This window comes from Beta vulgaris, chromosome 5 (genome assembly GCF_026745355.1).
Source record: "Beta vulgaris subsp. vulgaris cultivar EL10 chromosome 5, EL10.2, whole genome shotgun sequence".
NCBI classification, from domain to species: domain Eukaryota; kingdom Viridiplantae; phylum Streptophyta; class Magnoliopsida; order Caryophyllales; family Amaranthaceae; genus Beta; species Beta vulgaris.
The window spans coordinates 15,644,584-15,716,672 of record NC_079206.1 but is presented as its reverse complement, the minus strand read 5'-3'; the positions used below and the strand labels follow the sequence as shown (position 1 = coordinate 15,716,672).

The 72,089-nt window shown below is 33.6% G+C and overlaps 4 protein-coding genes, 3 long non-coding RNA genes and 1 other non-coding gene across 9 annotated transcripts in view; 5 read left to right on the top strand and 3 right to left on the bottom strand.

Annotated features, from left to right (window-relative positions):
* Positions 1-938, bottom strand: part of LOC125497341 (uncharacterized) — a 3,717-nt gene extending 2,779 nt beyond the window's left edge. Inside the window, exon 1 of the long non-coding RNA XR_007273971.1 lies at positions 1-938. This exon is cut by the window's left edge and continues 74 nt beyond it. This is a non-coding gene — a long non-coding RNA (uncharacterized LOC125497341).
* A 6,613-nt stretch (positions 939-7,551) lies between these two features.
* LOC125497561 (uncharacterized) lies at positions 7,552-12,421 on the top strand. Its single transcript, XM_048644824.2, has 9 exons — positions 7,552-7,698; positions 8,363-9,242; positions 9,328-9,528; positions 9,675-9,824; positions 9,916-10,350; positions 10,461-10,911; positions 11,195-11,709; positions 11,820-12,023; positions 12,118-12,421. Exons 1-6 carry the CDS (start codon positions 7,661-7,663, stop codon positions 10,842-10,844), a joined length of 2,088 nt encoding a protein of 695 aa, XP_048500781.1. The 5' UTR covers positions 7,552-7,660; the 3' UTR covers positions 10,845-10,911; positions 11,195-11,709; positions 11,820-12,023; positions 12,118-12,421.
* A 1,406-nt stretch (positions 12,422-13,827) lies between these two features.
* Positions 13,828-16,652, bottom strand: LOC104894683 (protein FAR1-RELATED SEQUENCE 5-like). 2 transcript variants are annotated; one of them, XM_048645584.2, is made up of 3 exons: positions 16,440-16,652; positions 14,646-15,753; positions 13,828-14,425 (listed from the first exon to the last, which is right to left on the bottom strand). In XM_048645584.2, exons 1-3 carry the CDS (start codon positions 16,627-16,629, stop codon positions 14,137-14,139), a joined length of 1,587 nt encoding a protein of 528 aa, XP_048501541.2. In that variant the 5' UTR covers positions 16,630-16,652; the 3' UTR covers positions 13,828-14,136. The 2 variants fall into 2 exon arrangements, with proteins under 2 accessions (XP_048501541.2, XP_057251009.1); XM_057395026.1 differs by lacking the exon at positions 16,440-16,652 and having other exon boundaries at positions 14,646-16,428.
* Positions 16,653-40,552: 23,900 nt separating this feature from the next.
* On the top strand, positions 40,553-42,736 carry LOC125497562 (uncharacterized). The gene is made up of 3 exons (XR_008969368.1): positions 40,553-40,867; positions 41,568-41,628; positions 42,364-42,736. It is a non-coding gene; the product is annotated as an uncharacterized LOC125497562 (long non-coding RNA).
* A 2,530-nt stretch (positions 42,737-45,266) lies between these two features.
* LOC104892944 (serine/threonine-protein kinase BSK2) lies at positions 45,267-56,238 on the top strand. Its single transcript, XM_010678972.4, has 10 exons — positions 45,267-45,649; positions 45,980-46,212; positions 47,430-47,565; positions 47,861-47,994; positions 50,240-50,345; positions 53,473-53,558; positions 54,385-54,573; positions 54,685-54,843; positions 55,457-55,570; positions 55,688-56,238. The coding sequence occupies exons 1-10, from the start codon at positions 45,565-45,567 to the stop codon at positions 55,937-55,939; spliced, it is 1,494 nt and encodes a 497-aa protein (XP_010677274.1). The 5' UTR covers positions 45,267-45,564; the 3' UTR covers positions 55,940-56,238.
* A 3,741-nt stretch (positions 56,239-59,979) lies between these two features.
* Positions 59,980-63,055, top strand: LOC104892945 (uncharacterized). The gene is made up of 2 exons (XR_789990.3): positions 59,980-60,195; positions 62,552-63,055. It is a non-coding gene; the product is annotated as an uncharacterized LOC104892945 (long non-coding RNA).
* Positions 63,056-64,806: 1,751 nt separating this feature from the next.
* TRNAC-GCA (transfer RNA cysteine (anticodon GCA)) lies at positions 64,807-64,878 on the bottom strand. Its single transcript has one exon. It is a non-coding gene; the product is annotated as a tRNA-Cys (tRNA).
* Positions 64,879-65,645: 767 nt separating this feature from the next.
* Positions 65,646-68,602, top strand: LOC104892989 (ent-kaurenoic acid oxidase 2). The gene is made up of 8 exons (XM_010679016.4): positions 65,646-65,881; positions 66,438-66,924; positions 67,090-67,353; positions 67,486-67,575; positions 67,668-67,746; positions 67,853-67,959; positions 68,043-68,161; positions 68,301-68,602. Exons 1-8 carry the CDS (start codon positions 65,646-65,648, stop codon positions 68,410-68,412), a joined length of 1,494 nt encoding a protein of 497 aa, XP_010677318.3. The 3' UTR covers positions 68,413-68,602.
* The last annotated feature ends 3,487 nt before the right edge of the window (positions 68,603-72,089 follow it).

Genomic DNA, 72,089 nt, shown 5'->3' with positions numbered 1-72,089 from the left:
AGGTGCAACACAAAGTTGGATCTGAAAACGAAAAGAAGAAATAAGATCTAAATAGAAGAAACTCGGAAGTAATTACCAAAAAATCGAACATTTCACCTAGTTTGAATGTCGAACAACCAGACCCCCTTCTTCCTCTTGATTTAACTTGATGAACACTAAGAATTGGAGCGATTATGAAGATTAGTGAAGAACACGAAGATGAACATCGATGCCAGTTCGAAGCTTGGGGGCTGAGTTGAGCGGATTTTTGTGAGAAGGAGAGGAAGACATCGAGGACACTTTTGAATGCGCTTAATACGCGCATAGATTAAAAAAAACAAGGACTGCGGTAAGCTTAAAAACCGCAGCCCTTTATCAAAAAGGTTGCGGTTTTTAGATAATCCCAACCCTTTATCACAAAGGGCTGCGGTTTGTGGGTTAACCGCAAGCTTTTCCAAAAAGGCTTGCAGTGTTATATAATCGCAGCCCTTGCATAGCAGTTTTTGACTTTTTTTCCTACTAGTACATATATATTATCTTGCCCTGCTTTAGATATTATAATTATATATAAACAATACAAACATCAAAAAAAAAAACTAAAATAGCGTACAACATTTATGAAGCCAAAGAAATATGAAAAAAATGCCAAAAATGAAAAAAAAGAGTGATAAAAAAAGAACTTTCTAAAATGCACTTAAAGAAAAAAAAATGATATTCTTGTGCATTTTTCGTCATTCTTTCGGGGAGATATTTTTTTGTCTCCTACTTGTGTATTAGGAGATACTATATCATTAATGTCATGAGAAGGATAAAGAAATATGCTATAAGGAATAAGTAGAGTCTTATTTTCCTAAAATCTTCCTCAAAAGAAGAAGATGATGGTGATGGACGGTTATCGTCGGCGTGGAACATGATGGCCAAAGAAAAAAAAATGTGAGTTCAGATAAAAGTTGGAAGAAGTAAGGGATGTGTGGTGAAAATAGAGATGAGTTATCCGCTTTCATAGAGGGTTATCACTAACTATGCAGTTCGTCTATAGTAAAAAATATTCAATGTAATAAAATTTTAAGATCTCTTAATTGGCAAATATATATTAGAGCAATTTATATGTACTAAATTAGTCTACTATTATGCATGTTGGCAAAAATAATACATGATTAGACACAGTAATATCTAATAATGTTATGAATGTTTGTTTCCTTCATACATATAACATTATTGCAAATGAGGAAGAGGTGATAGCTCAGTGGAATACTATCCCTAATTTAATGGCATTGTCCAGGTATCGAGTCCTCATCCCAATAATATGTTAGGGCATTTATTTCTGGACCGTTTAGCTTTGTACCCAACTTCTAAGTTGGTGTGCCATGCAAGCTAGTAGCCTAGCAAGGGTTAGCCTTAAGACCAATTATCTTTCCTAATAAAAAATTATTACACTTGTAAGAGGTAATAATTTTATCATTTCACTAGGCCGTCCATATAGGCGGCAAGTTCCAAAAAAAAATTGACCTCTCCATAAAGGTGGTTCAAGAGCCAAAAAAAATGTAAAATAGAATGTCATTAACCTCCATGAAGGTGTGTAGACACATAATCGTGTCTCCCCATTTAAGGATACAACGATGAAATATACTGCGGTATTAGTTGGCACGGCCTAGTGGAAAAGCAGTCAGAATAACCAAGCCATGTGTGTTTTGAACTAATCTTATAAAAGCCCAATTAATTATCCATGATGATTAATTGTAAATTAAACCCGTAAAATATTTTAAGTCTATGTTTTAAAAGCTCAATTGAATATTTATTGTTTTAATAAATATTTTCGTAAATGCTTTTATTATTACTCCCTCCGTCCCAGAATACTCTTTACACTTTTCTTTTTTATATGTCTGAGATTAATCTTTACACTTTTATTTTGGGATATGATCCACTATTATTTTAATCATTCTACTTTCTAACTATTGGTCCACACTCTCTCCTCCAAATAAAATAATACAACTCTTATTACCTACTAAACTCTAACCATGGTCCACATTCTCTCTCCCTTAGCTTAAATAAAATAATACTACTTTTACTAACTACTAACTCCTATCACATCTATTTTTCAATAAAATAACAATTGATAACCAAATAACAACTTATCATCTAAAACTATGTGCTTTGATAAGTGTCAAGAGTATTTTGGGACGGAGGGAGTATCTTTAGTAAACAATTTGAGCATAAATCAGATTTTCATCCCGTAAAATTCAATCTCCGAATTTTTATGGATAAAATTAGCATCTTCAAAGCATGTGTAGACTAAAATAACGAATATATTGTAATATGCGTCGAATGCGGCGGCTGCCCTCAGCGTGCCACGAGCGTCCAACAGATTGGCCAGATCGTGGCAGGCACGCCAATGAGCGTCTGACATGTGTACTTGTGACCCACATAGAGTCTTGCGTCTGACGCAAGTCCTGTGTGAGTGATGTGTTTTAAAAATATACCGCAAGTGCACGGTGTCTGTTTGGCAGAAACTGGCAAATACGGGTCGATCCACGGGGAGAGGAGTTCTAAAGATTTATGTTCAATTATCTAACTACTTCAAGAGAGGAAATGATTGAGTAATTAATAACTAAGCTAGAGTAAACTAGAACGCAGAAAGGAATTTTATCAAATAATTAAAAACCTAGGGCAATCGATCGGTCCACCATGCTTATACCAGTTTAATCAATATAATATAGTTCAACAACACTTGGATTGAGGTTCGAATAAATGAAGTATTTCGTTAATCCTTGGTCATTAACAACTCCTAGATTAACATATGCCAGTACGGTCGCTCAACATAATCAAATCTACCTATTGTAACAAGCCTCTAATGAATATGATCTTTCGATTCTAATTCTTATTAGCTAAACATAACTCATGATATTGCGCAATTACATGAATTAAACAAGTATAACAAATCAATAGGAATTATTCTAATTCAATCCAATTATTGAAGAACATCAAACCACAATAAAAAGGTATAAACATGGCTTCCTCTCTAAACCCTAGAAATAGACTACTCACTCATTATATAAGAACTCAATAAAATATCAAAGTAAAAGAATTCATAAATTAAATAAGTAAGAAGAATACCAAATGATTGAAGAACATGAAAAGGAAATCGACGATCTATATAATCTTTCAATGTAAAAGTTCAACAAAACTAGAGAGAATAAACTAAGTGTTTTGGCCCTAAAAACGTCTATATCGAGATGGTCTCCTCGAAAATATCAAAAACCTATTTATACTTCTTACAAAACCGGCTAAAAAACCCGAAAAAATGAGTCTCGAGAAACCGCCCGGTCGGGCGACGGTGATCAGCATATTACGACAAAGGACCAAATCCGCCCAGTCGACGGGGCGAACCCGCCCGGTCGGGCGCGTAAGCAAATTTTCCCATTTGGTCGCCCGGTTGACCGTTCAAACATTCCTTGAATTTTGGTGAAAAAATAATTTCGCCCTGGCGGAGACACAGTAATTTTGTGTCAACTTGTGAAAGTTGTATCTCTCAATCCAGATGTCGTATTGGGGCGTGTGACCTATCATTTGAAAGCCCTTGAAGGCTAGTTTCCCACCCAATTAGTTTCGTGATTATCAATTGTATATCAAAAGTTATGGTCAAAATAGTGAACAGGTGTCAGTTTTGACACTTCTTTCACCAACTCTTTGCTTCATTCTAACTCGAAATTGTCCCGAATGATGCATTGTGATCCTTGAGCAATATATCTTCATCTTCAATGATTAATAGGCTTGATCTTAGGTAATCATAATCAATTTGCATCAAAGTAACCTGAAAATGATCAAAACACGCAAACGGGGAGTAGTAGAGCACAACTTACGTAATTCATTCCATTATGCACCTAAATGCTCCAAAAAGGAGTTCTAAATGCAATCAAAATGCATCTAAAAACTATATATAAATGTGACATATCAGTGAGACGCTAGCTACTTTTTTATCTTTTATAAACGCGTTTACACGTGTAAACTTTTAATTAGACAAACCATGTCAGGCGCGCCAATTTGCGCTAGCTTGACGCGTGTCATTGCGCTTGCCATGTAGTCCTGCGCCTAGCGTAGGTTTCCTTTTGCCGATAAATACGGACTGATTTTTCCGAATCAAATACGACTTTCAATTTTATTTTATGAACAAAAAATCCTTACGAATACTTCTGAATACTATTATGAATCTTAAAATACTTCAACCTTTCAAATCAATTCCAAATACTGATCATACTATATTTCTAGTTCCACGATTGCTTCGCCTGAAAGTTGTTATGCTCTTCAATCTAAACTGCATAGGTATAATTATGAGTATCCTTGAATAATTATGTTTTATTATATTGAAGTTACTAATAATTTTTTGTCATGATATGTATATATATATATATATATTACAAACCAGCCTTATGGTGAGAACTATCCATATTTTTTCATCTTACGAAGTTTTTGCTCATTTCACAATAGTTTTGTTCATTTTATGTTTTTCTTATTTTATAATTTTTGCTCAATTGACGTTTTGATATTCATTTCGCAATATTTTTGCTCATTTTACGTTTTTTCTCATTTCAATTTTTTATGCTCATTTTACGTTTTTCTTATTTTAAGTGGTTCTCACCATAAGAGTGTTCTCATTAGAGCCCAACCTTACATGAGAAAAAACGATTGGATTAGAGTGGCAAGATCACATGAGAATGCTCTTACATGAGAAATGACAATGAATCTCAACCACACGATTGGATTAGAGTTACAACACTTGTTGATTAGAGTTATACCCCAGCCCCCTAAAAAATTTGAGCCAAAAAAAAAATTGAATTTTTTTTTCTAATATTCTTTTTTTTTTTGGAGTTACATCACTTTTTTATTAGAGTTACATCACTTATTCATAAGAGTTATAGCGCGTAAATTCAATATATATATATATATATATATATATATATATAATATATATATATATATATATATATATATTATATATTATATATATATATATATATAGTTGAAGTCTGGTGAGAATGAGTTTTTCTAACATATATCATATGTGAGAATAGATGTAGGTCAGAACATGATATACATTGTTTTAGAAAATGATGTACATCATTTTAGATTATGATGTACATCGTTTTAGAACATGATTTACATTGTTTTAGAACATGTTGCTCATTATTTTAGAATATGATATACATTATTTTAGAACATGACATATATTAATTTAGAACATGATATAAATTATGCATACATTGATCATATATGGTGATAATGTGACTATAATCTAAACGATAATAATGTGGAATACCAAAATTTCAATCAATGCCACAAGAATTCCATACCAAACATAATCAATTCTAATATATTTCGATCAATACCAAAATCACAAACTTTGAAGAAAACTCCATTAAAATCAAACAACAAAATCGAATCAACACTTAAATCCATTAAAATAGTCAAATACTTATGTGAGATTGTTTCTAATTTTAGGTAATGTTTAACGAGATTGCTTCCAATTTTCGGCGATGTTTCCGGCAAAGTCTAAGCCGGATAAAGTCGCTGGCAAAATCAAAGAGGCCACCAAGCGCCAAACACCGGTGATGTTTCCGATATAAAGAGGAATGAGACAATTGGATCGCTTATTGGAGAAAAACCCCAACCCTTGGATCTAAAGCATCCAATGGTTCTGATCTATTTTCATATATAAATTGGTGTTCTCACAAGAGCATTCCTCTATATATATACATATATATGACATAAAACATATCGAAAATAAGAGATGAAAGAGTTCCAAAATGATATGAGACATGTCGATAAAAATGATGTGTAAGAGTTTTATAAATGACATAAAATATTTTTTAAAAATGATTTTAAATAGTTCCAAAATGAAACACTCCGATAATGACATGAAAGAGTTTTATAATCACGTGAAATAGTTATATTAATTAGTTTGCACATGTGAGATTTTATTATATAATAAGTTGTGGTGTAAATTATTATATACCCAAAATGTTTTCAATATTCAATTCTCATTGAAAGCTTTAGGGAAGGGATTATATGTATTTGTATAGTCTAGCCTAACTCCCCATATACCTGTGGAAAATCAAACAAGTTTGGTAAGTGTTAGAAAAATCTGGAGCCCAAATGAAGATGGAAGAACTCTATCAAATTTGAAATATGCTGTACGGTAAAAGAAAAGAAAAATTTTATAATTATCACTTGCATATTAATGGGAGTAATGGAGTATGGACAATATAACGCCAGACATATATACTATGCATGACGTTTACATCATTTTATGCTAGCAAAAATTGCTCCCGACTGTTGAGTGTATAAAGACATGCTCTTGATCAATTTTAGTATGGGCATGAATCACGTTAACATAAGACAAAAGCCGACGAGAGATAGGTAAAAAGATAACGAAAGAACAGTGTATTATTACAAGTCAGATAATATGAATTATGGAAAACTAGCTGTCTCTTATCAATAGCCATTTTTAATGAAGTTGGACACATTTTGGAAGCTATATAAGTATACTAGAATTTTTTGCACGCGATGCGTGCTGGAATTTTTTTTGAAACAGAAACTCGATTTTCTTAGGCATAAGAGTCAAAATTTGAACATTAGACATACAAAGTATAATTGTTTTTAGTTGTAAAATTTGATTGGTTTAGTTTCTGGCACTTAAGTCTCTCACCATTCTTTTTGTTTTTTTTTTTACTTTTCAAAGTTAAATTCTATGAACAAAATAGAAATTTTATTGAATTTATTTATGATTTCTAATATTATAAATTTTTTTAGTTGATTTTTGAATTAAGTACAGTACTTCATACATTGTAAAGAAAGTGGACACTTTGATTTCAAGTCAATTTTTTCATAGGTTGTAGTTTGTAAGTGAATTTTTAAGTTTTTATAAAGTTTTCTCATTTTAGTGATTTGCATAACGTAAATTTTGCAATTTTGTGATTATAGTTGACTTGTGAGTGATTGTTATAATTATATTTTTGGTATTTTTGTTTGAAGCCTCCTTTGATTTGTAAGTGAATTTGTAATTTAGAATGGAAAGGGGGGCAAAATAGGCATTTCAAAAGAGAACACCATTGCTCCCCCCTTCCCTTATATAATAGAGATAACTATAGTAATAATGTCTTAGTTGTGACGCCTTTTTTCAAAGACCTATCCGTAAACAATAATTTCTCTTTCACGAGTAAAAGCATGGCTAACACAATAAAAAAAACACCTCTTTTGTGAGAATATTTATAGTAGACCTGGGTGTACCATGAGCATGGTACACCCAGGGACATTTTGGTAATTTACTGCAACTTAATTACACGCAGCAGGTAGATATTAATATGTCTGATTTCTCTCTCCTCTTTTTCTTTACGTTTCTCTTTCCTCTTTTTCTTTACGTTCTCTCTCCTCTGTCACTATGTCTCTCTCTTCTTCATTTTTCTCTCTGACACTCTTTAGCCGCCATTTTTACTTGGTTCGAGCTTCTTGCAAGCTGCTGTTGATGCTCATTTTCAAGCTCTTTTCATTTTTTTGCTTGAATTTCACATTATTTTGTTAGATTTCTGAAGATTGTGGTGATCATTTTGAAGTGCCTTTCACACTTCAAACAGCAATAGGATTTTACTGCGACAAATTCCTCGAAAAATACGGCGATAATACTCAAATGTCTGAATATCTCGGTTTAGAAACTTCAATGCAAAGGTATAATTTTATAATTTAGGTTTTGATCTTGCGAGCTCTCTGTTTTTTTGAATTTTGGCCATATTAGGTTTTTTTGTTAATTTTTAGGTATTTGTTGCTTTTATCGAAATGAGTTAATTTCTTCTGCTAGAATTATGAAGTTTGATTTTCAAATGAGTCAAGAATCTGTGTTCAATTAGAATAATTGTAGATTAGTTTGTGGTTTAGAATGATGGAAAATGAGAATGTGCTTATTAGTTTCTTGGTTTGTTGTTTATAATTTTGTAGTTTTGTGATTTTATTTGTTTATCATGATATTTAATTCAAATTTGTAAAACCTAGGTTGTTATTTTGCTCATTTTTTAATTGATTCTTCTTATATGTAGTTGTTATAATTTTGAATCCTTCTACAATTGTTATGTGTTCATTTAGAATCTGTGTTCATTTTCGTATATGTGTTCATTTAGAATAATTGTAGATTATTTTGTTGTTTATAATTGTTATGTGTTCATTTAGAATCTGTGTTCATTTCTTCGTATATGTTGTTTATAATTATGAATCCTTCTATAATTGTTATGTGTTCATTTAGAATTAGTACAAATTATATGCTCATTATTATTTTTTGTAACTATGATCAGTTTAAATATTGAAGTTAACTATGATATGTTCATTTGTTCTGTGACAGTGAATCAGATTTACAGAATGTAGAGCTAGATGAGTCTGTACCTATCAAACATGCTGCAGAACCTACATTGGGGGTGGTTAGGAATGTTATAAATGAGGATACACAGCAGGATAGTAATGTAGGCAGGGTGGAGATTGTGGAGGTTCCTGCGGGGCAGTCGGTGAATGTAGATCATTCTGCGAAAACAGAGGTTGTAGTTAAGGATGAGCATGTAATTGGTGGAGATGGTGGTGTTAGGAATGCTAATGTATTTGTGTGCCCTTCATTGATGTCAAGGATGTCTCCTGCTGCCATAACACGTTTGATGAAGAAGTGTTTTAGCAAACAACAGAAAAAGGAAATCAGTTCAATTGGGTTTGGTTCTTTGGAATTTTTAGATGTGCAAAAAATGCCACTTCATTTGGCTTATTGGCTAGTTTATCATTTTGATGCAAATACTTGTTCATTGAATATTCCTGGTGAGAAGTCTTTGGTTATAACTGAACAGGATGTTCATGATGTTTTGGGGCTGCCTATAGGAGAAGAAGAGATTGATCTTTCTTTTGAAGATAAAGATGTAGATTTGTTGGATTCTTGGAAGAAGCAGTTTCCATTAAATACTTTGTGTGTGTCAGTTGGAGATTTAGCTACATTCTTGAAGAATACAAAAGGTGCAAGTGCTATGTTTAAAAGGAACTTTGTTGTACTGTGTTGTACTGTTTTGATGTCTGGGACCCAGAACAAGAATGTAAATCATTGGATTTTGAGATATCTGAGGAATGTAGACCATATTAAGAAGCTTAATTGGTGCAACTATATTTTGAAGAGTTTAGTTGAAGCTAAGAAGTATTGGCAAGCGAAGCCGAATAGATTTTTTCCTGGATCAATTTTCTTTCTCATGGTAAGTAAATATATGTTTTCTTGCGAAGTAAATTTTAGATTTTGTGTCCAAGTTTCGTTCTGATAATTTTGTGTTTTGAGTTCAGATTTTTTATGTTGATAAAGTTGCTATTGAAGATGTTCGTGTGGTACATGAGTGTCCTGTATTGAAATCATGGACTTCTAGCATGCTTGTTTCAAGAGAGAAGTTAGAGATTTCTAAAGGCAGACTTGTATTGGGTAGGGCTGTGACTAATCCTAAGAAAGAGTCAGCAGGAAATGAACAACCAGTTAATGTGAATGAGCAAGTATGTCCTGTATTGAGTGTTTTATATTTTTTGTAAATGAGCCAAGTTCTTCTCATATTTTTATTCAGAGAATATATTATGTTATGCTGGGTTGTTATTTTATTTATTAAAGCTTGTGTTTATTTTGTATTGTCAATCATTTTTAGGGCGAGTGTTCGAAGGCTAATGTTGAAACATCTACTAAGGTGAATGCTGAGAAGCCACCTTCAACAGTTGTGGATGGACTGTCAAAGAATGAACAAGCGCATTCAAGAGAGAAGGTTCATGGTCCACAAACTAAATATGATTTCAGAAAGGTATAGTGATGCTTATGTGTTTATAAATTTTGCATATTGTTTTTTAATTTGTTAAGTATGTATGTTTTTATTGTTTGGTTCATGATGTTAGGATTGCATTATGGAGTTAGCTAGTGCTGCCAAAGAACTTGCTCATGCTATGGTGAATTTTCAAGAGAAATCCAAGATTGTGATGTTGAAGTTTCCGAACAATGATTCGATCCGAAATTTGCAACAAGCAGCCTCTGTACTATGTACTAGCTACAGTGAGCCAATAATTGAGAACCAGGATGTTGGAGGTCACTCATTTAGTCAAGATGAAGATTATTGGAAGGATCCAGTAGTTTTGCAAGCCATTGATGAAGCAATTGAGCAAGTTATTGCTGCCCAATTACCGAAAGTTGTTCCTCCTAAGTGCATTAGTGCTGATGGTCCTTCATTCAATTTATTTGAATCACCACTTTCGCAGATTAATGCAATAGCAAAGGAAAGTGTTTTTGCTGCTCAACAAATTCCGGATACAACCCCAACAGCCACTAAAACTGAGGTAATAACTTTTAATATTCTAGTTTTTGCAATGTTTTACTTAATGTTTTTTAAATTATTTATGATCTGACTTTAGTTGTTTTTGTTTTTGTTCATTGATAAAAATTGAAGGAAGTAGTTAACAATGTTGTTGCGGATGAGGGGAGGAAGAATGTATCTAAAGTTAGAATTAGGATTAAATCAACGACAAGGAGTTCAGGAGGTAATAAGGTTGTGCAAGGAAAAGAAGTTTTAAGAAGGAGTTCTGCAAGGAAGGTTGGAGTGCAAGCTGAGGATTTTAACAAAGACATTACAACAGGGAAGCGTAAAACATCGACCATAGCAAAGAATAGTGCTCAAAAACTGTCAAAGATTGTTCAAACTGTGCTGAAAAGGAAAGGTGGAGCTTCTAGTTCAAAGTCAGTGCCTTCAAAGAAGCGCAAGGTGGAGAGACGGGATGTGAAAGCTTCGAAAAGCTTGATTGCTCTCCATATAAAAATCGAGTTGTTGATATAACTACTCCATTGACAGCAAAACAGAAAACCATTTTGGAGTGGGTTTTCAACTCAACTGATATGAGATTGTAAGTTTTAAATGTTTTGAACTTATGTTTATTTCATTTTAGTTTTTTCAACTCAATTGAAACTGAACATATTTATATTGTAATTATACATATGCCTAAGACATGCCATGTTCTCATCTGATATTAGTTTAGAAACTCAAAACTTTTATGCAGTCAAAAAAGAAAATGTTATCCTCTTACCTTTTCTATATATACTAACTTGATGCGATATATTTATGAGCTTAGTTCAGTTGGTGTCTCTTTGTAATCATATTTATAAGTTTTGTTCTTTTGTAAACTATAGTGACAAATGTTTTATATGCAAACATGGTGGCGATAATGCTCCAACTGTTGTTATGAAGTTACAACTCCAAACACTTCAAGTTGGTAACCCTGTTTCTAGTTCTGTGATTGATGCATGGTGTGTCATTTTGAACCATAAAGAGAAGTTTAAATCAGAAAACTCTCCAGCACGGTTCTTCTTCAAACTTCAGTGTTGTGTAAGTGTTTATACTAGCTTATGTAATTTGTTTTTGATCTTATTTATTTTCATCTAAATCGTTTTGATATACAATGCAGGAGATTATTCAAAAGTACAAAAAAGAGGATGTCAAGTCCAAGAATCAGATGTTTGTTGAAGTTGCAAGGAAAGAGTTCGATGCAAGTATCTTTAAGCTACAAGATATTCAACTATTTTTCTTTCCAATTTTCCAAAATGGCCACTACTATCTGATTTGTTTTAATTTTGGAAATGATGCAATGCAAGTTCTGGACTATAATTCTGATTCAACATATTACAAGAAGATTCCAGCCCAGCTTGTATGTTTTCTGCCTTGTATTTTATATTATTAAGTGCATTTATTTTGCTGCTTTTGTTTGGTTGTTTGATTGAATATTGTTATTCATTTCATGTGTTTTGTTTTGTTTAGAAATCTGCATTTTCATCCTTGCTAAAACAGTACAAAAGTGTTCAAAGTCTAACCATGGCCAAGGATGTAAGTGATATGAAAGTGTCTTTTGTAAATCTCGATTGGAGCACAAGTGATGACCATATTAACTGTGGTATATGTGTCATGAGGCATATGGAATGCTATAAGGGGATTAAGTTTGATTGTGGATTAAAAAAACATGATGTAAGTATTGTATTGTTTGTAGCTTACAAACTGATTTTTACTCTCTAATTATTGATAATAATATAGCTCACTAGATTGTGCTACTTATTTGCAGGTGAAAGTGTTCAACAAGCTCCGTAAAAAATATTGTGTTGAGATTGTTGTAAACGATGCAAATGAACTTCAAGAAGTGTTTGAGAAGATGAAGTTTAGAGAAGTTTAAGTAGCTCAATAGTTTTTTGGCTTTTATTGCTTATTATGGATGAATGAATATAGTTGGTTTTTGTAGTTACTTAGTACTAATGTTTTGAATACATTTTATGTGTGTGTTGTAAGAAAATATTTGCTTGAGCATATATTTTTGAACTTATACAATATACTATTTTGCTCATTTTAGTATAATGTTGTTAGTTTTCTTATCATTTGTGTCTAATGGTATTAGTATTCTTATCATTTTCATTAACTAATTGTCTAAATATTCAATTGAGATATATTATGTTTGACATATGAGCAAAATATAATATGCTCTTCTCTCAATTAAAGGATATAATTTATAAATGTGCAATACACTAATGCTCATTTTTGCAAATGAACTTAAAATATAGTTCATTTTGATATAATTTCTTAAGTTATTATTATTTGAGCAAACAATTATATCTTTTGTACATATGAGCAAAATCTAATATGCTCTTTTCTCAATTAAAGCATATATTCTACAAATGTGCAACATATTAATGCTCATTTTTCCAAAATGAACTTAAAATATTGTTCATTTTAATTTAATTTCTTTAGTTGTTATATCTGAGCAAAGAATAATATTTTTGTGCACATATGAGCAAAATAAAATATGCTCATTTTAAGATAATGAGCAAACATTTAAAAAAGATAATGATCAAATCATCAAATAACAATGTACATTTTGACAAATGAACATATAAATTTGTTCATTTTATGCTAATGAACATTTTTCCAAAATGAACTTAAAATATTGTTCATTTCAATTTAATTTCTTTAATTGTTATATCTGAGCAAAGAATAATATTTTTGTGCACATATGAGCAAAATAAAATATGCTCATTTTAAGATAATGAGCAAACATTTAAAAAAGATAATGATCAAATCATCAAATAACAATGCACATTTTGACAAATGAACATATAAATTTGTTCATTTTATGCTAATGAACAGTAATTTTGGAGAATCAATTTTGCAACAAGTAAGTGACAAGGATTTATTCAAAGCAACAATTGAGCAAAATTCTTCATGTTCATTTACATATTTTGAATCACTGTAAGATTAATTTATCAAATTCCTAAACATAACAAGTAAATTCCAAAAAGAATAACAAAAAATCAAATAAGGTATTAGATGTTTATGTTATCTACAGGAAAATATGGCAATATTCCGAGTTCACCATTGATGTCTTCATCTTCTGTTTGCTTCTTGTTTTGATTTGTTTTGTTATTTGTTGTTTGCTTCCTCTTTCTAGCTGTTGTGGTTTTAATTTCAAGAATGCTTTTGGCTCTTTCATTGCTTGTGTATTTCTCCCTTCTTCCTTTTGGGTTGGCTATCATATCTTCATCTTGTAAAGTTAGTTCTTGCTCTTCTTCATCTGAAAAGTATATGTTCCCAATCAGCTTTTCAACCTCGAATCTTGCATTATCGAACATCTCATTGCAGATTTCTCTAGATTGGTAATTTTCATCACTAGCACATAAAAATTGTGAAACTTTTCTTGGCATTTGGAGTCTCCAAACTGCTCCTGTTGTAGCACCAATTTTTTGACCAAAGGTGCTTCTTTATCTGTTGGTTTTGCAGTTCCTTGTCCAACGGTTCAACATGAAGACAGTTGGTAGTGTTTCAACAGAGTACATATGATAAATCCTTAGTATATGCCTACATAAGAAGCCCTTTTCCTCAAACCTTTTACAAGTGCAACAAACATTGTTGTTGATTTCATCGTAAGTCACAACATGTCCAAAAATATCCTCTTTTGATTTCCGAACTAGAAATATCAGGATATTATTATCTTGTGATAGCAATTCGTGTCTAAAAGACATTCCCTTTGTGAATTCTTTTTGAAAAACCTTATAGGCTTCAATAGTATAATGTCTAGAGGCATAGTGTAGAATACTCACATAGGGCACAACAATTTGTGGATAACCTTCCCAACATCTTTCATTATCTTTTCCTCATTGCTTCTCCATTCACCGATGACTTCACAAAATGCGTTGTAAAAGTCACACAAACATGTGCTTTTGTTTAGTCTTCTTGACAAGGAATGATTTGTAGATTCACTCCTTTGGGAAGACAATACACCTCCGGAAAATTTGTCTTTGCCAAAGCAACGACACCATTTGTCCTTTATACTATAAATTTGTAAGAGCCATGGATTGTTTGCACAATTATGTTGTGTTACCATCCTGCCATGTATACAACAATTTGGCAGAATATATGCGTATTAGTTTATGTTGAGCAAACTTGGGCAGAATATATGCTCATTTTGAAGAAATTTGTAGAACTCATTGGGCAGAATGCACAAGTGTTTTTATCCACATATGGATATTCATATTATGGCAGTGTTCTGTACATGATCAACACATAATACAAATGAAAAATATTTACAAAAAGTAGAAGTCTTACTTGTTCCAATGGTAGTTGAATTCTTCTTCTGTGTGACATTTCTTCATGATAATTTTGTACTCATCCAAGAATTCAGGTATATCCCTTAAATGCCTGATGTGTTTCTTTGAATTTTCCCCTATATGCCATGTACACAGTCTATGTTTTGCATCCGGGAAAGTACTAGAAATAGCTGAAGCCATTGCAAGAGCTTGATCTGTCATGACTGTTTTTGGATGGATGTTATCCATGGATTTCAAGAATGTTGTGAATAACCATACAAAAGAAGATATTCTCTCATTTAGGAGGAATCCACATCCAAACATGCAATTATGAGTGTGGTAATTCATTCCAACTAATGGAGCACATACAAGACCATACTTGTTGGTATTATATGTTGTGTCAAATACTAGTAGATCACCAAAGGCTATGTAATCTGCTTTCATTGTCTTATCCCTCCAAAAAAAGCTACATAGTGACCTATCTGTGTCAATCTCATAATCATAATAGAAATCATCCTCATTTGCTTTTCTTTGCTTGAAATAATTTATCAAGGTGTTTGCATCACTTCCATCAAAGTTTTTTTTGTTTTCATTTAAAACGGCTTGATATGCGTCTTGCAAGTTAAAGCCAAGGGCAGGAGAGCTTCCTGTTTCAGCCTTTAAACAACGGTACCCATTTGCTACACCTACACCTTTACTCCTCAAGTGAGCTAGATAGTTCACTTCAGCTTGCGTTATACTCCGTTGAGATCTTACGTGATGCACTAAGCCACGTGGACAGAATGTGTGGTTGTGCTCCATTTTATGTCGTACAACAACATATTGATTGTTCTTATCTATCTCAAAATAAACCATTGCCTTGCATCCAGTTCTTCTGTCAAGCTTTGTATATTGTTTATCAGATTTTTCTTGCTTTTTTCCTTCTTTATTGCAGCAGAATTCTCTACCCTTTATTACTCCATTTTGTCGCTTTCTTAACTTTGAAACACGAACACCAAAACCAATTCTAAAAGCATACTCATTATAGAGCTCATATGCCTTTTTCTCTGTATTCACAATTTTACTCAATAGCTCAAATTCTTGTGATTCTTGTAAACAAATAGTGTCATCTTCATTTGGTGGGTCAACTACGCAAAAGAAACGCAAGTAAAACAGCCTAATGAGCAGGAAATTTTGTGAAAAGTTTAGCACAATGAGAAAACAACTATACTTGAGCAAAGCATACTTGAACAATATATTTCTGCACATTTTTAAAATGATAAAACAATGTATAGTTTTTAAATGAGTAGTTGTTGTTATGTTTTTCATGAGCAATTCAATGTTCATGATCAATATTCATTATGTTATTAATGAGCAAATAATGATATAACAAAGAATGATAATGAGCATGCTTATTCTACATTCAAAGAGTCTAAGCAATTGGTATGAGCAGTAAATTTTTGCTCATTGTTGTATGAAATGAACAAAAAATTTCGGGTTTTGGATTAATAAGCATTAAATTTATGCTCATTGTGGTTTAAAATTGTACTCGTAAATAATCAACTGCTATTAAATGAACAATCAATTTTTTGCTGCAATTAATGGGCAGTAACCTGGGAATAGGTATTAAATGAACAAAAAAATTTGTTTTTCAATCAATGAGGATTAACATTAATGCTGATTCTATTTCGACATTGTTCAAATTAAATACTTATTTGTGAATTAAATGAGCAAGATGGGTAATTATTAACATGCCTATTAATAATCAAAAAATATTTAGGGCAAAATTAAAAAATTGCATTACTAATTAGATAAATTTAGGGCAAAAATTTACCTGAATTAGTTTCTGATTGCATGCCAACAGTAAGCATTTCACTGAATGAAGAAATTTGCAATTCTGTTGTTGATTCGCATGTTTGAATTGATTCCGCCATTAATGATTCGCACGAATGAGTTGAATCCGCCATTGTTGATTTGCAAAAATGACCGAAATTTGCTTCTGAATCATTGTTAATATAGTTCATTGCTCTTAATAAAAAACTTTGCAACTCTGATTGACCGAAATCCGCCATGAATGAAGGTAGAAGGTTGGGTTGTTTCCTCTGAAATTTTCTGTTTCTAAGCGTTGGAAGGAAGAAGGTGAAATAACAAATATTACCCAAAATTACCAGCGTGTCCTTAGAGTTTCAATTAATTACGAAAATACCTGGGTGTACCATGAGCATTACCATGAGTGGACTCCTCTTTTGCATATTAGTAAAGATGCCAACTAGTTCAATTTAATTGTTTAAGTTTTGGAAGATGGCATGGTGCTCAAGATTTGGGATCAAATCTCATATACATCATTTATCCTGAATCAACTTTTGTTAAACCAAAATATATCTACCTTATCTTGTACATTAGCTCTAATATTGGATTCATTTGTTAAGGGTGTGTTCTCTTCACACTACTACTAGAAAACCTTACTTTTTGGACGCTTATTGCTTGACGCCCCAGTATAGGTGTTGGGTGGGTTATAAAGTTTTCGCCTCACATCAACGCTTTAAAGTGTCGACTAGTTTGATAACGCATTTTTGTGTCCGGAAATCCCGTGTGCAGCACGTGGAATTCAATTTTCATTAAACACATGGAAAGGAGAATGCAAACTCGCGCTTAAAATTTTGGAGGAGAAAATCAAATAATCCCACTAAAACTGCACATCATCATTGCTAATAACTCCCCACTCGATCCACGTCTAATATGATCAAAACCTATAAGCGCTGGATTCTTCTCAATTCACTCGTCGGCGTGTGAATTCATCGGGTAATCTTGTCGTCTATCTCTGTAATCCTTGTCCTTTTTTTCTTCTGCATCTTCGACTTTCCATTGAATTCTTTATCTCCTACCTCTCAGTCTTGAAGCAATTGCAAGCTGCGCGAAAACGATCAATTTGCAACCGATCTATGAGATTTCAATAATCGTCTTCAGTAGGCCAAGCATTGTTGCGAATAATCGTCTTCAGTAGGCTAAGGATTGTTGCGAAGCAACCGAAATCTAGGTTTGTTGCGAATTATCGTATTTTTTTCTTGAATTTGTATGATTTCAATCTGAATTCATAAAATCATCTCTGAATTCTTTGACCTCAACCTTCCATCAATTAGGGCTGACGGAATTGAACACTTTGATTAAGGAAATTCAGGGCTTTTAAATAAAAAGGTTAGTACTTTTAAATAATTAAGGGTATGCTTCTTATTATTACGTGACAAATTGGCAATGTTTTCAATTTATTGGCTACATTAATGATGATCAATTCAATTCAATTCAATTCAATAGTTAAATTTCATCTGGATTGTGCTTATTATTCGTTAACATAGTATCCCATCATGTACACCTGCTTTACTTTTTCTTTTGCGCGGGGGGGGGGGGGGGGGGTGGTTCCTTAAGGGTTTGTTATAATCAGAGAATCTGAATTGAGTTTTGCATTTGTACATTTCTTGTAAATCTTTCCTTCACAACAAAACTGACACAGGGGTCGGGGAGTTCAATGAACATGCTTGTTTTGTAAACAGAATGATAATTCCCTGGTTCTTCTCGAGTTATGAGTATGTCTTTAGTTGGTATTCACAACCATGTGACTCATGAAACCGGTGCTCAACGGGCGAACCAAAATCAATTCCACAGACGTGGTTCTAGTAGCTTTGCGAATAAACAAGCTGATTATGTATGAATCATAAACATATATGATTTTGTATTCATTTCGATCGGATGAATTAAGCCTCTAATTTTACTTAATTATATCGATATATGAATGCTAAACATTATATTTTGATTCTTTTTACAATACTACTCATAGGACGATGACCATGGAGAAAAAATGAGCTTATTAGCTCTTTGGATAAAAACTCATGGAGGAAAGGATGTAAGCTTTCTTCTAGGCACTGTCACTAAAGATTTTGTGGTATAAGTCCATATTGAACTGACTTTTAAAGCTTTTATTCAATCTAAAATGATATTTCTTACATTTTCTTATACTAACTTTTTGTGTAGGATGACACAAAGGCTAAGGCTGAATCGTTGAGGCTTGCATCCCCTTCCAAGTCTCAAAAAGAAATTGAAGATGAAGCCTTTGAATAGACCATGTATGATGGTGAGATTCCAAACTTCCTGTAGGCTATGGACTTATAGTTCGAAAGGAGATATTTACGGAGTGTATGGTGTGTTGAACAATTAAAGGGATGGAAAAGTTCGAAAGAGAACCGTGGTAGTGGCAAATGAGAAAGAAGTATCTGTTCAGAACAAGAAAATCGATGTACTTGAGAAGGAAAATGAAAAGCTAAAAGCACAAGGTAACAAATAATATATGACAGCATGTACAGTAGGTATAAGCCCATTTATAACTGTATCTGAAAATTCCCACCTCCACATGCAAAATTATATAGATATAGTTATGACTTGTGATACATAATTGTTTTCCTTCAATTGCTCCTCTTACCAATTTATCTAGTGTATTAATTGCCTTCTTTTCTTGAGCACGATATTTGAATTCAAATGATATATTTTTATATCTACTTATTAATTACATTTTGTTATTTTTTTGAAGGTCGTCGAGATTGATGAAGGCACAACAAAAGAATGAAGCGATGCTTGCGCTTCAAATTAAATCTTAATTATTAGCTTTTTAGGGCTTTAGTTTGGATTTACTTTTGTTTATCTTGCCTTTAATTAGTATATACATTTTGAATTTATATTATGTTTATGGTTTGGACAAATATATGTTCGGATTTTAGTACTTGAGCTTTAAATTAGATTTTAATTAGTTTGCTTTTGGGGGGCTTTAGGTTGGATTTTTTTTGTTTTTCTTGCCATAGTAGATATACTTATGTACTATTGGACAACTATTTTTGTCAGGATATTAAATAAAAGTATGGGTTTTTATTATATTATTGTATTAATTACATTTTTATATAATGTCATAATCAATATTAATTTATTTAATTCTAGGTTCATTGCCATTTTAATTTCTATATTATTATATGGATGATAAATACTAATACTAATACTAATACTAATACTAATACTAATACTAATACTAATACTAATACTAATACTAATACTAATACTAATACTAATACTAAATAATACTAATACTAATACTAATACTAATACTAATACTAATACTAATACTAATACTAATACTAATACTAATACTAATACTAATACTAATACTAATACTAATACTAATACTAATACTAATAATAATAATAATAATAATAATAATAATAATAATAATAATAATAATAATAATAATAATAATAATAATAATAATAATATAATAATATAATAATAATAATAATAATAATAATAATATAATAATAATAATAATAATAATAATAATAATAATAATAATAATAATAATAATAATAATAATAATAATAATAATAATAATAATAATAGGATGATAGAAAAAAATCACAAAATCTCGACGCTTTTTTATTCCGTTCAAATGAAACACTTACCATTTTTGCCAGTTTCAAAATAAATGAAATATTACTTTATTTAGTACATTCACTTCTTTCTATCTCGCTCTCTCCTCATCACATGGGTCCCTCTCTTTTTTTCTCTTTGTCCCTCTCCTCTCCTAAATTCATGTACCAACGCCCTACGTTTCATTTAAAACCAACGCATGAATTATTAAAGTAAAGTATCATTTAAGAAAAAATAAAAAGAAAATATTTTCTCCATTCTGAAATAAATGAAACCCTTATCTCTTTTATGGGAGAGTTTTGTGAGAGATGCGTTTAATTTCATTTATTTCATAATGGAGAAAGTGTAACACCTCGAAAATTCTCTATTTAATAAAATATTTTTTTCCCACAAAACATAGAGAATCACCAAGATATTATCGCCTGTATGAAAACGTATAAGCTTACTCCGAATTTTGCAGCGAAAATAAATAAAGTATTTGAAATAATTAATTAAACCTAAAAGATATTTTAATGTCTAAGAACCATAGTGTTCTCAAACTAAGTCAACCATAAAGTCAACTCCAAAATCAAACCAAAGTAAAACCAAACATAAAAGGTAAACCAATTAAACATAATTAACCAAAAGTATAAAGAGTATTAAAAAAGGCCAAAACACTATCTCTTTGAACTCTCTCCCAAAATTCCAATGGATGAATCATCTTCAAATCTGTAATGGTCGATGCTATATTGATCTTGGAAGATTGTTCACCAGATAAAGTCATTATAGTATTAATAAGGCACAACCATGGTCGACACACGAAAAAGCACGTAATCAACAAATTTGAGTAATTACAAAACAAATAAAAACACATAACATAACATGGTACTAATAAGCATTCAATCATGGATAAATAATAACACAATAAAATATCAAACTCACTAGACTAAACTTGACTCAACAAAACCAATAGATTATTTTATTAATAAATTTGAATAGTTAGTGGATAGAGTTGTCCAACCAAACCTTGTCTTCAATTTAGAAGACGAAGTACAGGCGTGACTCCTTACTTCCAGCGACCAATGATATCGAGGTAATAATTAAATAAAAATAGGTCACAATGACCAATCCGACCCCAAGCAAAGTCATGGGTTACCACCATGTACTCTAACTCATACTAGTCCAATACTTCAGACGTACACAAGTCTAAAACTTATTGCTATTTACTTTAAGTACTAATGTTTGATTTGATGTTGGGACTCACAACAATAAGACAACCAACACAAATAACATGAATACAAAAATACTCCGGTTTTTATCTTAGGATTAAACATTGTGATAATACTACTCAATTTACTCAGAATTGATCCCCATTTAATTACTAATTACTATGATTAATAACCAACCAACCTTTATTTGTTGACTTAAATCAACAACCAACCAACCTTTATTTGTTGACTTAAATCAACAACCAACCAACTTGTCAATAGGTAATACATATCTAATTTTATTAAACAAGGCCCACAATCCTTATAAAGTAAATAAATAAATTCAATGGAACAACATGATACATTTCACGATCCAACAAACAATACATCTATTAATCCCTCATATGTATTAATAAATTAAATGTTCTCAACCCACATGCTTGCATCGATCATCTATACAAACATATAATACTTCATAATAGGCAACATGCTTCACACAACAGTATAAAACATGCAAATCTACTTAAATATAAGCCATATATGAACTATAACAGTTTTCTATACATGATACTATATCAATCCTAACCTTAAGACATGACGCTAGTCTAAAAACATATAGGCATGTACGTAACTTGTGTAAACAATACGGGAGGCCACTTTCACAACCTTAGAACTCACTTAAGGTGAAATCTCCTCCTACCAAATAATAAATTTCCATCATAAGTACACCAATAAAATTCCAGTAAAGGTATACCTTCTTTAAAAGTCTTTTAAACTTACTTTTAAATGGTTCTAAAGATTAAAGTACTCAATTTTCATAAACTATAATATAGTACTATAGTTTTCACTCTTAAAAACACTAAAATTCCATGCTTACATGATTAGACCTTATTTAAACATATATATTAAACCTGAAATTTATTTACTTCACCAAATTAATTATATAATCTAAAATTAATATTAAAATAGCTAAAGATACAAACTTTAAACTATAATTTAATAAAATAATACTTAAAACATGAAAACAATTAACATCATAAATAATAATAAGGAAAAGAGAGGAAATAAACCAAAAGAAGAGAGGAACAAAGCGCGATCGAGGAGGACATTGCGCTGGCTGGCTGGCTGGCTGCGGTGTCGGGCAGTGGGACTGGCGGCAGCGGCAGCCGAGAGGAAACGAGAGAGAGAGAAAACAGGATAAGAGAAAGAATGTCGTGTGATGGGAGAGAGAAAATTAGGGTATAGGGCTTTGTCTCCTAAGTTTAATGAGAGGCAAAATTTGTGAGGGAGTAGTGTATTTATAGGTTTCCATTAGACTCCAATGGGCTAATAGGCTTGCTTGTTTAGTTTAATGAGAGATGGCAACATGAAAAGGCTACAAAAGGTTTGGGATCCTCTAACTTAATGTTAAATTTATTTTTAATACTACTCAAACTTATTTAAATTCATTGTTGGCTCTTAAAGTCCATCTTAAACATAATTTACATACTTTGACTATTTACAACATTAAATAATCATTGACTCAGAAATAGTCAATACTCAAGAATATAATTATTTCAATACTAAAAAATACTTATAAATACACTTTAAATATATTTATAAAATTCAAAAAAATTTGGAGGGTCAAAAAGTATATTAGATTTAATGATATTTGAAGTTAGAGCACGCATACACTTTAAAAATAACAAACCAAATATAGTGTCATAACTTTTTTTTTTTTTTGCATTGGATAGTTACTGAAGAAATTGGTAGTATATATTATCATAACTCTTGTGGCTTATTGATAATCAAACTCCATTTATTTATCTAAATCACTAATTGATCATTTTATTTAATTTCAAGATAATTCTATTAAATATATTTAGTGATATGAATACCTTTTCTTATGGGTTTAGATGGTCAAATGCAAGCATGTAAACTCTAGATCTACAGTTTCATGGTCAAATTTGACCTTTGAGACCTCAAATTTCACCTTTAATGGTGGTAGAAAAGGAAAGGGTTTTTCTACATAGTGCTCCTAAGGAATTGAATTTTCTACGGCGTACTCCCTCTTTTTAAAAGTTTTACATAGTACCCCCACGTGCAATTAGTAAACACATAGTATCCTTGTTCCTGATTACTAATCAACAGACATTAGTTTTCTCTCTCTTCCTCCTCTCGCACTGTGACCAACACTCTCAGATCACCAATTTCACCTCCTCACATCTTGCCCACCCGAAAATCCAACCCCACTACCCGAAAAACCCAGCTCACCTCTCCGACAACCCTATCGCCTAACTCAACACCCTCAAACCACCACAATGACCTCCTCATATCTCGCCTAACCTTGAAAAATCGGTCCCATCCACCCGAAACCCAACCCACCTCTCTAGCAACCCTCTTGTCCAACCAAAATCCATCAAAAACCACCAATCACCATCGAAAAACCCCACTATCCAAAAAAAATCCAGCCCACCTCTCCCATAACCCTCTCATCCAGCCCATCAATCCTTGAAAACCACCCACCACCATCGTGAAACCGCACCACCCAAAAGAAACCCAGCCCCACCGCCCTCAAAAACCCAACAAATGATTTTGGTGGTTGTAGTGATATATTTTGGTTTTGGAGGTGGTTATCGTGATTTAGGGATGGTGGTTGTGGTATTGGTATTGTGGTTGTGGTATGATCAAGGGGGTTTAAGGTGTGATTTGAGTGGTTTAGTGTTTTATGGATGATGGTTGTGACGGTTTTGGGTTTTGGAGGTGGTTATCATGGCAGTTTGGTGCTTTACTCAAAAACTAACGGAACATTTAACGTCTAGATAACGGCAGGGGCATCATATAGTTACTAATTGCACCTGGGGGTACTATGTAGAAGTTTTAAAAAGAGGGGGTACAACATAGAAACTCAATTTCCCAGGGGCACCTGTAGAAAAACCCAAAAGGAGAAGAAAGAAAGGCACAGTAGTAAGAGGTGGTGAGGGGCGGCGATGATCTGGTGGACTACTATGAGGGGACAGCGGTGGAGGATGGAGAAGCCCGATGGTGAGGGAAGGGACCGGTGGTCGGTGGTACATGAGAGAGAAAGGGTGGGGGAAGATGGTGGAGCAATGGTGAGAAGAGGAAGAGAAATATTCTGCCCAAACAACATTTTTAATCAAAGAGTATTCCTTTTCTTTCTACTTGTTTGTCTTTCTTAAACTCTTTCATTCTTCCCCTTCATAAATCAAACACCCTCTAATTGCTTTAATACCTATTGTAGATACCGTGAGGATGAAGATTGACCTAGTGGTTGTGAGACCTGGCCTGTCTTTCATCCATGTGATAGAGACTCGATTTTCATCCCTTACAAAAAGGATTCCTAATTTCTCTCCCTTCTTACAACAGAATTTTCCTTACTTTTACAAAGAATATAATAATGATGATAACATTGTAGATACGGTAATTTTTTCAGTTAATGAAATTTCTCTACCCATGACAAGCGTAGCCCACTACTTTGGTCTGAATTTAAGTCCAACCATGCTTAAGTAAGTTCATGAGTGGGCTGATCTACTTTTAGTCATTTGGCTTGAAGCTTTTCTTTAAGACCACTGAGGCCCACAACTTGTTGTTACATGAAAATGCTTCTAGAGTCGTGCATGAGTCGTGTACAACCGTACCCTAGTCAATAATAATAGATTCGCCACCCAAAAGTTCATATATTTGAATTATTGGGTTTCCTTCAATCTAACAAGTGATTTTTTTTACAGGAATCTAATAAGTGACATTAAAATAGAAAATTAGTCAATAAACACCACACTTTAGGCACTTTTCTGAAATAAATATCTAGTTTATTGAGATTTCTTATAAATATCAAGGTTGACTAAATTTTTTTGGAATCACTACCATTTAATGCAATGTTGCAAAAAAGTTAGTTTTGCTCCGTTAGTGATAATAGGAGTGTGCAGTTTTGAACAGAACTGAGAAAAAATTTGAAACCGGACCAACGGCTGCCCGTCCGGTCCTCGATCCTCAAAAATTTCGAATCTGATTTTCCGACCCGGACCAAAAAATCAGTTAATTTAAAAAAAATGCTTTTTATTAATGTTTTTACCGAAGTTTCATTAAATTTTTAACCAACTTATACTAAAATTATGAGATTAATATGAAAGTATCATGAAAGCATGTTAAAATAGTTCATGAATTAGTATCAGGTAGGGGTGTAAGTGGATTGGACTGAATTGTACTTTGCCAAATCCTAATCCAGTCCAAAGTTTTTTGGACTCAAGAAATTGAGTCCAAGTCCGATCCAAATATCTTTCGGGTCCAGTCCAATCCAATCCGATAATTTTTTCTTGAGTCCGAATCCAGTCCAATCCAGTCCGATTACTTTTTTTCGTTTTATATTCAACGATTCACAACGTGCTCTCATAATTAAACTTGAAAATTAAGCTCATTATATTCATTCCATAAAATAAGTCACATACATCTTTTTATATATATATATATATATATATATATATATATATATATATAATAAAATATATATATATATATATAATATATATTCAAGTTTGTAAGATGAATGACCCTTCTAAGCTGGCACCTCGCACAGGTATAACCAGTCAGATTTGTAGGTCAGACTCTTGGAGGGAGGGGAAGAAGGAAATCCTCACTCCAAAGAGCCTCTAGTGGAATTTACATCTTTTATATATTATATTATATATATATATTATATAAATATTAAATATATATTAAATATAAAATATTTTTGGATTGGACTAGACTTAGTGGACTCCAAAGGGGTGAGTCCAAATCCAGTCCGAAAATATTTGGACTCGAAAATTTGAGTCCGAGCCTAGTCCAAAAAATTTTCAGTCCAGTCCAGTCCGACAAGTTTGGACTAGACTGGATCGGACTCTGGACTTTTTGCAGTCTGTTTACACCCCTACTCTTACCTTACTCATTTATGTTTACAATATTATTAGTAATATTTTAACGTCATGAGTCATGCAATGTGTACTTCAAAGTTGTACTCAATCGCGGAAACTTCAGGTGAAAAGGTTCAGCTACTTAAAAAAAAAAAGATGGAATAGAAGACAACTTAAACATGTAAACAGCCCAACTTTTATTTCCACATGGTAAAAAATGACCAAAGAAATCTCTAAACATGCATGAAGCATGTAGGGAGAGTACGTAATCAAACTTGTTTAGAAAACTAACTTTTAGTATCCTCTTTCTTCTATTAATTTGTTCATTTAGCTTAACACCATAGCCATGGTTTCTATTCTAGGTATTACTAATTTGTAGTAGTAATCCACTTACTAAATCATGCAAAAAAAAAAAACGATTTTTAAGGGAAACATGCTGGTGATTGGTGATTATTCTCACCATTATGCATGAATAAATTCCCTAATTTTTCACTATGATACATACATCAATTTGACATTAGGTCATTTTACTTTGATTCCAGGGAATATCATCTCTTTCTCCCTCTACTTATCACCCATGTAAGTTTATTTACATAATGATAATACTACTATCATCAAGTGTTAATTACCACTTCGTTTTCTTTATTTCCACAAACGTCCTCTCCCTACATTTTTTTTTTACTCGCTCAAGTCAGTCAGCCCACTTACATAGGTCATCGCTTGAGAGTAGTGGATATAAGAGAATCCTTACTCCCAAGCACAAATAGGTAGTGGGATCCGAACTTGTGACCTCCAAGTCACAAGGTGAGTTCCCCACCACCTCCACCAAACAAGTCACAACGTGCTCTCATAATTAAATTTGAAAATTAAGCTCATTATATTCATTCCATAAAATAAGTCACATACATCTTTTATTTATTTATATATATATATATATATATATATATATTATATATATATATATATATATATATATATATATATATATATATATATATACACACATATATATATTCAAGTTTGTAAGATGAATGACCCTTCTAAGCTGGCACCTCGCACAGGTATAACCAGTCAGATTTGTAGGTCAGACTCGTTGGAGGGAGGGGGAATGGTAAGGAAATCCTCACTCCAAAGAGCCTCTAGTGGAATTTACATCTTTTATATATTATATATTATATATATATATATATTATATATATATATATATTATATATATTATATTATATATATATAGTATATATATTATATTATATATTTTTATATATAAATATTAAATATAAAATATTTTTGGACTGGACTGGACTTATTGGACTCCAAAGGGGTGAGTCCAAATCCAGTCCGAAAATATTTGGACTCGAAAATTTGAGTCCGAGCCCAGTCCAAAAAATTTCAGTCCAGTTCAGTCCGACAAGTTTGGACTGGATCGGACTCTGGACTTTTTGCAGTCCGTTTACACCCCTAGTATCAAGTAGAAGCTTATCTAAAAGAAAGAATAACACAAAAAAAGAAAAAAAATTAAATTTAAAAAAATAAATCCTAAAATTGGAACTGGAATCGAATCGGAAAGGTCTGGACCGGGACCGGTCCACTTCGATCGCCGGTCCGAAAATGTAACGCCCCGACCTCTAAACATTATTTTTATGTTAATTAATCCAATGTTAGCAACGGAACTTAGATGGTCGGTGCAGTACTGCCGTATTTCCTGTTCGAGAAAATACAAGGCAAACATTCGTTCATGACGCTAAACATATTATATTTATTAAAATAAGCATCTTAATTATATTAATATAAATATCTAAGCATAGATGATTACGTAGTTATAGTTAAACTAAGTTCGTGTTCTAGTGATCACAGATTTAGATTACATAACCAATATAGTTTTCATAATATAAAGTAGTTGGCCATCCTCACTTCTACGCCATCCCGTCATCTTCATCAGTACCTAAACCAAAAGCAACATCGTGAGCCGAAGCTCAGTATCATACTACCCTAACAACGTAAATTCATTTCAATTCATTTTATTTGCAAACAGGGAGAAGAGAATATAGTAACATATTTCAAATTCGTAATGAAATAATAGCAAAGTAAACAATTATAAATAGCATCTTGATACTTCATAAGTTCCCATTATCTTTTCATCTTTTAGCTTGGTAACTGGCGAGTCTAGACATGTGATGACCCTCAAGGAGCCCAGCTCCCTTTTTGGGTACACCACCATGTGATGATCGTCAAGGAGCCCAGCTCCCTTTTTGGATACACTACCATGTGATGATCCTCAAGGAGCCCTGCTCCCTTTTTATAGCCCATTATAGCTTAGTTTAATTAAAAATCAGATTTTATTTTGGGCAACAAGTTGAGTAACATGGCCCATAACTTATTTAAACAAACCAACTTCATAAAATGAAAACAAGGAAGGTATGATCATTCATACCTCTGCTCAATTGAGCAGGACCAAAAACAGGGCAGAGGAAGGAGAATGGCCGGCGGTGGGGTCAGGGATCCAACAGCAGCGGCACGGCAGCGTGGATGGGGGCGCGGGATTCCGGCGGTTCTAGCGTGGCTCCTCCGGGGCACGAGGAGAGAGAGCGAAACAAGAGAGAGAGAGATGGGGCGAGAGAGAGAGAAGAATAAGAAGAAGAGGCGAGCGGGTGAGGGAGATCGCGGCGGTGGGTAGGTGTGGTGGTGGCGCACCGGTGGTGCGGCAGTGCAGCGGCACTGCGGTGGTGGGCAGGGGATTTGGTTCGAACAGAGGAGAGAGAGTGTAAGTGTTGCGAAAAAACAGAGGCTTTGGTGGGCGTTTTGGTGGCTTTTTCCGGTGAAGATGGTGGATTCCGGCGGGTAGTGGAGTTGTGAAGATGAGTGGGTAGTAATGGAGGAACAATGGCTATTTATAGCCATGGTTGGGGTTTAATTTCTGTGAATTGGGTGGATGGATTTTGGTGAAATATTGTATTGCTAGATGGGTTTGAATTGAATTGAGGTTTTTAATTGAAGAATAGATTGTTTGTGTAAAATAATCATGGGTTGGATTAAAATTTCCATTGTCGGATTGGTTTGAGAAAGAAAAAAAAAATGGGGATAGGGAATGACAGTAGTTCTGTTGTTTGTTTCTTTTTTTCTTTTTTTTTCTTTTTTTTTTGTTTTTTTTTCTTTTCTCTTTTCCTCTTTCTTTTCCTCTTTTTTTATTCCTAATACTAATAAATTTGTGTCAACATTAGAACTACTCCAGTAATTAATTTGTTTATTACTTTGTTTCCTTACTTTAACTAATGTTATCGTTTAATCTAACATAACTTGTTATTATTTACAACATATATTTATTTAACGAATTAACTATCACTACTTGGGTATAGTATAACAAAATTTCAATAATAACTTATGATTAAAGGAAAATTTTAACCACTAATTATTATTATTTAATTTAAACAAGTTTAATTTTCGGGATATTACAGAAAAAAACTGTGATTCTAATTTTGGATCGGTGCCCAACCATAGTTTGTGGTACATGAAATTACGATTTTACCCTGCATCCTCCACCACCACCGCCCTACAATATGCAACATGCTTGTCACCGTTGCCACCACCACCAACTACAAAAAAAAAAATCAACCCACCCATAACCAAAACCAACTAAAAATCACCACCACCTCCACCCACTCAAAAGTCATCCCACCCTCACCACCTCCACCCATTTGAAACCATCCCACCGCACCACCCAACCAACTACGAAACCACCAACACCTCCATCCACCAAAAAATCGACCCACCCCACAATGCTAACAAAATATGAAACTACCACAACCTCGTAATGGTGGTTAGGAGAGATAAGGGGATCACAAGGGTAGCGAGTTTCGTGAAATTGTGGTGGTGGTGGTAGAGGAGATTGATTGAAGGTAAGAAGTTAATTTTACGTGCCATTAAGGGAGCAAACTAACAATTTTGCGAAATTCTATTAAATGGTAGTGATTCCAAAAAATCTATTAAGTGGTAGTGATTCCAAAAAGTCTATTAATTGGTAGTGATTTCAAAAAATCTGTTAATTTCTGTCATTTTTTGACTAAAAAAACCTAGGTATTTGACTCAAAAAAGTGTTTAAAGTGTGGTATTTATTAACAAAATTTCCTATTAAAATCTAATAACCAGATAACAACATCATCCAACTCTTTTAAAAAAATCCAATAATAACATTACCACAAAAAATTAAGATTTAATTACCTACAAAAAGAGATACCATTAGAGATGATAGAAAGACAAGTCTAGATGACGGTCCTTCCACTTCTATCATCACCTTAAATTTCCATACCTATCTTTGTCTCATCGTTTATGGCATGTGCAATCCGAGTCCTTCCTACTCAAATAAATACAAAACGAAAAGGATTTCTTGTAATTTTGTTTGACATGCATGTTTGACACTTCTCTACACTCATGTCAACTTTAGAAATTAAACCATCTTTAGACATATCATATAATATACGATAATTAACATGACATAAACAATTGTCCTATAGAGAAGAAACATCCATCATGTAAATAGAATTCACACTTTTATTATCAATAGAAAGTTTAAACATATTATTACAAAAGGTATCATTGTCCTACAAATACACCCCCTTTGCTTAAAATAAACTTATCGACCTCAAACATCATTTTTAAGCCGTAATTATTTTGTAAACCTCTGTATATCAAGTTTTTCCTAACTTCGGGTACATACACAACTTCTCTCAAAGTCGAAGTCTTCCTGAAAGTGAGGAGCAACTCTACTTGGCCTTTTCCTTTTGCCTTTCCCGTAGAGTCATTTTTCATGTACAAGATCGACCTATCATTGAAAGCTTGATAAGTTCTAAAGAAATTACAATCTTTGCATACATGTCTTGATGCTGCGGAGTCCACCCACCAAAAATCATCATCCTGCACCACATTAATTTCAGATTTCATTGCAATAAAATTCATTTATTCATTCAAAGAAATATCATATGCAAACTAACCTTGACGGGGATCAACCGTAGGTTGATCCTAGTTCTTCTTCTTTGCCAAAGAGGGACAATTTCTCTTAAAGTGAGAACCACCACACCCTGAACAAGATATAGTCTTGCCCTTTTTCTTATCATTTTCAGGATGACTTTTATTGGACTTTCATGGCCGATTCTTGGACTTAGCTTATTAGTCTCACTTGATTGCCCTTTTTCCATCATGTTGATAGAGGAAATCAAATCGGACCACCTTTTGGGTACTTAGAGACATCTTGAGACTGGATACCCTCCTCAATACGGAGATGGGCACCCGAATCTACCAAGGACATAGACTCCTTATGTTTCAATGATTTTCTCGTGTCCTTCCACGATGGGGTTAATTTGTCAATGATGGATGCAACCGAAAACGATCGATCCATCATCATTCCTTGTTGTCTAATTTGGTTCAACATATGTTGAACCTCATGAAATTGTCCATAACGGAATGACCATGAACCATTTTGTAAGAATTAAAATTGCTAACTAAAAATTTATACTTAATGTGTCCTCCACGATGTACTTTGATTTCAAGAGCATCCAAAAGTTCCTTGGTTCTCTCCAAATATTGGTAAAGATCGAATAATGTGTCCGACATCACGTTCAAGATATGGCCCCCGGCAAATACATTCATCATTCTCCCACTTTGTTCTTGCATGGGCCTCCTCCAAGGTTTCAGTTTTCCCTTCTTCGGGTAATAGTGGCATAAGGATGCTAAGAACATACAACATATTCAATGTGGTTCACAGAAAATGCGTCTTATTTTGCCAACTGTGATATCTTATCCCTTCAAACTTTTCCAATTTATGGAAATTCATTGTCATCACATTCAAGGAAGCCATCACTCAAAGATTGAAATTCTTGTAGATTGTTATAAGTGTGTGTATGGATATGTATCTTGTGAGAAACCGAATGGTACTTCCAAGCACATAGGAATACGCTTTCTTACAAGAATTTTACCGACCCACTAGGATCAACAAGGTAAACTCTTGTGAGATACGAAAAAGAATTTATGGAGTTTGGTCGATGACAAATTACATACACTACAATGTGTTTAAAGGTTGTGTTTTACAATGAACAAGGAGAGAAATTTAGAAATGAATCTCCTTAGGCAAGTATGAATGTTATTGTCTAACTCCATTTCATATGTGACATCTCCCTATATATACTAGGAAAAATTTACAGAAGAAAAGATTAAAATCATGCATCATTTCACACGAAGACACATGCATCATTTCACGAAATAGATTATCTCGTTAGTATGGTACATGCGCACTATACAAATAGGGGCAGGCGCACCAAACTTCCTAATCACAATCAAAAGATCAACAGAGGCAATGGTGCGGACAACCTGTGGGTGCCACGTAGCACTATGCGCTGCACGCACCATGCATGCGTGGCTATGCATAATGCATGCGTGGCACGCACAATGCATATGTGGCACACATCATGCCAACGTGTCACTAATCTTCGTGTTTTCTTCTTTCTAAATATGTTTCATCACACCACAAATCAAAAATAATATCATATTAACAACACATTATATAATATTCCAACATGCTCTACTAGATGGGGTAAAACAAACAATAACCTGTTGCATGACAATTTGAAATGCAGAGCAAAATGCTTCATGAAAACAGGCCCAAGAATCAGTTCTATGGAATGGGGTTCACTATATCCATTTATCTTATTTTTAGGGCCAAGGACTTCAAGAAATTCTAGAATGTGCAAATGAAGGTAAGTAACATTGTGAAGCAAACACAAATTCTGATGGTTCAAAGATGCATAGGAGTTAAGAAGTTGAGAAATTTTATCAACTAGATTTTCTTCTTTTCTTGTACATTTAGTTTGATGTGAATATTACGTTGTATGGTTAAGATTAATGGTTATTCTCACTCTTGTAATATAATTCCTTTTATATACCAAAAAAAAGGTTCCCTAGATACATACATACAATAGAAAATTTGATATCAATTTATATTTATGTTCGTAACTGGGAATATTTGTCATTGTTTCCAATTTTAATTGTAACTTTTCTTTATCCTCATCAATATATGTTCTTAAATAGTACTACTTTTGTTAGGTAACATATTAGTTGCTTGCTTGGAATAGTTGAGGAGAGTAGTGATTGTTTTTTCTGTCACTAAAACCCTCGTCACTATTTATATCTGTTGTGAATTTGTGAAATTTTTTCAGTTCCAAAATTGAGACTGGTAAAAACTGTATTTAATTAGCAACCGATTTTTGTTTGGTCGCAAAAATCTGTCGCTAATGGGGCTCTTTCTTGTAGGGAAGGATCAATGTTTGCTCAAGTCTCATTTATTCAACCTAATGGTGTGTTTTTAATAAACCTAGTCGCCCATCCCTTCTCCGAGTCTCTAGTTTCCTCATCCCTCTAAAAAATTCGTAGCTTTCTTTAGCAAATTTTTGGCCACCACCATTCTTTTAGATGGTAGTAGTCCCCAAATTCTACTTTCATTCATTTGTTTTTCTAGTTCTCGTTAATAACGATTTTGTTTTCTCTTTTTTGTGTAGATTTTTTGTTATCCCATTATTGAGTTCTCTGCCTCTAGTTGTGGGAATTCGGAGATTGATTTTGTTAGTCTCCTCTTGTGGGAGTTTGAAATTTGATTTCCATTTTTGGAAGTTAAGTGAGATTATAATAGCCCAAAGCCCCAAACAAAACTAATTACATGAAAAGACAAGCAAGCTAGACATGCCTAGCAGTCACAAAAAAAGGCTGGACCAACCCAACATTTATAAATCATTGATCCATATCCTCTTCTTCCTTCACCTTTGTACTAACAATCTGTATAATCCCATGCTTTACTATGTATTTAATTTCCTGTACAATTTTATCTACAGTCATGATGATTTGATCCCAGTAGGCAGAATTTATGTTACTCCAAATCATGTATATAGTAGCAGCAACAACAACCATAGCCATCATCTTTCTAGCCATATGCCACTTTTGTATATATTCTTCAGCCACCTATACATCTGAATAAGCCCTCTCTTCTTTCATCTTATACCAAGCCAGTGCATAATAGAAGTGATACACTGCTCACTAAATCCGCATTCAAATAGAAGATGTTGTATTATTTCATAATGTTGTTGACAGAACAAGCAATTCTCATCAACACACATGTTCATCTACTTCAATCTATGCCTTGTTTTCAGTCTATTTTGCACAGGCAACCACATAATCACTCTGTGTGTTGGGATGAGTGTACCTGTTGCAAAACATAGTCACTCCATGGAGCTTGCCTACTGTAATATCCCGAAAATTTAAACTTTCTTAAATTATATAATAATAATTAGTGGCTAAATTTTTCCTTTAATCATAAGTTATTATTGAAATTTTGTTACTCTATATTCACATAATGATAATTAAATCGTTAAAGTTACAAATAATTAAAGTTATGTTAGATTAGACATTAACAATAAATTAGAGTAAGGAAACAAAGGTAGTAAACAAATTGATTTCTTTACAAAATAATAGTATTAGGATTCAAAAAGAAAAAGGAGAAAAGAAAAGAAAAAGAGAAAAGAAAAGAAAAAGAAAAAGAAAAAAAAAATCAAAAACATATGCTACTGTTTCATTGTTTTTCCAAAACAACCCGACAACGGAAATGGTAATCCAAATCAGATTTTTTTCACAAAAACAAACTCAATTGCAATTAGAAACTTCAATTCAATACAAATCCACCTAAAAATCTGATTTTTATACTCAAACCCACCCATGAACTCTAACTCTAAAATGGATTATCCTTGCTCAATCAAACTCATATTCATAGAAAATTCATTTCTCAACCAAAATCACCCAATAACCCATTTTTGATAATTCAATTCCATCAATTCTTTGGGCAGAAATTGAAACTCAACTATGGCTATAAATAGCCATGTTCATCTCCTCAAACCATTCACTCAAACCACTTGAGTCTTCGCCGGAAACCCACTAAACCTCGCCGGAAAAAGCCACCCAAAACTCCCCCAAAGCTTCTGTTTTTTTTTACTTGCTCCTCTGTTTCGGTCAGCCACCACAACCCCCACCGCAGCACCACTGCCGTCGTACTTCTGCCGCCACACACAACAACCACACCGTCACTCACCCGCACGTTATCCTCCTTCGTTCGCCCACCCTTCCTCTCGCCCAACTCGTCTCTCTCTCTCGTGCTTCCCTCTCTCTCCTCGTGCGCCGCCCAGAAACGTCGGAATTCCGCGCCGACGAGAACTCCCAGTACCGCCCTGCTGCCGGAGCTCCATCACGACGCCGCACCCAACCTCCTTCCTCCCTGTTTTCGTGGTCTGCTCCACTGAGCAGAGGTATGAAATACCTCTCCTCCAACTTTGTTTTATTTGTTTAAAATGAGTCAAGCCCAAATGAATTAAGCCATGTTATTCAACTTGTTGGTCCAAAGTAAAATCTGATTTTTATTTAAATCCACTAATAAGATTCATGTACTTAATTTGTTATATTTAATGGGCTAATTAATTAAATTACTTCTTTAATTAGTTATTATAATCAAGCAACAAGAACTAAACTAATTTGGTTAATTATCACCAATAGTTCACCTTATTTTTATAATATGAAATTGGTTAGATTCACTTAAGTTTATATATTACATTATATATTTATGACAACCATGTGTGATAAACGGATTAACAAGAAAACTTAGCAATAACGTCACCTAGTAATTATCAATATATTCTTATATATGAAAATAATAAAGGAATGTTAGTAATTTACGATTAATTGGGTTACGATAATTGAAATTGTTTTATTAACTTGTTGAAGATAATTTATGTATTAAATTGAACAAGGTACTTAATAGGATAACCTATGATAAGTTAAATTATAATTCTATTAATTATAGTAACGTAAGTAAAGTTAATTATAAAGGTTGAAATAATGAATATATGTAGCGTCAACAACGATCTTCGATAACAAAAAGTAACACCATAACTAAAGGTCAATTGTTAAAAGAAATCGAATATTTACATTTTGTTGCGTCGTTTCATGGTTAGATCAAAGGAAAGGATATTACAGCCTCCCCCGGCTTTCAAGGTTATTAAGCAGGAATGCAGGTAACATCTATTGCTAACACCCACGATCCCTTCGAAATGTGTTTATGAAATGATGTTTATAATTATGTAAGGATTTTGCGATGTGATTCTTATATGGATTGTGGGATTAAATTGTTTTGAATGAGTTTCGTAAATGATGATCTTATGATTATTGATGCTCAAGTATGATTTACGAAAGATCTATGGCTTATGCCGATGAATGCTAAACGAACGAAACATGATAAATAAAAGTGAAAGAGGTTCTGGCAGTATAATGTTACGCTTATCTACTTTATGGTCGTGCACGTACCTTCGCACCCGCCGTACACCGAAAAGGGACTGGGCTCCTTGAGGGGTACCGCATGCTATTTTGGTGCGAGCGGTGTATCCAAAAAGGGAGCGGGGCTCCTTGAGGATCATCGCATGGTGGTGTATCCAAAAAGGGAGCTGGGCTCCTTGAGGATCATCACATGGTGGTGTACCCAAAAAGGGAGCTGGGCTCCTTGAGGGTCATCACATGTCTATACTCGCCAGTTACCAAGCTAAAAGATGAAAAGATAATGGGAACTTATGAGTATCAAGATGCTATTCATAATCTTACTTTGCTATTATTTCATTACGAATTTGAAATATGTTTTACTATATTCTCTTCTCCCTGTTTGCAAATAAAATGAATTGAAATGAATTTACGCTGTTAGGGTAGTATGTTACTGAGCTTCGGCTCATGATGTTTTGTTTTCTGTTTTAGGTATGAGCATAGCCATTGCAAGTGCGCTGTTAATAAGGAACATGTTCAAGGGAGAGTGAGCGGTATCTGATGTTGGAGAAATTATTATTATTATTTGGGTCAAGTATTTATGTATAGATATCAAGGACTATTTAAGGTTGCATTGTATTAGTGGGCCATATCCCACATGCTTAAGTTCCATTTCCGCTGCAAGTATGTGCAATTGTGTTTAATTAAGGTTATGAATTTTCGGGGCGTTACAGAGTGGTATCAGAGCTGAAACCTAGCCGGAAGTGCGGAGTAATAGACTTTGCACCGCCTAGGTACGATCATTTGGGAAATTAGATATTGAGAGAGTCAAGGTTAATAAATGATCATTTGGGTAATAGAGTCTAAGAAATGAGATTATGAATGGGAAATTTATGAGGTTTGCGCCTAGGTATGACCCTTTGAGAAATTAGGCATTGAGAATCTTGGGGATAATTGATCGCTATTCGAGTTAATAATGGATTATATGATATGTGATGTTGAATTGATAATTTCTGAGGGTTTCACCGAGGTATGAATTTGGAGGGGAATTAGATGTTGAGATGGATAAGTTAGAGTATTATTCTAATAGAGACTAATGGCTTGTGAATAACCTTTTGAAGCATGAGTATGTATATCTCACATTAAAGTAAGACACAAAAAGGGTCAACGAGATAACATAAAGAATACTTTGAGATATTGCAGTCCATGAATTTTTGGGTGATAAAAAGGTTAAGTATAAGGAAATATAAATATATAAGGTTAACTATATTGTGGACATTATCGAAGTTGTAACTTGGGATCGATTTTATGAAAGTTCGTGCAAGGATCTCTTGATTAAGAAAAATTGTCAAGGGAAATTAGGATTTTTACTTTGAGGAATTAGAAAGTAAGTAACTCCATTGCAGTCATGAAAATTTCGAGTTTAAAAGTTGAAGTACGTTATAAATGTGGCGTGAACTAGTATTGCGTGTTATGGTTTTTACTAAACAACGAATTATGGCTTTTAAGCGAAGCATTAATTTAAGAAATTAGACAACTTATTAACTTGAAGGAATAAGGATGTACCATTTGGAGATATTATAACTACTTGGAGTATAACTAGGAAGTAAACATTTGGACGTCGAATTTTTTTTTTTTTTTTTGAGAAGTTTTTAACTATTAAGGTCATCATATTTTAAAGATTTTGGACGAGACATCTTGTATTTGGAAAATTAGGTATAACACTTTATGACGATGATAATTACCTTAGTATGATTATTCAGATAAGTTTGGGAATGTGTAATAGATAATTCTGAGTGCTCAGATTCATATGGAAAATGACATGTTACGATGAATGTGGAGAAAATTGAAGTTGGGAGAAACAATAAACGTTATCTGGGTTGATAAAGCGAGAAATGAACCTTGCTCATATCAGATAATTAAATGTATAATTAGGTTGGAAATATGTTACAACATTATTAAGAAAATAGACGCTTAGCCTTGGGACAGTGATAATCAAACATGTTGCCAAGACGGCTGAAATTAAGGATATATGAATAAGAAATAGAAAATTGGAGGTTTTAGGAAATTACTAGATGATATTATAATTTTGCTGATTTCAAAAGTCTGACAAAGTTCATGCTATAAAATGATGGATGGTGAAAAGATAAAGGACCTACAGATGTGTGCGAGGAATAGTTAAGCCACGGGGGATTATAAATTAAGGACAAGTTCGATTAAATAAACGTGGGCTAAAGATTTCTATGAAATTGAACGGACCGAGTAGTAATTGTGTTAATGATTTTGGAATTCATGGAAATTGATTTTTGGGAATTTGGCATTATCTTTAGGATTGTAACATTTGTTTTGAGATTATGTGACTAATAGATATAGAGACTTGAATAAGGAACAAAATTGCGATAATGATATTAAGTGAAGATAGTACATGAACCTAAACTCTTACTTGAATGATGAATGACCTTATTGGATAAAAATCATTGGTGCATACGTTGGAGGAAGAAAGAAAGTACAACCAAATCACTTTAAGCAGTGCTTACCTTACCAACCCTATCCCGAGATATTCTCAAAGCCATCAAATTCAATGATATTCTTGAGTAATGATATAATACTAGTTCTGATTAGTGACAAGTCGTTAATAATTGAATTTTTAGATATAAGTTTAATGCCTTAGAAATACTGATAGAACCGTATGTAAGTACGTATATGCTTTAGATCATAATAAAAAGATGAGTAACTTAGTACGAATGTATATTTTTTCGTGACCAAAGAAATGTGTTGTGCAAGGTTGAGAAATCCAATCTGCTGACTAATTATATTATGAATTATGAAGTTTCAAATATGAAATTTTTGAGCGAGTCAGCGAAATAGCTTACCGTTTAGCGCTGCCGACAGATTTGGATAGAGTCCACAATGCTTTAATGTGTCAATGCTGAGAAAATACATACTAGATCCTAATCGTGTGATTCAACACGAACTCCTAGAGCTTAGAAATGACCTAACGTATGTAGAAAGACCAATTGAAGTTCTCGTTCGACGAGAAAAAAAAAAAAAAAAAAAAAAAAAAAAAAAGCAAACTTAGGAATACAATAATCCCTATGGTAAAAGTCCTATGGGCTAACCATTCGTCGTCAGAAGCCACTTGGGAAGTAAAAGATCAAATGAAAACGAAATACTCTCACCTCTTTGCTTAGATGATGATTCTGTGAAGTTACTCATAATATGCATGTGAATATTTGACTTTGAAATTATGTGCCTGTATATATGTATATATGAGTAAATGAAAATATGATTATTGGCTATCATTATTAAGTTTCGAGGACGAAACTTTTTCTAAGGGGGAGAGGATGTAATATCCCGAAAATTTAAACTTTCTTAAATTATATAATAATAATTAGTGGCTAAATTTTTCCTTTAATCATAAGTTATTATTGAAATTTTGTTACTCTATATTCACATAATGATAATTAAATCGTTAAAGTTACAAATAATAATAAAGTTATGTTAGATTAGACATTAACAATAAATTAGAGTAAGGAAAAAAGTAGTAAACAAATTGATTTCTTTACAAAATAATAGTATTAGGATTCAAAAAGAAAAAGGAGAAAAGAAAAGAAAAAGAGAAAAGAAAAGAAAAAGAAAAAGAAAAAAAAATCAAAAACATATGCTACTGTTTCATTGTTTTTCCAAAACAACCCGACAACGGAAATGGTAATCCAAATCAGATTTTTTCACAAAAACAAACTCAATTGCAATTAGAAACTTCAATTCAATACAAATCCACTAAAAATCTGATTTTTATACTCAAACCCACCATGAACTCTAACTCTAAAATGGATTATCCTTGCTCAATCAAACTCATATTCATAGAAAATTCATTTCTCAACCAAAATCACCCAATAACCCATTTTTGATAATTCAATTCCATCAATTCATTTGGCAGAAATTGAAACTCAACTATGGCTATAAATAGCCATGTTCATCTCCTCAAACCATTCACTCAAACCACTTGAGTCTTCGCCGGAAACCCACTAAACCTCGCCGGAAAAAGCCACCCAAATCCCCCAAAGCTTCTGTTTTTTTTACTTGCTCCTCTGTTTCGGTCAGCCACCACAACCCCCACCGCAGCACCACTGCCGTCGTACTTCTGCCGCCACACACAACAACCACACCGTCACTCACCCGCACGTTATCCTCCTTCGTTCGCCCACCCTTCCTCTCGCCCAACTCGTCTCTCTCTCTCGTGCTTCCCTCTCTCTCCTCGTGCGCCGCCCAGAAACGTCGGAATTCCGCGCCGACGAGAACTCCCAGTACCGCCCTGCTGCCGGAGCTCCATCACGACGCCGCACCCAACCTCCTTCCTCCCCTGTTTTCGTGGTCTGCTCCACTGAGCAGAGGTATGAAATACCTCTCCTCCAACTTTGTTTTATTTGTTTAAAATGAGTCAAGCCCAAATGAATTAAGCCATGTTATTCAACTTGTTGGTCCAAAGTAAAATCTGATTTTTATTTAAATCCACTAATAAGATTCATGTACTTAATTTGTTATTTAATGGGCTAATTAATTAAATTACTTCTTTAATTAGTTATTATAATCAAGCAACAAGAACTAAACTAATTTGGTTAATTATCACCAATAGTTCACCTTATTTTTATAATATGAAATTGGTTAGATTCACTTAAGTTTATATATTACATTATATATTTATGACAACCATGTGTGATAAACGGATTAACAAGAAAACTTAGCAATAACGTCACCTAGTAATTATCAATATATTCTTATAATATGAAAATAATAAAGGAATGTTAGTAATTTACGATTAATTGGGTTACGATAATTGAAATTGTTTTATTAACTTGTTGAAGATAATTTATGTATTAAATTGCAAGGTACTTAATAGGATAACCTATGATAAGTTAAATTATAATTCTATTAATTATAGTAACGTAAGTAAAGTTAATTATAAAGGTTGAAATAATGAATATATGTAGCGTCAACAACGATCTTCGATAACAAAAAGTAACACCAATAACTAAAGGTCAATTGTTAAAAGAAATCGAATATTTACATTTTGTTGCGTCGTTTCATGGTTAGATCAAATGGAAAGGATATTACAGCCTCCCCCGGCTTTCAAGGTTATTAAGCAGGAATGCAGGTAACATCTATTGCTAACACCCACGATCCCCTTCGAAATGTGTTTATGAAATGATGTTTATAATTATGTAAAGGATTTTGCGATGTGATTCTTATATGGATTGTGGGATTAAATTGTTTTTGAATGAGTTTCGTAAATGATGATCTCATGACTTATTGATGCTCAAGTATGATTTACGAAAGATCTATGGCTTATGCCGATGAATGCTAAACGAACGAAACATGATAAATAAAAGTGAAAGAGGTTTTGGCAGTATAATGTTACGCTTATCTACTTTATGGTCGTGCACGTACCTTCGCACCCGCCGTACATCCGAAAAGGGAGCTGGGCTCCTTGAGGGGTACCGCATGCTATTTTGGTGCGAGCGGTGTATCCAAAAAGGGAGCGGGGCTCCTTGAGGATCATCGCATGGTGGTGTATCCAAAAAGGGAGCTGGGCTCCTTGAGGATCATCACATGGTGGTGTACCCAAAAAGGGAGCTGGGCTCCTTGAGGGTCATCACATGTCTATACTCGCCAGTTACCAAGCTAAAAGATGGAAAGATAATGGGAACTTATGAGGTATCAAGATGCTATTCATAATCATTTACTTTGCTATTATTTCATTACGAATTTGAAATATGTTTTACTATATTCTCTTCTCCCTGTTTGCAAATAAAATGAATTGAAATGAATTTACGCTGTTAGGGTAGTATGTTACTGAGCTTCGGTCATGATGTTTTGTTTTCTGTTTTAGGTATGAGCATAGCCATTGCAAGTGCGCTGTTAATAAGGAACATGTTCAAGGGAGAGTGAGCGGTATCTGATGTTGGAGAAATTATTATTATTATTGGGTCAAGTATTTATGTATAGATATCAAGGACTATTTAAGGTTGCATTGTATTAGTGGGCCATATCCCACATGCTTAAGTTCCATTTCCGCTGCAAGTATGTGCAATTGTGTTTAATTAAGGTTATGAATTTTCGGGGCGTTACACCTACCTTCACCCGAGAGAGCTTTGTAATGTTGTTTGATACTGAATTGAGAGTCCACAAGCCACTGCTCACTATTCTTTTTTTCATTCATCAAAGTCTTTTGGCACGCATACTTCCAAGCCCAACTAGCACTACTTGGGGCTACATATAAACTCCATGTGGATTCCTTAATGTAGATTTCATTCACCCACTTCACCCACAAGTTATCTTTTTTCTGAGTAACCACACAAGCTAGCTTAATTACTAACTGCAGTCATATTGCATTTCTAGGTTTCTCTAAACCCAAGCCCTCCTGCATTTTTGGATTTTCATAAAGGCAACATCTCCAACTCTTGTATCATTATGAGACCCAGACCACAAAAAACATCTGTAAATGGAGTCTACTTCTTTTAGCACTCTTGGGAATAATAAACAACTGGCCCCAATAAGTGTGAATGCTCATTAAAACACTATTAACAATATGATATCTAGCTGCAAATGACAAGTTACGAGTGCTCCACACCCTAATTCTACTCACCATCTTCTCAATGAGAGCTTGACAATCCTTTACTTTTAGTTTTGAGGTTAAAATAGGTACCTCAAGGTACCTGAAAGACAACTTCTCAATTTTAAACCCACTAACTTCAGTCACTATTTGGATTTTCAACTTAGACATCCCTACATAATACACCTCAAATTTTTGATTATTAAACTCCACAATTGATGCATTTGAGAACATTAGAAATCCTTGAAGAAGAGTATAGATAGACCTGAAGTCTCCATGACAGAACAACAATAAGTAGTCAGCAAAACAAAAGTGTTTTAGCTTTAGACTTCTTACATTGAGCATGATATTTAAACCCCTCCAACTCTCCTACATAGGCCAATATCCTATCCAGGTATTCCATACAGAGGGTAAAGAGCAGAGGGGACATTGGGTCCCCTGCCTTAGGCCTCTCTAAGCACAACCTAGTTGGGTACCATTTAGCATTATTGAAAACATAGGTGTCCTAACACACACTAAATTTGCTCAATGAACTTCTTACATAGTTTGAAGTTTGTGTTTTTGTGGTTTGTTGGAAAAATACAATTCATTGATAATTTGTTGTATAAATGTGCAACCAGTCTTACATTTTCATACCCTATCTACACGGTCCAATAAAGATAGATGTTGTCTCATATAAGTTTGCATGATTCAGTGAACAAAAAAAGACTATAATATATTGTCGAATCTAGTTAAATATTGTCATAATTATATCTTAGAAGAACTTAATTTGATCAATTAGGTTTTGTTGCATTTATCTTTAATATTGAATGTAAATGGCGTATGACTTTCAAGTAAGGAATTTTATATTGAAAAAATTGACAATAGAGGTCTCAACTTTGAGTGATAATTTTTAAAAGGTCTAAAATATTGATTAACTTGTGTAGGGTCCCAACTTTAGGGGGTCTTAACTTTTAGCGGGCCTTAGTGACTTGAAACTGGCTTAATAGGTCATAACTTGTAAAACTTGGGTCATACCAAAGGCTTAATTGAAGGAGGGAAGTAGGAACTAGGTGAGACTTTTAAAAAATTGGTCAGTTTTAAGTCACCTAGGCCCGCTAAAAGTTAAAACCTCATAAAGTTGAGACCTACACAGGTTAATCGATAGTTCAGACCTTTTAAAAATTATCACCCAAAGTTCATACCCTTATTGTCATTTTTCCTTTTATATTTCCCCTTAAAAAAAAGTCTTGTTCGTCCAACTTTTATATAATAACTAGTTATCAGGTCCGGACAATACAATACAACCTGATCTAGTGGTTAAAACTTTAGTATATATGAACTTGAAATCACGAGATCAAATCCTATACTATGCAATTTTTAATTTTTATTGTACATTCTAAATTTATATAAGTTCAATTCTACCTACCTCCATAAGAAATTTCTAATGAAGAAAACACACATCCTAGCATTTTCGTTAACATCTATGCAACTTTCGAGGAATGATAAACCTCTTTTTGCTAGATGTTTGCAAACATCTAGCAGATAAAGAGGAATAAAAACACTATTTATATTTCATGAACACTATTTGTTAGTTGCATGAACACTATTTTTAGTTACACGAACACTAGTTTTAGTAGCATGAGCACTATTTTTTAGCATCGAAATTTTCGCGACTACTTTTTGGTTTGACTGACACTCTGCAATTTTTGAGATAACTTTTTGGTGATATGGGTCCCATGAAATAGAAGATGAATAAAACACTATTTTATATTTCATGAACACTATTTGTTAGTTGCATGAACACTATTTTTAGTTACACGAACACTAGTTTTAGTAGCATGAACACTATTTTTTAGCATCGGAATCTTCGCGACTACTTTTTGGTTTGACTGACACTTTGCAATTTTCGAGATAACTTTTTTATTTGACGGACAACTATTTCCTATATATATTGACAGTTTTACCCCTACTAGATGTTTGCAAACATCTAGCAAAAAGAGGTTTATCATTCCTCGCAACTTTCATAGAATCATAAACAACCAATTTACAACTAAACATTAAAAGTTTAATCTTAAAATTTTCAACCACCCTCTTCTCTCGTTATTTTCCCAACCAAAAGAGATTCCCATAACTTTAAATGCTTAGTTTCACACACTGCCTTGTGCCTTCCCTCACTGATAGTGGTCAGTTCCCTCTCCAATCCCCTCAACTCCTCCGGCACGTGCTCATCATGCTTTAATCATGTGACCTTCTCCCTCAACTCTCACCTGTTCACTTTGTCACAAATTAATTACTTACCCCCACTTTCTTTTTTCTACTGTCTCTTTCTCTGCAGTTTTTGCTCATTCCTTCTTCTGCTTTTCTTACTTCACTTAAAAACTTTTAATTTCAAAGTTCAAACCACTCTTCACTTTACTGTTGTGAATGTTGATCCAACTTAATATTAAGAATTCCCAGATTTTTTTTCTCCTTTAATTGATAATGTGAAAGAAAGTTATGGGCTGCATACAGTCCAAAACGACACTCCTTCCTTCCTCAAACGACACCCCTCCCCTCCCTGAAACCGACAAGCAAATCTCTGGTATGTTTCTTCTTCCCTTTGATTTTCCCACTTCTTTTTCACCATTTATATTTCTGGGTATTGCCTAAATTTTTAAAAAGGTCTCTTCTTTTACTTATGCTTCGTTTTTTTTTTATTTTCGTGAAGTTTATTGCTTTGATTTTCTGAAGATTTATCTTCAATTTTTTTCTGGGTTTGTTGATTTCAGTTGTTTTGGTTGATTTTTCTCACTTATTTTGTTTTTAATTTGGTTGATTTTGTTTCTGGGAACTGCTTAATTTTTGATAAATTTGTTGTTTTTGATATATTTTGGATTGTTTTTCTCATTCTTTTCATATGGGGTAAGTGCAGGAATTGGAGAAGTAGGAGATGGTGATAATCAACAGCAGAAAGTGGCAGCATTTAAAGAGTACAGTTTGAATGAACTTCGAAAAGCTACAAATGGGTTTAGCACAGAATGTATAGTTTCTGAAAGTGGGGAGAAAGCACCTAATGTTGTGTACAGAGGAAGGCTTGAAACTAATCGTTTCATTGCTGTTAAACGCTTTTCTAAACAATCCTGGCCTGATGCTCATCAGTTTCTGGTTTGATTTCTAATCTTTTACTAAATTAAAATTAGTGTTAAAAGTTCAATTTTGGAAATTTATGATAGTGTTTTTATTTGGTTACTTCAAAGATATTGGGAAGATTATAGACTAAGATAGTAAAATGTATTACTGGATGTGCATCAATATTGCTGTTTGTGGTTCTCTATGAAACCACCTAGAAGAAGGCTAATGTGGTATAAATGTAGAATTTATGTTGGATTTGTTGGGGAGGAAAGAGGATTGATTGTCATCAATTTAGGATTGATGAGGTTAAAAGTCAAATAGTGTAAAGTGTACAACTTTTTATTTCTGGGTCTCAGTCTTTTTCCATCCTAATAAGTTAGCGAGTTTGTACTCTTTTGTCATTTTATAGTTGGTTTTTTTTCCCTTGGTCCAGCACTTTTTAATTCCCTGACTATATTGTTCACTTTATGTTAGAATTTATGGTTGCCTTTTTCTTTGGTTTCCTCCGAAAACCATGGAATTTGTTTCTCTTCGTTTGATTTTAATAGCATATTGGAAAGCATTAGCATGGTACATAATAAAATTTTCCTTATATGGGTTGAGATTACATTTGCTTCTAATACAAGTATAGAACATTACGAGTCCGGATCCTCTAGAGTTTTAGTGAAACTCTACAAGGTAGAGTTGTATCCGAGCCATACATTTTAAAATCAAAGGCTTATATTGGTGGAATGGAAAGATTTAGGAATAGATTTTGATGAGATAAAATAAGGGGGATTTTGGAAAGAGAATATATGAGGCATTGATTTTTTATTCAATGGTTGATATTGCTCAAACTCTACCTTGTAGAGTTATTTTACAACTCTAGAGGATCCAAACACGAACATTACATCAACTATCAGTTACTAAAAGTAACTCTTTTATAGCTTTTCATTGCTCCTTAATAGCCTTTTTTACCCCCACCTGTCCACCCTCCTTTCTTGGGGGTATGCATGCAATTCGGGTTGGGGGTGGTCCAATGGGTGAGTGAGTTGACGAGGTGGTGGTGGCCGGTGGGTTGTTGGGGGTTATATTTTTATGCCACAACTTTTAAGTTTTCCTTTGTCTCCTCCTTTATACTTGATGAGCAGATTTGAATGTTTTGAACTTCTCCTGAACATACTTCCAATATGCTCACTTGACTGTAAAATTAATAATTTATGCAATTTTTTTTTCCTTTTGCCATGAGCTGATTATGTGTGAAATTATAGGAAGAAGCAGCTGGTGTTGGAAAGCTCAGGCATAGAAGACTGGCTAACCTCATTGGATGTTGTGCTGAAGGAGATGAAAGATTGTTGGTGGCTGAGTTCATGCCTCATGACACACTATCGAAGCATCTTTTCCATTGTATGCTTCAAGTCTTTTACTATATGGCTCTTGCTTATTCTCACTCCATAACTATTTTTATTTTGGTTGGTTAAATGGCCTACACGCAGAATCAGAACTTTACAGGTTACTTTGTTTTTATGTATATACTATATAGATGTGTAGACAAGGTTCTAGGCTTTGATATTTTTGATCTAGACATAAAATTTCTTATATGATGATGAATCATACAAGGATTTATACAAAGAACAGGCAAATAAAAACAGTGCATGAGATCTCATGTTTAATTTGGTGTTTTTTTGGTTCTATGTCTTAGATGATAAACAACCTCTTCCATGGGAAATGCGTGTGCGGGTGGCCTACTATATTGCATTGGCTCTTGAGCATTGCAATGCCGAAAACCGGAAAATTTATCATGATTTAAATGCTTATAGAGTGCTTTTTGATGAGGTATGTACCATTATTCTTTAAATTTACTGTTTTGTCTTGGATTCTTGTAAAGTTCTGAGCTTCCTTTTGTTTCTCTTGGCAATCATCTGTTGCAATTTTCTCTTTTTTGGCTTAGGAATGCTGATGGCAGAAAATAATGTGTGATCTTAGGTCATACTCGCTCCGTTTTTAATTAGTTTACCCGTTTTTTTTTTTCAAAATCGAAGTTCATCAATCGTGACTGTATTTTTACACTAATATGTACACACTAAACATTATCATGTGAGAGCAGCAAGTGATAACCTATTGGTATTGCCGTATTGGGATCAATTCCGATCCCAAAATTCCTGAGATCGAGTCTCACCCCTTGCAAGAGGGATCCCCAATTTCCCTCACTCGTAAGGGACTCTAACTTACCTATCTAAATAAAAAAAGTAGGTCTTGTTAGATTCGTTCCAATATCCACATTTAGTTATTAGATTTTTATAATTTTTATCAGGATGTATTGATTTTTACCAACTTTAAATATACCTCGATTCGTGCATTACCACCCATCTTTTCTTTACTTTGAATTTTACCACCTTAAAGTACTTAACTCGTCAGTGGGGCCCACATAACAGATACAATCTCCCCCCCTTCACTTTCTCTCCCGCTGATTCCTATCTTCCTCTTCATAAACCAAAATTGTATCCTTTTCTCTAACCTATGATCCATCTCAGAACTCAAGAGACTATCATGCAAACCAAATTAACTTAGGGCTTATACTTGTTTGCCATATTTGAACAGGTCGTCTTGAAGATTTTGGGGCCCCTGTCCTGATATGAAGATTTTGGGGCCCCTGTTCTGATATGAAGATTTTGGGGCCCTTGTTCTGATATGAAGATTAGGCCCCCAAATATATAAAAAATAATGATGGAAGGTCAGGGTATTAAAGATGGAAAGTTGAAAATTTAAATATTGGTCATTAAGAAATTTTGTTAAGGCTGGAAAACGAGGGTGAGTTCCTCAAATATGAAGTAAATTTGTTTAAAATAATATATTTTAGGGCTCTTATAAATTTGGGGCCCTGTGCTGTTGGGTTCTTTGCACACCCTCATCTACCCCCCTATATTTGAGCACAATCAAAGGACAATTGTAGAACCTGAAGTTGCAATAATATATAAATTTTTGACCAAATTTCATAGGTTAAGTTGTTGGTTAAAATTAGAGATTTTTTAAGAATTGATTAATTTGTTTAATTGGGGTAAAATTGAGGCATCCATAGTGTTCCTTAGCTTAGCAATTGCTTTATTTTACATTCCTCTTATTTTAGTTCTGCTTGGTGACCTCTTATGTATGCAAATTTGGGGCTATTTTTTGATTAGGTTGTGCAGAATGATGAGGTTCTCTTGTAATTAGCTTCACATGGAACTTCAACATATGATTAATAGGTATTTTTTGTAGGAAAATAATGTCTGGTTCTTCGATATATCAACAAAAGTGCAATTAAAAGGTAAGGGATAGTTGGAGAAGAGAAAAAGGGAAACGGGAGAGAGAAGGTGAAAAAGGAGGGAAACTGAAAAATTCCTTCAAATGAGCCCCAGTTGACCGGAAACTTCACTGTAGTGTGGGTTGTGATGGTGCTTGTTAGTTTTTACAAGTCACATACTTGTAAAATTCAAAGAAAAAGACAAAAGGTGGTAATGCGCAAATCAAAATATATAAAAAAGGCAAAAATAAGAAAATCCTTTTTATTGATACACAAATGAAGATATTAACCATCATAGGGATGTCTTGGAGACCGTGAAGAAGCAAAGGGGTATAATAAAAACAGAGGGAGTAATTAGTAGTATACAAGTGTAGGGGGCTGTAGCAAAGTTCGTAGTAGGTTGTCGATATTTCTAGGTGGGAGTAAAAACTATAAAGATAAGGAATGGCATTACAAGGGGTATCAAATGTAAAAACTACCAAGTTCATTTTGTGCTTCTCTTTTCCTTTCCCTTTTCTTTTTTGTTGGGGGTGGGGTGGGGGGGGGGGGGGGCGGGGATGGTTTGCTGACATGTCTAGAGCTCATGTTTGCTGTTGGAGAATAAACCTCAATGTCTTTGGATCATACATTTTTCTTTGCTATGACTATGATTTTCAGCAGTCTAAGCAATTTGAGACATGTTGGTATTGGATAAATATTTTCGCAGAACTTTCAGCCATGGTATTAGAATTCACTAACACACCCTGGTTTCTAGCTTTCTTTGGGAAATACTTTACAAAATTGGATCTCGTGTTGTAGGATGGTGATCCACGTTTATCCACTTTTGGCCTAATGAAGAACAGCAGAGATGGCAAAAGCTACAGTACAAATTTAGCCTATACACCACCTGAGTTCATGCGGACAGGTAAAATATACATATTATTTGTCTCAAATCCCTAATCATGCTTGTTTGTTAAGATCATTATGAGGTTGTTTACTTCTTGTGCTAACCACTATGATGTGGCTTAACCCTCACAATACATAACCAAAATGTAGACTTGGTGCAAGAAAGATTCAAATATTTGTTATTATTAGAATGCCCATTTTATCCACATGATGAGCTTGGAGACTTGTTTGGATGCTACATACTAGTGGTGGATCCAAGAATTGAGTAACGAGGGTACGAATATATTTGCCAAGATAAACAAATCAATAACTCATAAGAGTTGTTTCATCGTAACCCTTCTAAGGATGTGCTTCAATGACATTTTACAATAGAATCAAGGATGCGTAAAAATTAATGCTCCCCTCCATCGCGTAATAAACAAAGCAAAAAACTATTTTCAAGAAACAAATAAATGATGGTGGCATGACTTTTCTAGGCAAATCATGGAAAAATATGGAATAAGAAATAGAAACAAGAATTATATTTTGAAAAACCAAACAAGGAAACAAGAACTAAATTGTGAGATGGAGCGTGTATAAGTAAATTCTTAATTGTATACCCAATTTGTATTTTCATGTTAAAATTGTTAAGTTTAAATAATCGGTAAACCATATTAATAAAAAATATGACTAATTATTATGCTTTTATAGAATATGAAAAACTGTACAAGACTTGTAACTCGTGTGATCTTTTTTTTTTCTTTTGGGGCTCCCTTTCGGGAACCCATGGTAAGAAGAATTTCCTCTTGCCGTCCTCGCACATGACACTCATCCAGAGGCCTAACAAGCACCCTAACCCCCCTTCCCCCAACATTTAAATTTGTGCTTCCACCAAGATTTGGACCTTTGTCTCCCAGGTAGATAGGAAGCGATACTATTGGACCCAAGGGTCTTTGTAACTCGTGTAATACAAGGATGAAAATGTATTATATAAGAAGTATAAGTATATATATTTCTTTCTTAAAATAAATAATACTCCTAATTATAAAATCTTAAATACAGTGATAGAAAGAAATAATTAGACAATACAACAATTGATCATAAATATTATGAAAAGAGGGTTAGTAATATGAACTACTTTCCTTCTAGTTGGAATTTTCTACATGTATGCCAAAGTAATATGTTATCATGCAATGAAAAAGTATAATAGAAGGCCAATATGCATGTTTCTTTAAAACTGTAACATGCCAGCAATGTTATTGCATCAAAATTCTTAAAATTGTGGAAAAATAAAGAATTTGGTGCTACCGATTCGAACCACTGACCTCACAACAGCATAAAGAAATCATGTTCCACCCCACTAACCATCAAGACAACTAGACAAGTGCTTCAATTTAGTTAACAAATGCAAAAACAACTTTTATAGAGTAAAATGGGGGTACAACTGTACCATACCGTGCTTCTATCTTTATCTATGGTTGACACTATCATGTAGAAATTCAATGGTATTCCATTGATATCAACCTTATAAAGACCAATATTATTTTCAGAACAGTAATATGAGCATTTCAAAAGTTCTTTAATTTCGCACCCCCTAGGCATTTAATCTGGGTTTTGACTCCTATGCTTGTTTGTCAGCCCACCTTTAAATTGCCCTGTGCTAAACTACTAGTAATAGAAAAGAAGAGATAATAGGACACAAAATGTGAATCCGTGATTACATTAACAGTGAATCACTAGTTCATCTTATCATATCTATGGCTATATGTATCTGTCTGTATGTAGTTTTTTGGTACTGTATTTGTCGATCCATCTTCCTCATACACCCTCCCATGTTTCTCTATGCTTTAAAATTTGTAATTCATAAGTACTATACTATTAATTATCAAGTCACAAATTTCATTTTGGACGTGGAGTACTTTATCAGTTGCCAGTTTACGGATGTGAGTAGTTGAGATGGTGCTGATTGATACCATGGTAAACAGTAAAAAAATAGAGAGAAAGTGATCTCCTCGATGCATCACATGTCTGAAAAAGATGCAAAGAGTTCCATCCTCCGTGTTTATGGTGTTTGGTCACTTCAATGTCCCAAAATCCCTGTTTCTGTTATTTTTTTTTGAAAAAATTACAAGAATAAGCCAGCCTTTGGCCGGTCTTCTCAAAATAAGTTAACCTTTTGATTATTACTACCTCTGTTTCAAATTAATTGTTACACTTACACTTACACTTTTCACGCATGCCAATGCAGAACTTTGAGGACATATATCTTTAGTTTTGTATTTGTAAAAATTATAAAAAGTATATATTAATAAAATACATACTAATACGAATCTAACAAGATCCCACATGACTATATTTTTATTCATGTATAAATGACAAACGAGGGTCAAAGTGCAATTTGTGAATAGTGTAAAATGTCAAAGTGTAACAATTAATTTGAAACGGAGGTAGTATATAGTAAGTTTAACTTTCATATCCCTCAATTTTAAACAAGTCAAATAACCGGTGACCGGTTCTACAGGTAAGCGCCTCATATTTTTTATACTTATGTTCGTACTTTTATAGTTTTTCGCATTTTTGTATTGTTTTACGTAGAATTTTTGTATTTTCTTTGTACATTTTGTATTTTGTTATTTTAAGAAATTTTTATTTTTTATGTTTCTCCCTCCTCCACCCTCTCTTATTCTACCACCAGTCCACCATTAGATAGAGATTTGGGTGGTGGAGGGAGGAGAAGATAGAGATTTGGGTGGAAAAAAAAATACTATATCTCAAATAAATAAAACAAAAATAAACTTAACATTATAATTTTAAATTATAAATTTAAAAAATCAGACCAATTAAATAACCATACATGTTATTTATAACCTGTTAAATAGGTTAATAACAAGTCATAACTTGTTTAAAATTTAGGGGTATGAAAGTTAGACTTATTATAAAATAATCAAAATGTTAACTTATTTTAAGAAGATGGGTCAAAGGTTGGCTTATTCTTGACAATTCTTCCTATTTTTTTTAATATATTTGATATTTCAAATTTCCTGGATAAACCCCCTTCCTTAGCTATATGCTATCTTTCTTTTTTATCCCTATATTTTTTTGTTGAAGCTACAATTGTGCTGAAATTTAAGACAGAGCACTGAACTATAGTTGTGAAAACTCTGCAGGCAGGGTTATTCCCGAGAGTGTCATCTACAGTTATGGAACCATTCTACTTGACCTTCTAAGTGGGAAGCATATACCTCCTAGTCATGTATGTAAACTTGGTGCCCTTTATTTATTATGTTTGCTTTATGCTTTTCTTATAACATGTGTTCTGGTTTATTTGCTGCATAATATAAATTACTTGTAAAGTCAAGATCAAGTTGTAATCTATTACTGGACTGGGCGTAGATGTGACCTGTCCAGTACTAAATACTGTATTTCAGTGTGTCAATGGAGTGCTTTCATCTCAAGATCATTAGTTGTAATCTATGACTGGACTGGGACCCGGCCAGTAATAAATGACTGTATTTTAGTGGGTCAATGGAGTGCTTTCATCCGTTTCCACTCACCAATCAATAGTTCATGAAAAAATGCTGTTACCTGTAGCATGTTGCTCATGGACATCAATTGCATACTTGATTGTTTTACCATTTCTGCAACAGCACCAATTGAGTCCACTATCACTTTTCAGGTCTAATTTGAGAAGGAACAGTTAGTAGACCATTTCATTGGGGGGGGGGGGGGGGTTTGGGCCTTTGCTCTGTAACCTCCTTCGTTACCTGTAACCTCTATCCTGTCCTCTGCAACCCTTTGCTCTGTACACTCCTTCGTTCATTCTTCATTTGGGATGCTCTCTCTAATCTTTTTGCAATTAGGACAGTGTTCTTTCCATAGCTGGGGAGGTTTATTAGCTTGAGTTGTTGATATAGTTTTCTTAAAAATGCGAAGTTGCTTGTGATTTTTTTGTTTTTTGTCATTAGTTTAAAAAATATTTCTGGATGTTATTTGGATTTTATTAATCTTTGTTGGTTCTGGTAATTTTCTTGTGTTTGTAATGTTGCTGTAATATACTGAGCAATATGCTTCCTGCTCAGGCATTGGACATAATAAGGGGAAAGAGCGCATTGGTATTAATGGATACATCATTGGAAGGACAGTATGTAAATGATGATGCTGCTACAATGATTGAACTGGCATCAAAATGCCTTCAGTATGAAGCGAGGGATCGACCTGACATCAAATTTCTTCTTGCAGCAGTCGATCCCTTGCAAAAGCAAAAAGAGGTATGCTTTGCTTTCCAGTGGATATGTATGGGCAGACAGGGAAGTAATTTACACTGTTTTAACAGTGAAACTAATTAAGGATTCAGAATTGACCCAAATAGTTGATCATAGGTCGCGTCCCATGTTCTGATGGGTTTGCCAAAGACTGCAGTGGTGGTGCCAAAAATGCTCTCCCCCCTTGGAAAGGCTTGTGAAAGGATGGACCTCACAGCTGTTCATGATATATTGCTTAAAACTGGCTATAGAGATGAAGAGGGTGCTGACAATGAGGTACTATCCGACTTTTCCTTGCTGCTTGGAGATCATTTTTTCGCATACGGTGTTGGGAAGTGTGGGAATGTTAGAGCTGTTTGTGTAAAGCATGTTTCTCACTTTAAATTACTCTCTGTTGGTTACCTATGTTGCTGTCTTAGGGGCAGGGGGGGGGGGGGTTACACTTCCTCCATCATCGAAGTAAGTAAATTTTTGTGTTTTGGAAGTCCCTTGAAGAAGTATATAGTCTCCGTGAGTGCTTTTCCAGCATCTGATTTTCACTTGTCTGAAAGACTGAACTTGTAATTATGTTGTAAATTGAACAAGAGTAGCTTTTATTGGCTCTAAACTTCAACTTTTATGAACTTATGTTTCTTGAAATAGAAAAATAAGGTGAGGAGAACAAGCTTTTAGATAGTTCTTTCCTCACTATTTTTCTCAAAATTTGGAAGCCACATCTATGGTCCACCCATGACGTATCCGCTGACCTCTCTAGTTTTTCACTCAGTTCCATTCTTTGTCTATGAGATTGTTTGCTTTCCTACTTATTCTCTGCATCTTACACTAATGCTGAAGGACTGCCCCGAACCATTCTTTTTTATGCTTTTTTAAATACTTGGCCTCTATGCAGCTCTCATTCCAAGAATGGACACAACAAGTTCAAGACATGTTGAATACAAAGAAATTCGGAGATATTGCATTCAGAGATAAGGATTTCAAAAATGCTGTAGAGTACTACTCCAAGGTACTAATTTGCCAGGCTCCATAAATACACTCTTCCTGTAAATCATGGCAAGCTATTGCATTAAGAGATTAAACATGTTCCTTGTAACTCATGCCCGTGTTTCTCGAATCAAAACAGTTAGTGGATATGATGCCTGTACCTTCAGCCACAGTGTTTGCAAGGCGGACCCTCTGTTACATGATGATCGGGCAACCTGAGCTTGCCCTTAGGGATGCAATGCAGGCTCAAGTATGCATACCAGAGTGGCCAACGGCCTTTTACTTACAAGCCCTAGCACTGTCTAAGTTAGGGATGGAGGGCGATGCTCAGGATATGTTAAATGATGGTGCTGCCTTTGAAGCCAAGAGGCAAAGTAGTTGGAGGGGCTAAAATTCTTTCTTCTCTACTCCTGTCATATTTGTTGGATTCTTTTTCTCCTTTGCTTTAGGTGCTTGTCTAAATCATACGTCTTATGTAATATGGCAAAGTATTAGAGAGTAGATAACTAAATTTATGCTAGCCTTTGTTTATGTTATCCATTTAGGGTTATTCTTTTGAAGCTCCATCCCAACTTCCATTGTTATATTGTCATTATTCTGCACACACGTAAACGAGACTTATGAACTTGTAGATCATATTCTGAATTTGATGGTTTTACAATTATTATGAAGAGAGCGAATTATTGTTTATGAGTTACGACATTAATAGATACGTGACGTAATTCGTGCATCCACTTCGGTCTCTTAACTAGAAGATACCTTGTTGCCTCTGACTCAAAAGATGTTCTCACCATGATGATCTGATGCCTGGTGATATAACTTGTTCTATAGCCTCTTTACTGAGACGTGATAATAAACCGAACTTGAGATATGGCATTTTGTTCAGATGCTAGGATAACTATAAGTTCCAAAATAAAAGCATCTCTCTTTATGTCCTAATTAATCTATAAAACGTACAAATGCAAATACAAGAGTATCATTGGTGATGGGAAAGCACCATTAAAAGTTTACAACCCTTCAAAGTCCTATCATAAAAGTGATTCCTTATGGTACCAATGTATCACCAACACTTAGTGGTGTCAAAACATGTTCTCAAACAGGTTATGGGTATACTCATGGTGAACCAGGATTATGATTGTCAGTGCTCCAGGCCATGATTGGTTAGGTTTTTTTCAACTAGGTCGAACATATTTGAATCATTGGATCCCCGAGTGCCGGACAGGTCTGAGCGTTCCATTTACAAGTCGATTGATTCCCGGGTGTGATCGCCGTTGACATTTTTTGCCGGGTTTGCACGGGTCGTATTTAGGTTTCATGTACGGTTGAGTTAAGTCAAATGTACTCGGGTTGAATTAGTAATGACCTTAGCTCGATCACATCGGGTCCATCCGCTACTGAACGTCAATTCAACTTCGGGCAACTCCTGATCAGGCCATCTCGATTGTGTTATGTATTTTGTAAACGAATCATATTAATAAAAGTATTAAGATCGATAAAAGTATTAAGATTGTGTTATGTGTTATCTCGATTGTGTTATTCCCCAATTGAGGATGAAGGAACTCTTGATGTTGGAGTTTTTGTTGAACCTAGTGATATTGACTTTGATTCTATTCCGTGATTCATTTGCTCTCTTTTTGTTGATGCCCATGTTATGTTGCTTTGATTGTGGTGGTTGTTGTGGTGGTTGTTGTGGTGCTTGTAGGATGGTGCTACTTTGTTGGTTTGATATTATCTTTGATAGAATTGACCCATATTTTTGACTCTCAATTCCAAAATTAGTTATGTATTTGTTGCCCCTAGCTCTGTGAGGCGGCGCTTTTTCTAGACATCTAATTACGAACATGATACACATTTGAGAGCCAAAGACATTTTATGAGCTTAGGAATTGCCGCCTGCCCATAGTGTTTTGTGGCTCGTTTATATATTTATATTTTGTGATGTTGATGGAGTCAAGTGCTGGAGGATAATTCTTCTGGTAACAATTTCTTAAAACTTCTTATAAGATCTGAGAGCCTAAAAAATTTAAATTTTTAAAAATCTTCGTGGTCATGTGTTGATGTTGCTTGTTGGATGCTGCTGGTTTGTTGGATATTGTTGGTGGCCTGCTGGTGCATTTTGGTGGCCTGCTGCTGCATTTGCTGGCTTGCTGTTTATAAATTCAGCAATTTGATTTTTGTAAATTGTATGAGAGTGGTATAGATATTGTATTTTGAATTAATTTATAATATTATATTATCTCGATTCAATTACCTAACTTTGTTCTTCAATCAAACAAGCTAAAATCTTAATTTTATGTTGAGTAATAATTAAACTATAGTATTTTATGGAAGCATTTGTATTATGCAAAGCAACAAGTAAATTAATAAGACGGCATTAGTAAGTACTCCCTCCGTTTCCTAAAGATCTCCCCTCTTTCCGTTTAAGTGTGTTTCCAAAAGATCTTCCGTCTTTTACTTTATTCCTTATTTGGAATTTTTCCCCCTTTTTACCCTCTCATGTACCTATCATATGGTCCACCATTGTATTATTAATTCAATTTTACTCTCTTTCTCTCTCCTCCTTTAATCTCTTTTTATTTGTTTATTTATCTTAACCCCTTTCTCTCTCCTACTTTACCCACCCCACACCCACAAAAATTAATTCTCATTGGTATCTGTAGTAACAGTAACAAGGAAGATCTTTAGGAAACAAAGGTATACTAAGAAACTAATAGCCAAAAAGCGATCAAATAATCTCATCCACATTTTCAAAACTGACATGTACTAAAATTACATCAAAGATTTGGATAAGCAAAAAATGTTATGTACTAAAATTACATCAAAGATTTGGATGAGCAAAAAATGTTATGTACTAAAATTACATCAAAGATTCGGATAAGCAAAAAATGTTGATATATACTTCGTATATATATACATCATACATGTTGTGACTTTAATAATATACATCAATACATGTCAAACTAAAACAAGAAAGTAATATACACAAATAATTCAAAAATAAATGAAAATAATACTCCCTCCGTCCCAAAATATAGTTCCCATTTCCCTTTTTTCACGATAATTTATGCAAGTAGAATATAAGAGGGATAGTAAAGATTTTTTATTTATTTAAATAATTGTTTTATGGGAAAAGATGAATTTAGGAGAGAGAGTGGAGAATAATTGGTGAAAGAGCATTAATTGTAACATTTTGGTTGAATAAACAAAGGAAAAAACAAAATTCAAGAAGCAAATAAATGATGAGACACGGTTTTTCTAGACAAATTACGAAAAAATGTGGAACTAAATATGGAAATGGGAACTGTATTTTGGGACACCTAAAGTGGAAATGAGAACTATATTTTGGGACGGAGGGAGTAATATAAACCAATACATGATATTGAAAGTGTAACCCTTAAATGTCAAATTAAATGTAATTTTATTTTTTATTTAATTAATTATTAAATGTAAGCAAATTTATAAATTAACATATTTAAATGATTTTGTAGATATATAAAAAAATTGAATTTTAATAATATCTTGTTGAATAAGGTCGGGTTCGGGTTTGAAAGCAGGTATGTCTGAACAAGTCAAGATATAATCTTGCTGGGTGCCGGTCAGGCCTGGGTAATCTCAGGTCAGGTTTCGGTCTGGTCTGAAGACTAACCCTCACAGGTCGAACCAGGTTGAAGTCAGGTCAGAATCAGGTTGACCTAACGATCATATCTGTTTCTGACACCACTACTATCACTTCTGTCTCCCTGATGAATTTTTTTTGTTCTTATTTGGTACTCTTATATCATCATTTTATCTTCACGCAACATATAAGAACTTTTTTCAAAATTTATTTGAAATGATAAGAAATTTGTCAAAATATCAATTTTTGAGTAAAACAACATTTTCAAAATCTTTTGGCAACTTAAAACCTTAAATTTTTTTGCGAGATATAACTTTGTCTTATTTTCCGACATTGATTTTGAAGTTCCCGACATCAAATAAATCCCATATGTGACACGACTCTTGTTGGGCAAATTCCACACCTATATACTTCATATGTTTAGAAATAGTTGCACATATTTTCACGTTTGTTGATGTATGTTTCGAACCATTAATATCTTTGATTATCAATAAGTAAAATATATTAAAAGTTGATATTAAGAGAATATATGTTGAGACGCATCTAACAAAATCCCACATGACCATATTTTTTTTACAATATAAATCACCAAAGACAATCAAAATGTAACATGTGAATAGTAAATACTATGCAAACAGTGCAACTATTTCTAAATGGGGAAATACATTGTTACCCTTCTAAACACATAGGAGAAATATTTTAATTTTTAATTTATTTTGCAACATGATGTAAATTTTATATTTTGACGTGGAGAAAAATTTCGTTGACTAGACTTTAGTTAATTTGAGCAACTTTTTCCTCTAAAAAAATAGCAACTTCTAGGAAAACCGACAACGCAACGGAGCCCCCACCACGCGAAAAAAGTGAGTAAATGGAAAGAGAATCGAATTCTAGAAAATTCCTACACGACAAAGACAGGGGAGGTTGAAATTGTCAAAACCAAGTCTTTATCATCTTCAACATTTCAATATATTTAATTTAAGATTGTCCAAATTACCGTCTTTCACTGCAATTTACAACATCACACCAAAGGTTCGTAACCCATCTCTCTCTTTCTCTCTCCCTAAATTCCTTTTCACCGCTTAAACTTTTCTTTTGCTTTGAATTTCATACTATGTTGATCAATCTTATGCTGTGAATTTTGTTTGTAACAACAACAAAGATAAAAAGATTGATGATTATTGCTGTAAAATTGGATTAATATATCACAATATTCTACCTTGATTCTTTGATTGTGTTTCAAAATCTTTAGGGTTTCCATAGTTGATATCATGGATTTGAAAAAAGAAGCGAATAATATGAGTTGATATTTTACCTAATCTTTTTTCTGACAAATTGTTTACACTGTCTATGATTTTGATTCATCTTTGCCAAGCTTATTTGTGTAATTCTACCAAGCAGTAATTTTGATCATGCATCTGTTTTCTAGGATCATATTGCTCAACTTTGTTTTTTCTATGTTTTTTGGCGGCTGTGTATGTTGATTTTTGAGTGGGGTCATTTCTATTTTGTTTGTTTGGTTACTGTTGTGTTGCAGATTCACAGTAAAAAAAGTGTAAAAGGGTTAATTTTCGTTAAATAAACTTCAATTTTAATTGATGGGATTCATTTCAAATTGAGTAATGGATTGAAAAGTCTAAGATCATGATACATGGGAAGAGTGAAATATTAAGGTATTAGACAAACGTACACCTGATTTACCCTTGAATTTTCAATGTTTTCTTTGGATTGAAATGTTATTGATGAGGTACTCCTGGACTACGCCTCCAATCTTTTGCTCAGTTTTGTTTTTCATGGAGTTTGATTGGGTTATAATGAGTGAAGTGCTTGGTTTCTTCTCAATTTAATATCAGTAAATGAGAAAAAATATATTCATTACACGAATTTAAGTGTGCTAATGTATTACTTAGGTTTACAAGTGGAGGAATGATGAATCGTTTGCCGGGAATGGACAAATAATTCAGTTCTACGAGTATTTTGGTTAAATAGTTATTGATTGAATAAAGCAGTTGTTAAGTAGTTTGCTTACTGTACTTCCCCTGAGTTTGAGGTTTATCGCTTTTGTTTAGCCCATTTGTCTTTGCCCTTAATTAGTTAACCAAGTGCTAAATATGCTACCTGGACTCGTATGTCTAACATGGTCAGGTACGTGTCTAAGTGTCTGACTAGGCTATTCTATCTAAATTTTCAATGGTCCAAAATGAAGTGTCCAAGTGTCTGTGTCCACGTCCAAGTGATCCTGATACGGGTACTTGAGGTAAATTGAAGAGTCTGTGTAACTAAATGCTAATATATGGGTTTACCGCTTACAAATATTTGAAAATCCAAGGTGATGAAGCTTTAGGCAGTTCCTTAGTGACAACATATATAGAAGGTGTCTAGAATTATCTGTACTGGTCCCATTCAAAAAAAAAAAAAAGAATTATCTGTATTGTGTCGAACTCAAATTTAATTCATAATTTCAGCTGTTTTGGGTAGAGAAAATTTGCCAATAGGTGATCTATACTCTATAGTGAGGTTTGTAATGACAATCTGCTACATCATCAACAGGCACTCATTGTTTATGACTTATCTTTAGCTAGTTCAATTCTTGGCAGTAAGAGTGATCTCAACCACAATTATGTGTTTGATGTTGTGGTGGAACTAAGCTGTAGGAAACAATTTGAAACTGTTATTCTGTTAATGATGTGATATGTGTTTGTGCAGCGTTTTGATTATCTGATTGAAACTCTGTTTTTCTCTTAACATAGAGGGCCGTCAAAAACAATATTTGGCCTTTGGTCCGTTTCTCAGACATGATTTCTCCCCTGGCTTCTTTGTTTATCATTTTGTGGGTATTATATAGCAGAGTTTTTGGTGTGTGAGTTTTGCTTTCCTTAATGTTCTGGAACTAATGAGCCTCAAAAACATTACATTGGTCAATCTGTCATACACTCATACATTTAAGCTTTGAGACCGAATTCTATTGCGGCCCTTGGTGTAAAAGCTAATTATTCACGCACAAATAAGTTATTTGAAGACAATTTTTTTTTTTGGGGGTGGGGGTGGGTGGGGTGTTGATGATCTCAATTGAGTTGTTTAAGTCTTTTAGTGCTAACTTAGTGCCTAAATGAAGTGTTCAAGAAGTTCTGTGTTAAGTATATTACTTTTTTTCAGAGCTGGGTATGCATAATACAATTATGTTATAGATTGTTTCCATATGATTTGTGTTATCCCCTTTACTATTATTGTTTCTTGACCCCCATGTGACCAATACTTGGTTGTCAGTATAGTTTTTATTGTTTCCTGGAAGTTTTTGTGCTTGATCTGTGTTAATCTAAAGAACATCTCCAATCTGTATGAAATCAGAGATATACCTAACAAATTGCACCTTGTCTGTTTTATTCAGGAAGAATAACAGAGTGCATGGCTGAAAACTCATCACTTGGCAAGAAAGTTTCTTTGGATCTGGCTAGGGAATTGCTCATTGCAATTTCCGAATCTCTACCGGAAAATATTATCAGTTCTGAAACTGGCGAGGAGCATACAAATGGTCATCACAGTGCTTCAGTGACCAGTGCTGATAAAATTGACAAGCTTAGGTCAGAACTTATCTCAATTTCATATGTACCACCAGACAAAATTGCACTTCCAGCAAATGGGCATCCATGAACAATAGTTGAAATGATGTGTGTTGTATCTTGTGAGAAAAAGGGCTTCTTAAGTTCATTGTGTACTACTTCGGCACTCTTTAGCCAAGTCTTAGAAACTGTGATCAACAAACATGTACATTGGATGTAATTTCTGAGTTTTGCGTGGTTTGTGTGATATTGATGAATTTGGTATAAAAACAAAAGGTTTGAGTTCGTCTCATTGAGTTCCCTTTGTATATAAATCGCTCCTGTTATAAGTTCTTCGAATTTGTCAATTTGCTATTAGAAATTGTGGCATGACTCTATAGCTCTTTAGGCGTTTTTTGTTTTCTGACATCAAATCTTTAAGCCTATTTTGTTTTTCTGTCATCAATATAAAATATAAATGTGTTTCTGGTAAATGGAGTTCTTAAAATCAGATAGTGCCTTTATACATTTGGATCTAGAGGTCTTTATTACTCTAGGGTTCATTTTTTTTTTCTTGGAGATGATGTTACATTTCAAGTATTTTGATCAGGGAAAAAAGAATGCATTTTTTCTTTTTTGTGTACTAATACAATCTTTGCTTGGGCACAAATTTAATTTTACAAACGAATAGTTGCTTTTGGTGCCCTATTTGTTTAGCACTTTGTTCGACATAACAACTGTTACATCAAAATTTTGTAATTATAATTTCTTTTTATTATAGAAGCAAATTTTAATTAAAAGCACCATAATTAGACGCTGAAGAGCTGACAAATTCACCCGAGATCGTGGATAACCTAACCACCCAATTTAAGTTAATGGATGAAACCTGAAGAAACATGTGTTGGATGGATCAGTTCAAATACGGAAGTGAATCCGACCCACCCCCTATAAATATACTCATTTGCTAAATGTCGCCCTGTAATTTCCTACCAACACCCTATATAAATACATATACATGTCTTTATACTTTAACACTCACTATCCCACTCTCTTTCACTCTCCCTCACTCTCTTCACTATTCACTACATCTCTTTCATCAACAAGGATCTCCCATTAAGAACTCTGGCAATTTTTCCGGCGACAATAACTCCGACAACTTTTCCACCTAATTTTCCGGCCACATTATTAATATTAAGGAAATTTTATAACTCTTTTAATACACAAAATTGGACTACATTGACTTTTTTAAAAAAAGGGCCCAGGCACCTAAATTAGGTCCCGAACCCGTGATTAGGCGCCTAAATAAGGTGTCTGTACCTGTGGTTGGGCGCCTATTTAGGCGTCTGACTATAGGTTTGGGCACCTAATTTAGGCGCCTGTACTTGTGATTGGGCGCCTAATTTAGGCGCCTGACCACAGGTTCGGGCACCTAATTTAGGCGCCTGACCACAGGTTCGGGCTCCTAATTTAGGCGCATGTCCCTGTGGTTGGGCGCCTAATTTAGGCGCCTCTACCTGTGGTTGGGCGCCTAATTTAGGCGCATGTACCTGTGGTTCGGGCACCTAATTTAGGCGCCTGTGCACTTTTTTTTTAAAGTCAATATTGTCCAATTTTGTGTATTAAAAAAATTATAAATTTCATTAATATTAGTAATGCAATAATGTTGCCGAAAAATTGGTGGGAATAGTTGTCGGGGTTATCGTGGAGTTATTGTCGTCGGAAAAATTGCTGGAGTTCTTGATGGGAAAGTTAGCCGGAATAATTGTCGGAGTTATTGTGGATGAAAGAGATGTAGGGAGGGAAATACAACCCATGTATACAAATACAAAAATACCGAGCGTTAACTGGAAATTCTAGGGCGGCATTTAGCAAGATCCTAAATATACTTCATCCGTTCTAAAACAAGTGAAATACTTGTATCAAAAAACTCTCATATAAAGTAGATAGATGTTTCACTTATCTTAGAACGAATAAAGTATACTGTAACAAAAACAAATATGTGAAGACTAGGCCCAAAAACAAATCTGTGAAAACTAAGCAGAAAATGTCAATCAGAATTCTACAATTGGTACCATTGTCATAAATGAAAATTTGAACAAAAATCAGGGCCCAACCGGGTTCGAACCGGTGACCTATTGATCTGCAGTCAATTGCTCTACCACTGAGCTATGGACCCGTTGATGTATTATTAACAATAAAACAGCTATTTATTGGAAGACGAAGACAGCGTGGAAAGCTTACTTGTTCTTGTAGTTAAAGTGTGTGGATTGTAAATTTGACTCATTCATCTGAAGTCTAAACGTAATGCTAGAAAATCTTTGCCACAGTCATCTTCTAAAATCTAAATTATTATTTTAAGGGGTGCTGGATATATATCCTAAATCTTAATAATGTGAATGAGCATATTTTAAGAGATTTAGGTTTTATCTTTTGTTTGATCTACTAACACTAATTAAAACTTCAATAAATTCCTGCCCAATCTTTTAAAAATTTCAAAGATGTGCAGATACAAACATCAAAATCTCTTATCTTATGTCCACTTCATCAATAATTTCCTGCAAAATCTTCCAAATTTTTAGCTGAATCATCCAAGATTATAAATCATCAATTATTCGTTTTTTTCTCCTTATGTTGTTTGATTATGGGTGCTTTCAGAAATTGATTTATGCATGTCATAAAGATGCAGAAATTATACACCATGTCATACATATATTTGATACTAGATTTACAAGCATATAAGTAGTATCTTATACATAAGGGTATCATAATATAGTACATGTCTGATACCTATAAATACAAGTTATACATACATGTTGAACAAAATAAAAGTACAAATTTCAAAGTAAAGCACACAAAGAAAACTAATCATCTTTTTGAACTAGTTTCCTTCATATTGGAAAAAAAATTACTTCTTTTTCAACCAAAAGTTATTATTTTCCTATAATGGAGATAAGTTGCTCAGTTTGGATGGTGTTAAGTGTTATATTGGGTGGTTTATTGGCATTTTACGGGATACTTAAAAATGGAAATGAGTTGTTTTATGTAAGGAGATTAGGCAAGATGAGACATTTGCTTCCTCCGGGTGATATGGGATGGCCATTCATTGGCACTCAATTATCTTTTCTTAAAGCCTTCAAATCTGGTGATCCTGATTCTTTCATCTCCAACTTTGCTTCAAGGTTCCTCTCTTTTCCCTATATTCTATACTCCCGCCGTTTCATTTTAATCTACACACTTGACACTTAAACTTTTCACGCATGTCAATGCAAAACTTTGAGGACATATATCTTTAGTTTTGTATCTGTAAAAACTATAAAAAGTACATACACATGACTAAATTTTCATCTGCGTGTAAATCACAAATGATGGTCAAAGTGAACATTGTGAATAGTGTAAAATATCAAAGTGTAACAATTAAAAGGAAACGGAGGGAGTATATGATATACTAGATAGTATGGTTTTTTTTTGTTGCATTTTAATTTCACTTGTGGCGTTTGTAATCATGCGTCTTGCCTATGCAAAGTTGAGCTAAGCTAACCTGTGAAAGGGCGAGTTTATTTTTATTATCCTAGAACAAAAGCTCGAAGAATGAGTACCTTTTCAAGTTGGAATATTATACAATGTAACAATTTGCTACCAAATAACTTCTAGAAGTATGATTTATACTGTCCTGTTTTTATAAAGAATATGTCTTATAAGTATCTATTTAACATGATTTTGGATGGAATATGACAGATTTGGAGCAACAGGAATATACAGAGCAGTAATGTTTGGAAAACCATGTGTTATAGTCACAACACCCGAGTCTTGCAAGAGAGTCTTATCAGATGATGCAACTTTTGGACCTGGTTTCCCTGAATCAATCACCAAACTTATGGGTAAAAAGGCATTCCATGGAATCTCTCAAGAAGAACACAAGCGCCTTCGAAGGCTGACAACAGCTGCCCTTAGTGGTCAAGAAGCATTGTCCATTTACCTTAAACACATCGAAGAAATCGTGAAGACCTCATTGGAGGAATGGTCTATCATGTCAAAACCAATTCAGTTCTTGACTGAGATGAGGAAGATTGCTTTCAAAGTGATTATGTATGTTATGGTGGGTGAGACGAGTACTGATCATGTCATCATGGAGGCCTTAGAGAGGGAGTATACAACTCTTAATCATGGACTCAAGTCCATGGCTATTGACCTTCCTGGCTTTGCCTATCACAATGCTCTTAAGGTTTGGTTTCAACTATCAAAACTTCGGCTGATTAGTGCATAAGTCAAAGTGTTATGAAAGTCGAAGTATTTCAAGTATTTTTAAACAAATGAAGTATATCTTAGTAAACTTGTTATTTTCGCCTTATGTTTTTTTAAAATGGTTCTTTTGATTTTTTCGGATCAGGCTAGGAAGAGCTTGCAGAAGATATTTCAGGGAGTCGTAGATGAAAGAAGGCTAGGAAAATTGGTACATAAGAAAGAAGAAAAGAAGGATATGTTGGATGTGCTAATGGGTAATGAAGATGAAAATGGGGGTAAATTAAGTGATGAGGAGATTGTAGATTTAATCATCATGTTCTTGAATGCTGGACATGAATCTTCTGGTCACGCAGCTATGTGGGCAGTTGTGCTCTTACAAGACCACCCTGAGGTCTTCCAAAAAGCTAAGGTAAGTATGCTAATTAATCAAAGTACTTCTGTTTTCACAAAAGTCCCAAATACTCATTTTAAATCTATGCTAAGAAATTATTATTGTAAGTCTAATTAAAACAGAAGTTGATTTGTTTCTTCTTAATACCAGGAAGAGCAGGAAAACATTGTAAACAAGCGAGGGCCTAATCAGAAAGGACTGACATTAAAAGAGACCAGACAAATGGAGTATTTATCCAAGGTAACATATACAAACAACAAAATTAATCAAACCAAATGTATAATTACTTTGCTTAATTTTTCAATTAACATTATGTTTACGGTTCCAACAAGGTCATTGATGAGACACTACGCGTTGTGAATATATCATTCACCCTTTTTCGAGAGGCAACCAAAGATGTTAACATCAATGGTTAGTGTTACCTGAATACACTAAAAATTTGTCTAAGACAATGTTTTGTAGAAGTATGAAACAGATGAGAATGAGATGAAGTATTTTGTCCCCCCTTTTCTTGAAGGTTTTATTGTACCTAAAGGATGGAGGATATTGCCCTGGCTAAGAAGTGCTCATCGAGATTCAGACAAGTACCTAAATTCTAAAGAATTTAATCCTGCAAGATGGGATGTAAGTGCTAATATCTTTGACTCGAATCTCTCAAGGTCATATTTTCTTCAAACAGAACATAAGATTTTGCAATATTGATGCAGGATCCAAAAACAAGAGCAAATTTCATACCTTTCGGAGCAGGAAGTAGAATGTGTCCTGGCCGCGATTTAGCTAGACTTGAAGTCTATACCTTCCTTCATTACTTCCTCCTCGACTACAAGTATGCCACTTTTTTTCTTTCCCTAGTAACTGGGTGTTGCTTTTCTAAAATCTGCTACTTCTTATTTTCCACATTGTTTATAACATCCTAGTTTTTTAATTAGTAGAGAAAATTTACATGGAATTTATCTTTTGTGCAGGTTAGAAAGGATTAATCCTGGATGTCCTGTAAGATACTTACCTATTTCAAGGCCTATCGATAATTGTCTCGCCAAAGTTACAAGGGTGTCATACTCAACCTGTGCTATATAGCACCTAGTAGCTTATATGGAGGAATGGCTTAGTATTTTATGCTCTATCTTTCTCCTCCCAAGTCCCAAATCTTCTATCATGAAATATACTGTACCATGAAATTATTGTTGAATGAAACATGTTTGCAAGTGTAATATTGATATGTTTAAGCAACATTTTCTAGTTTCTTTGAAGTTTGTTTGTATTTCCTTTTTACAATAAAGCGATACTCTTGTATAGATTCAGCATTAAATTAAGCTGCAAATCTAATAAATTGATTCAGAGAAAGGCTTGGTAACCAACTGTTTGAGTCCAAAAAAGACTCAAACACCCAAAAAAAACCACAATGGTACCGTTATAACCTGACATTGGTATCAAATTGTTATCAGGATTGGTACCAAGGTATCAATATTTTCGGAGAATGGTACCATTATAACCTAGCATTGGTACCAAGCAAATGTCAGTCACACGCGCGTGAAATCTTCCAACGCATAAAATGACCAAAATACCCCCGTTTGAGTCCCCTAAGAGACTCAAACGGTTGGACGCCAAGACAAGCTCATTGATTCACGGGCACACACTTTTCTTGATAATGCATTCAAAATTTAGACATAAAAGGTGTTTGGCCCCAATAAGCTGTTAGGCCCCAGGATAATGATTTGACACTGCCTTGGACGTCGGAAGGGGGATCCCAGAGACACCATCTTTTGCAAGTTCAACATTGTTCTCGTTCGGTACCGGATAGTTGCAAACACATAATCGTGTCTCTCCATTGAGTAGTTAATGATGAAACATACGTTGGTTTGGTTAAAAGGAACAACATTGTGAAAAGCTAATCCAAAACTATTATGAACATAAAATCTATTTATTTGTTTAAAACAATTTTGGTCCCATTTTAAAGAGCCTAATCAATTATTCATGAAATTTAATTGTATTTTCAAGCCCACTTTCATAAAGCCTAATATCAAAGACATGAAAATAAGACACATGTTATAACTTACACCTTGGTGTGTATAGAACTATATACTCCCAATTTATTTAATTTAAGTGGTCTCACTTAGAAAAAATGAAAAATATATTGAGACTGTTTCTTGGGATTACATAGCTCTATCACCTCTATGTACTCATATATGTTATTTGTTAAGGTAATAACATATTAATTTAGCTATGTAGTAAATATAAGTAAAGTAAAGTATGCATAAGTTCAAATAAGATGAGATAAGATAAGTTTAATAATAATATAAGTTCATATATATAGGATATGATTAGTTTAGAAATAAGTTAAGTTCAGATAAGATAAGTTATATCGATCAAAATTCAGTAGTATGACTAACTTCCTTGCAAATTGCTGAATGCTTAGCTATAATTTTCTAATTATGTTGGTCAAAATTCAGTATTATAACTTACTTCCTGACAAATCAACTAACACACCTCAATAAATTACAAAATCAACAGAAAAAATATCCATAGTGAAAAAAAAGGATACATGGAGATTGCAGGTTGTAGTGTAGCAAACACTCAGTGGTGGCTAGTGGATATTGGTCAGGTGCAGTGCAACAGTAGTGCAAGATAGCAAGACAAAAAGGTGATCTGAGAACACAAAATCATAACTGTCAAATGTACAGGTCATAAATTTGTTCTAATTATTCTCAAAATAAGATCATAACATCTAAACCACAATCTATTATTTTTGAAATTTAAATAGAAATATTCTCATGGAGCTCTCAAAGTCTAAAAGCACTGACTATAGTCAATGACATTGATGGTAATATGTAAAAGTGTTTCATATTGTCAATTTAAAAGTATTGAACAAAATTTTCAGATATCAAAATTTTGAAATTTAAAATAGAATAATTTGTATTATTGAGGTTGTTGTGTCCGACAGTAATATGGGGGACAAAGTTTTTATTCTCAGAATGACACTTACACCATCAGACACAACAAGTTCCCGATAAAATTCCAAAGAAGGCAGTTTCCGTTGGTTGTATGTTTTGTAATGACGATAAATTAAAACCAAGGACAGTCTCTAGCTCATGTAGGATTACATCTCCCTCGATCGGCATTCAGTCATGGACAATTCTATGTTATTGTATCAAGAGTTACAAGCAAAAAGAGTTTGAAGATTTTAATCTGTGATAAAGAGCATGGGAACTCAAATGTTAATACCACACATGTAGTGTATAAGGAAGTATTTCACAACCTGTAATAAGTACTATCTAAACTTTGAATTTATGTGTGTAGTTTTACTTTCAATTTGTTAATATAGTCACTCACAGTTGTCTTATCTTCTACTTTGTTGCATATTATACAATAACTGCTTATTTTTTAAATAATTATAAGTCACTTTGTTGGTTGTATTTATTTGGCATTCATGCTTTTAAATTTTTTTTACAAAAATGAACACAAACAAACAAACATATATATATATATATATATATATATATTATATATTATATTATATATATATATATATATATATATATATATATATATATATATAATATATATATATATATATATACATACTTTGTTGCATTATAAAAATTTCTAACGGGCCTAGTAAACTTAATTAATGCTTAGCATTTTACAAAATAAAAAACACAGTATTACCTATCTGAAGGACAATCTTGAGAAAAATATATTGAAGTTAATTTCAATCAATTATAAGTAGGAAAGGAAACAGAACGTGTCTTTATGACTTGAAAAATGATATTACAAACTTTGTCGTGTCGAATCAACTATTTGAAGGACCGATCCATTGCACGATACGAGTTTATGCAGCGGATAACTATTTGTCTTACATATATAGACACTTATAAACTTATATAGGAGTGATTTATCCAATACAAAAAGTTATCCTTTAAACCCGAGTAACCTTTTATCCTATATAGGTCACTTTTACTTATATACAAGTGACTCATTTAAGGTAAACACCTATTCTTTGTTTAAAAATGACTCATTTTGACTTAAAAGAGTGACCATTATTTTCCGAAAAGTGAATGATATAACAATTAATTTATTATGAATCCGGTACTCAATACTAATTGAAAGTTGTGAAGTATTGGAGGTTGTCACATGTAATCTAAATGTATACGCTCATATGGGGGCATGTACTTCAATTAATCTCATTAAAAATAATAAACGAATTATACGCAATGACTCGAGGCTTCCCGGGGTAACAACTAGTTATAAATTGAATATCAAAATTAAAATTTGTGGTTGTTGACGAGCATTGAGGTCAAATAAATATAATGAAGGTATCTTTAGTAATGCATTTCTACTACCTCTATATACTAATTTCTTCCAATTTTTCTTGTTATCCATCAATTGACAAAAATTCTAGGTCATGGTGTCACTGGCACATGATGCTTTTTTTTTTTTTTTTTTTTTCTAGTTTATAGGAGTCTCATGATAGTTGTTGTGAGGGGAATTAAAAAAATATACATCCCAAAAAAGTAAAGGAAGTATTTTTTTTTAAGGATATATGGAAAATATTCGTACACCCATCTCATATTGGAGTGATGGAGTGAGGATAGAAATTAGAAGACATGATTATAGTACGTCCAGCTCGAGTGTTTGTTATATTCAATCCTTAATTACATTTTCATGATGTAATCTATACAAATATATTAAAAGACATGTACGACAATGAATACATACCACGTGGCACCTTGTTATCTAATGTATACATAAGTTAT

Bases quoted from the DNA above. Each gene is read 5' to 3' on its own strand.
- LOC125497561 (XM_048644824.2), top strand. From the start codon at position 7,661: ATGTCTGAATATCTCGGTTTAGAAACTTCAATGCAAAG. The intron at 9,529-9,674 runs GTATGTCCTGTA...AATCATTTTTAG, and splicing joins CAGTTAATGTGAATGAGCAA to GGCGAGTGTTCGAAGGCTAA. The intron at 10,351-10,460 runs GTAATAACTTTT...TAAAAATTGAAG, and splicing joins CAACAGCCACTAAAACTGAG to GAAGTAGTTAACAATGTTGT.
- LOC104894683 (XM_057395026.1), bottom strand. From the start codon at position 15,952: ATGAACATTGAATTGCTCATGAAAAACATAACAACAACTACTCATTTA. The intron at 14,426-14,645 runs GTAAGACTTCTA...TATACATGGCAG, and splicing joins TTCAACTACCATTGGAACAA to GATGGTAACACAACATAATT.
- LOC104892944 (XM_010678972.4), top strand. From the start codon at position 45,565: ATGGGCTGCATACAGTCCAAAACGACACTCCTTCCTTCCTCAAACGAC. The intron at 50,346-53,472 runs GTAAAATATACA...AAAACTCTGCAG, and splicing joins ACCTGAGTTCATGCGGACAG to GCAGGGTTATTCCCGAGAGT. The intron at 53,559-54,384 runs GTATGTAAACTT...CTTCCTGCTCAG, and splicing joins AGCATATACCTCCTAGTCAT to GCATTGGACATAATAAGGGG.
- LOC104892989 (XM_010679016.4), top strand. From the start codon at position 65,646: ATGGAGATAAGTTGCTCAGTTTGGATGGTGTTAAGTGTTATATTGGGT. The intron at 66,925-67,089 runs GTTTGGTTTCAA...TTTTCGGATCAG, and splicing joins CCTATCACAATGCTCTTAAG to GCTAGGAAGAGCTTGCAGAA. The intron at 67,960-68,042 runs GTAAGTGCTAAT...ATATTGATGCAG, and splicing joins TTAATCCTGCAAGATGGGAT to GATCCAAAAACAAGAGCAAA.